Source organism: Lolium perenne, chromosome 3 (genome assembly GCF_019359855.2).
Source record: "Lolium perenne isolate Kyuss_39 chromosome 3, Kyuss_2.0, whole genome shotgun sequence".
Classification (NCBI taxonomy): Eukaryota; Viridiplantae; Streptophyta; class Magnoliopsida; order Poales; family Poaceae; genus Lolium; species Lolium perenne.
Genome location: NC_067246.2, coordinates 90,087,756 through 90,159,844, shown reverse-complemented (window position 1 = coordinate 90,159,844; position 72,089 = coordinate 90,087,756). Strand labels below are relative to the sequence as shown.

The 72,089-nt window shown below is 44.4% G+C and overlaps 1 protein-coding gene across 1 annotated transcript; it reads left to right on the top strand.

The window, feature by feature from the left end:
* Window positions 1-44,749: 44,749 nt before the first annotated feature.
* Window positions 44,750-45,640, top strand: LOC127321508 (E3 ubiquitin-protein ligase ATL41-like). The gene has a single exon (XM_051350533.2). It carries the CDS (start codon window positions 44,858-44,860, stop codon window positions 45,503-45,505), a length of 648 nt encoding a protein of 215 aa, XP_051206493.1. The 5' UTR covers window positions 44,750-44,857; the 3' UTR covers window positions 45,506-45,640.
* Window positions 45,641-72,089: the final 26,449 nt, after the last annotated feature.

Below are 72,089 nucleotides of genomic sequence, written 5' to 3'. Positions count from 1 at the left end.
GGAGGTGCTCATAGGGGTAGGGTGTGCGTGTGTGCGTTCATAGGGGTGAGTGTGTACGCGTATGTATGAGCGTCTTTGATTGTACTGTGTTTCGCAAAAAAAAAAGGAAACACTATTTTCTTTATTATCTTTATATATTATATATTATATATATATATATATATATATACTAGCTGAATACCCGTGCGTTGCAACGGGTTAACATAAAAAATCATATGGACACACAGATGAAAATTCATTTCGGCTCACGGATACGTATGGATTCATTGTGTGAAAATATATTTTAAAATAATAATAAAAATTCGAATAAATTTTGCATGTATATCTGGACATTATATGCGTACACAAGTTACCGGGGAAAGGAATGTTTTTTGACTGTTCCGTCGTCTCACGCTGCAGAGTAGGATCGGATCCATGTCCAATGTTTATTATTGCTGGGTCTTAATTAAGGTAGAGACATGTCACCCACAATGTTTTTTGACTGTTCCGTTTGGATGTCATTCACGTGAAAACCATGGCACAATTTCTCGATTCTCCGATCTTCTCTTGCCATCGATGTGACTAAGGCCGGCCGGTGCGCTGCTTCTTTCTATTCTGGACACCTCCCACCAGATCTCTCTGTCCACGCACGCCTCCTCACGAAAGGGCAGAATCCCAGCTGGGACGCGACGGCCTTCCAGTCTGCCAACCCGCGACTCCGCGAGAACCAGGTGAGGCGAGAAACGTTTCCGCAGATTTCTTTGGGCCTGGCCCGCTTGGCCCGTTCGGTAGCGAGGTGGCTCCACGGTGCGACGCACACGTACGAACAGCCGGATTGAAATTTAATAGTAGAGATTTTACTATATTAAACGCCAATCGGTGGTGGTCGTCCGTGAAAAAACCACGTTGGTTGCTTCGTACGTAAAAAAAAACCCTGGCCCGATCGGAAAAACCGTCTGAGTTAGGATCGTTCCGTAAAGTAAAAAAAAAAACAACCAATCTAGGCGTCCAAAGCGGTTACGGCGGGACGACTCCTCCGGATCGAACAATGGCTCACGTGGAAACCCAGCGGAAGGAATAGACACGGGGCATCCAGGAGGCCAACTTTGCGATGTCCGTACCGGTGGCCGCCATGCTCAGGCGAAGCTATGCCAGCTGCTGCCGTTGAGTTCTTCTCCACCCTACTCTATTCAAATTTGTAGATAACATGCATGAATCTTCGAACAACCATGCCTACAAATCTTCCAGGCAAGAACGTATTGTGCTCGCACTCCCCAAGGGAAGATGCTTGGAGGAGAAGAAGCTTTGCATAACCCGGACCTGAACAACCAATACGCGCGCACGCTATCCGGGCGCTCGATCCAACCTGCCTGAGCTGGCCGTGCAGATCGACAAGGCCATGGCTGTGATGACACTACGTGATCAGGACGAGGGCGACGTCAGATTGCTGGGAGCAGGCCTTCATCGTTTAACTGGGTACAACACGTCGTTTAACCTCGTGCATCAAAAGTCACCACCGCCGGCGAAACCCTCAACCGTGGCACGCCCCACCTCCTACAGCTCGTCGTTTGTTCCGCTTGCGCGCCTGAGATCGCTTGGATCCGAGAGCTCCAGGTTCGGGCACGTGAGGTCCACGAGCGGCAGCAAAAAGGTGTGGCGTTGTTGTCCCTATCATGAAAGATAAAACAAGCCGGCGTGGCCACAAGCAAGAAGGTAGAGTGGCTAGCAGCCCATGCACAAAGAGGGAAATAGGCGGAAGCTGCCGTGGCCGTCCATGGATGCTACTCGCTGCAGTGGACGACTCGCTGGCATGTGGCCGCACAGCACGACGCCTCCAAAATTCGTTGATGCAAGAATGGAGAATATGTGCAAAAAAAGAATGGTACAGACGAGCCGGGCAAAGATTAACCCGTGTGTATCTGAATTTGGATCAGAACAGCTGAACACCGAGCAGGAGAAATGGGTATTGCTGATGCTGTCGTGTGCTGGGAGAGGCATTGTCTTTACTTTATGTCATGTACAGGACAAGCAGAACAAGTGCAGGGTAGCAAATAGAAAATAACAATATTGGCGTATGAAAGTATATTGTCTAAGTTGCTGCATCTAAGTCATTTTGTGTCGTTCATAACAAAAAGTTCATTCTCTGTACACTATGTACACGTGTTAGTAGTTTAATGCCTATACAATAGCAGTGAATGCTAGAGATTATGTTAGGTATGTTATAAATTTCTTCAAAGATTCATGCATGTTATCTACAAATTTGAATAGAGTAGGGTGGAGAAGAAAACCCATTGTTATTTCTTATACTAGCTTAAAGTGGAAAAGAATTGTGTCCCACCAAGAGTTCTTCTTTGTTGATAATATTTTCCCGTAGCAACGCACGGGTATAGTGCTAGTTAGGTATAGATATAGATTACTACAATACTCCAAGGTAGCACTAGTAGCCTTCGGTTGTACTCTGCCAGTCGCGCTGCCTCATTCGACCAGACTTTATTCTTCTTCTCATATATATATACAAAATACTGTCTGCCGAGGTTCGATGACCGCACCGTCGCCCCTCTCCGCGCCGCTGTCTTGGGCCGCGCCACCATTCTCCCCGCCGAGTTCTCCCCCGTCCCCGACGCACCACCGTCAAGCACCACCGGACCGATCTTCGCAGGTATGTACATCTCCAACCTCCGGCGAGTACAGAGGTTCATCGGTCATTGTGTTCGATATAACCTTAATTTGGGGATTGCAATGTGAGTAACTTACTGGGTTTTCTAGGAAATGAAAACGGCGTCGCTCGATGCCTACACTGCGTCGGCGGATACATGGAAAGCGGAGACGGATGCTCTGCATGCATCGGCGGAGACATGTAAAGCGGATGCGGATGCGGAGGCAAAGGCGAAGGCGGTGGCTAGGACGGGCCCGGGCGCTGTGGCGCTGGCAAATGCTCGTATCGAAGCTGCATTTTGTTGGAAAGTCTTGGCGCGTGCTTCGAGAGTTTTGGCGGCGCAGCCGGGAGAACCGTCGGAGGCTTCGAAGCTGGCTGCTTTGAACGCGTCGAGAGCTTGGATGGTGACTTCATCTAAGGCGGCGCTTGTTGCATATGATCGTGACTCGTCAACCCCTTTGTAAGTTCTACCTTCCCCAACTGCAATGAGGTTAGATCTGGTGGATTGGGTTTTTTGCCCAAACCAGACGTGATGATCCATTGAGATGTTTTTGTAATTTTGATGATGCATTCTGCTTCTTTTGTAATTTGGGTGATTCATTATGCTTTTTAGGTAGTAATTTCTCTGATGCACTCACCTCTTCAGGAATTTTTCATGATTTTTTTTTGTTTTTTTTTTCTGTCAACCTAGCTAATGCTCTCTGCTGTTTAGCCAAAAGTTGGATGATGCATTGTACTGTTTACATATATTTTACTCTGATGATGCATTTTGCTCTTTTAGCCTTTTAGGTAATTTTTCTGATTCCTTGAACAGTGTGGGAAATTTCGATGAAGAATTTTGCTGTCAACTTAGATGATGTATTGTGCTGTTTACATTTTATTACCTTATCAAAGCTAACCCCATCTGATGTTACGACAGCGTTTTGGGTCCTGTAGAGGTCTCTTTTTCCTCCAATCGTGTTGACACGTTAGCAATTATTACTGTATATGCGAGATTGCCTTCCGTTGGTGCGTCCTATTTTTGTGGTGTTTTTTTTTTGCAAATTAAGGGCTTCATTGATTATGCAACAGGATTACAATTGCATTGTCCTGTTTACAATATTTTGATTTTGCTGATGCATTGTGATGTTCACATTATTTTGATTTTGTTGATGCATTGTCCTGTTTACATTATTTTGATTTTGCTGATGCATTGTGCTGTTTACACTATTTTGATTTTGCTGATGCACCGTGCAGTTTAGGAAACTTTGATGATGAATTAGATGATGCATTTTGCTGCTTAGTCAAATTAGATGTTGCATTTTGTTTTAAAAAATAGATGATGCAGTGTGCTGTTTACATAATTTTGACGATGCATCGTGCGATTTGCATAATCCTACCAGCTTGATCGAAGGACACCCACAACAATCAACGATCTGCACAGAGATGTAGTCTCTCAGATTCTTGTCAGGCTTCCTCCCCATCCAACCTGCTTACTAGCTGCATCAGGCACCAAGAAAGCATGGAGGCAATGTATGGGAAGCAATTATTTCAGAAAGCTAACTGTGTCACACAACGGAGGAAACCCGTTGCTAGGGTTTTTCACCAACAACTCCGAGGACAATCGATTCATCACAGAGCATGATCTTCACCCGGCCATCTTGAAGATGTTGGCAATCCCGTCTCAAGTGAACGGTCCCAAAATCTATGTCCTGGGATGCCGCGATGGTATGGTACTAATCCATTCTAATGTATCCAGTGGGTATATATCAGTCTGGGATCCAATTAGGCAAGTTCTCACAGCGATACCAGAACCACCATTGTGGCGCAATCACACAATTGAAAGCAGCGGCTCAATTCTCTGTTCGAGAAACAACTCTGAACCGTTTACACATTGTGGCAAGTTCTCGGTTGTTTGGATAACAACTAAACGTTACGATGCACAGGCTCATATCTACTCACCAGATTCAAAAGAATGGGAGTTTCTAGCTCGATCAACTCCAATGCTGTCAGAGATTGACCGTAGACCGGCAACTCTCATTGGGGGTATTTTGTACTGGCCAACGAAGTCTAGATATATCATTGAGCTTGACCATGTAAAGAAGGCTCTGAAATATATTCAGTGCCCTCATGAGACGCATGATATATTCATGCTTAACATTCACATCTTCAAGGGACATAATGGAGATGTTGCCCTTGCTGTTATAAGAGACTTCACCCTACAAACATGGGCCAGTACAAGATCATCAACAGGCGATCACGAGTCATGGACATGTCATATAAATTTTGAATTGGATACTTTTTTTGGCCTTGACACATCATTTCCATACAATTGGAAACATGCAGTAAGGTTACTCTGCGTATTTGAGGACAAAAATGAGCTGGTTGTATGGGCAAAGGAGGGAGTATTCCAATTAGATATGAGCAAGCGCGGTGGAGAAAGTACAATTCTGCTAGACGTTGGTGCACTTTACATCCCTACTCAGTTAGACCGGGTTAGTCATTCATATGTAACCTTTGCATTCATTTACATATGACTTTTGCTGATCAATTTGTTCATTTCCTGATAGTAACCGACCTGATCCAGAGTGCAACATCAAGGACACGAAAAAGAACGCGCTGTCAGGAACCCATCTAATTCAAAGTTCAACATCCATAAGAGAAAAGGAAGTCGCATATGAAGGAGCAAGGCTTGTTTGGGCAAGAAGTGATAGCCCAACTTTTGTTTGGTCTCGATGTCTTTTAGTTTTCGTTACGGTGGAAATGTCATTGCACCATTTGTTTGTACCTGCAGCTCCATAGTGCTAGCTGCTAGTACGTTGGCGCTGTCCTACGTCTGCTGGTTTTGGGGGCATAAATATGCCACGAAACCTTTGTTTTATGTGATCAAACGGTCATCTCTGCATGTATATGTTCGGGTTCTGATGAAACCTTTTTTGTGATCTATACATATATTTGAGTCAGTCTGTGTTTTGTTTTATGATGGGCAGGAGTATTTGTTTTACTACACCATTGTTTATCCGAATTGTATTACTCACTCTATTCAAAAAGTTAGCGGCTCACCTTTTTCCTTCAAGATACGGATGTATCTACACACTAAAAACATATATAGATGAAACCATCTTCAGACAAAGTTTAGTCACTTATGTATGGACGGGGGTAGTATTATTTATGTTGTGCTCCCAAACAAGCAGACATCGGACAGCGCCTGTTTAAAGTTCATATGTGTAATCTTATTCCCTTTGGAAGTTAAGCATTAAACTCTACTAGTACAACCGTGGTGGTCTTGTGATGTAGTACTCTTTTGATGCATTTGTGATGTAGTAGTACAGTACTTTTTTTTGAACTGGTATAGTACTATCTAAGAAGAGTACTCCCTCCGATTCACATTCATTTTACACCAAGAAATATGGATCGGAGCGAGGGAGTAAATTAAACATGGCATCTCGTGCATGAAGCTTGACAGATTGATCAGGTTGGCTAGAATGGCAATACAATGCTCCTCATTAGGCAAATGCATGCCATGTACGATAGTATATATCCAGTAAAGAAGTCTATACTGACATAAAAAAGACTACATTGGGGATGAGAGTCAATTGGGGAATCTACAATACATAAAATCTTGCTCGTAGCTGATTTTGGCTAAGAGGGTTTTACTCGCATTACACGTGCCACTTTCCTTGTCTGCAAAACAAGTTCCAATAAAGGAAGAGGAAAGAAGAGGACATTGTGGGCGAGATTGAACACCTTTTTATGTGTTAAGCTGAGGCCTTGTTTAGCTGAGGATTTCGACTTAGGCCTAACAGCTCAAGACACCCGTGAAATAAATTTCCTTGCGCGCACCAAACAAAGCAAAAATAACAAAATTAGCACGCAAGATTAAGAACGAAGTGAATTTAAGTAACTTGGTTAGCTTTTTAAGCAATATATTCAGAGAAAGAGCACACATGTCCGGCTAGAAATAATCGTAAGAGAAGAACAATAAATCTAAGGCATCCCACTTCATATGCAGAAGGGACGCGACAGCGCATGGATTCATACCTTGAGTCGACTCTGGCTCGTAGAAGGGCGGTCGCGCCTCGAGGATGCCGGCGACGTCTCCACCTCGATCTCACATGTGATCGCTTCTCGGTGGGCGGTGCGCCACGCCATGTAGAAGATCTATCAAAAGAGGAGAGCCCGATGACGCTACCGACGCCTCAACCTTGATAGCACCGGCTTGTTGCTCCGCACCGAGATGCGCCACGTGCAAGATTTAGCGAATGCGCCAATTTTAGAGATATGTCATGATCGTTGTAACAAATTTCAACATGATGATGATTTGATCCTGCACTCGGCCTTGAACATAAGTACTAGTACAGTCTCACAATTTTTTTATCATTATACTTTGCGAGATTTAGCGGATGCGCCAAATTCAGAGATAGATCATGATCATGGTAACACAATTTTCAATGTAATGATGATTTGATGTTGCACTAGACCTTGAACATAAGTACTAGTACGGTCTCACAATTTTGTATCATTATACTTTGCAAGTTTTAGCGGATGCGCCCATTTTCAGAGGATCATGGTAACAAATTTTCAACGTGATGATGATTTGATGTTGCACTCGACCTTGAACGAGAAGTACTACTACATGTCTTACAATTTCTTTATCATTATACTTTGCAAGATTTAGCAGATGCGCCAAATTCAGAGATAGATCATGATCATGGTAACAAATTTTCAACGTGATGATGATTTGATGTTGCACTCGAACTTGAACAGAAGTACTAGTACAGTCTCACAATATTTTTATCATTATACTTTGCGAGATTTAGCGGATGCGCCAAATTCAGAGATAGATCATGATCATGGTAACACACTTTTCAATGTAATGATGATTTGATGTTGCACTCGACCTTGAACATAAGTACTAGTATGGTCTCACAATTTTGTATCATTATACTTTGCAAGTTTTAGCGGATGCGCCCATTTTCGTGAGGTAGATCATGATCATGGTAACAAATTTTCAACGTGATGATGATTTGATGTTGCACTCGAACTTGAACAAGTACTAGTATGGTCTCACAATTTTTATTATCATTATACTTTGAAAGATATAGCGGATGCGCCAATTTCAGAGATAGATCATGATCATGGTAACAAATTTTCAACGTGATGATGATTTGATGTTGCACTCGGCCTAGAATAGAAGTACTAGTACGGTCTCACAATTTTTTTATCATTATACTTTGCAAGATATAGCGGATACGCTAATTTCAGAGATAGATCATGACCATGGTAGTGACCAATATTCAAGGTGACGATGATTTGATTTTGCACTCGGCCTTGAACAGAGGTACTAGTACGGTCTCACAATTTTTTATCATTATACTTGGACCTTAGCGAAATTCAAAATCTCATAGCGGCAAAACTTCCCGCCTACAAAATACAAAAATTTCACACGCTTCCAAATTCCCATTCTACCCCTGTGGAGATGACAGCAAAGTCGGTTGGTGGGGGGTCTGCCCGTCATTTTTTGGATCACCACCTCCCTAGCCCGGAAACCCTCCCAAAAAAAATTCATTTCCCTCAGACCACCCACCGGAACTTCCCAAGTCCCTCTCTCCCACCTCCACGACCACCGCACCGGAACATTCCCGCCGGACTTCCCTGGCCTACCCGAGCCCTCGCGATCCTCGTCATCCGGCTGCCTGCCGGAGCCGCTTCATCGACGCCGTCATCAACCGGATCGGATCATCCCCGCCGAACCTCGAAACCATATGCTCATCTAGCAGTCTACCGCAGTCGCTTTAGCTGCGGTATCGTCCACCCCACCGGAGCCGCTTCGCCGGATCCGTCGTCCACCGCATCGGATCTTGCTCACCGACACCGCTGTGCACGAACCGGATCTGCTTCACCGGCGCCGTGCATGATCTAAACTCTTCTACTGTCGCTTTTCTATTGCTTGCCTGCAAGTTCTTGTTTAATCTTGGGGGAACCTGTTTGTGCTAACGACGCGCCGTTATGTTTTTGCAGATGAGATGAGTAATCATGAAGTGTAATGGCCGTCTCTCCAACCCCAAGTAGCACATGTAGCGTACTTCATCACCGGATCTATCAACCCCAGGAAGATCTGCTGTGACTCCCACAGAGTGCTTCTCCTAATGTAAGTCCCTTGTTCTAGCGCCATGTTTTGGGTTCAGATGCTTGTTTGTCTGAAGCTCTTTTAGTTCATTCCTAGCTATGACCGTAACACGTTGCTATTTTCTACTTCATTGCTAACTTTAAGCGATTGAACATTTTGGTTTGCATTCCCTGCTCTGTAGATGTAGCCATCATAACTTCTATCTTGCTCAGTCGTTGTTACAAAAATTATAGGTATTATAGTAACATCCTGCTATTATTTAGTTCATGGCCAATTTTAAGTAATTGCACATGTTGGTTCGCATTCCCTGCTCTATAGCTTTTGGCATCGTAACTTCTATATTTGGTTTACATTCCCTGCTCTGTAGATCTAGCCATCATAACTTTATCTTGCTCAGTCGTTGTTACAAAAATTATGGCATGCTACTATGTTGTTTGTGCCAATTTTTTACTCCATGAACATGTTGTCTTGCATTCCCTGTACTACAGGTGATGCCATTTTTTGTATCTAGTTCATTGTAAGCTAACAAAGTAAGGACTTAGTTTGGCATGCTATCACTCTGCTATCTAGCCTGTAGTACAAATAAACTTGTCATACTACTAGATAATAATTTTGCGTGCCATCTTGTTCTTCAAAAGCTGCATTATTGACTTGTTTCTCTGACTTGGCATGACGCTCACATATGGAAAGCTGAACATATTGGTTTGCATTCCCTCTTATACAAGTTCACAGGTGATCCCACTATATTCTGTATCTGGTCCGTCCTAAGCTCCATCATTAACTATCCTCTATGTGTTGCTCATTACAAGTTTATATCCCGAAACATCTTGATTTGCATCCCCTTCACTATAAGTTCAGGAGTATTATTTAGTTCACGGCCAAAATGAAGTAATTGCACTTGGCACATGTTGGTTCACATTCCCTCCTCTTTAGCTTTTGCCATCGTAACTTCTATTTTTGGTTTACATTCCCTCGCTGTAGATGTAGCCATCATAACTTCATCTTGCTCGATCGTTGTTACAAAATTTATAGCCTTTGCTACTATGTTGTTCATGCCAATTTTGTACTCCCTGAACATGTTGGTTTGCATGGGACTCGACAGTAGTAAGTCTGCTGTTTCATTCTAACATGCTCTGTTATATTGGCTGTTGGTATGCGGCATGCACTCTTTGTTTGCTTATTGTGCGCATTACAATGATCTTGTTATAACGACGAAATGATGAGTTCCAAATTCTTTGGCAAACAATATTGTAGTGTCTTTGCCTTTCCATTGTTCTTTGTCTTAACTTGTAATGTCTTTGTTTCGGATATAGGTGCTGCATGGATAACTTAAAAGATTGCCGGATCCCTTCATTGTATTGCTAGGTTTAATTACCATTCAATTTCTCTGGGGTCTGTTATATTTTGTCAATGCCTTGCAATGTAATATTTAGTTAGTTTTTATAGTTCTTTCGCGCATTTTTTCTTTGGTGCTTGTGGTAAGTGAGGCTATCAAGCGTAAATCAATGCTGCGTAAATATTCTCGATATCTAAATCACGAATTCCCATCCCTTAAACGGCCCAATTAAGCGAAATCACATATGTGCCAGCCCGCAAAATCCTAAAGCGCCTATTACGCGGCATATAAACGGCAACTAAACGGGCTGGCCCACTTACTTATTGGGCCAGCCCACTTGATTTACTTGTGGACCCCACACTTTTATTGGGCCGGCCCACTTGCTTTAAGGTGGACCCCACCCACCGGGCCGGCCCACTAACTAGTTGGGCCAGCCCAATTGCTTTTGTGGTGGTCCCCACATACTAAACGGGCCGGCCCTTTAAGACGAAAGTGGGACCCACTGTGTTTTTGCCCGGTCCACTAGCGTGTTGGGCCGGCCCACTTGCTATATGGTGGACCCCACATACTAAATGGGCGGCCCTTTAACAGAAAGTGGGACCCACCTGTGTTTTTGGCCCGGCCCACTAGCGTGTTGGGCCGGCCCAGTTGCTTTAATGTGGACCCCACTTTCTAAATTGGCCGGCCCTTTAACAGAAAGTGGGACCCACCGTGTTTTGGCCCGACCCACTATCTTGTTGGGCCGGCCCACTTGCTATATGGTGGACCCCACATACTAAATGGGCCGGCCCTTTAAGCTGGAAAGTGGGACCCACTGTGTTTTTGGCCGGCCCACTATCTTGTTGGGCCGGCCCACTTGCTATATGGTGGACCCCACATACTAAATGGGTGGCCCTTTAACGAGAAAGTGGGACCCACCGATGCTTTTGGCACGGCCCATCGCTTGTTGGGCCGGCCCAGTTGATCAAATATGGACCCCACGGACTAAATGGGCCGGCCCGATAGCAGGAAAGTGGGACCCACATGCTAATTGGGCCGGCCCAATAACTTCTTGGGCCGGCCCAGTTGCTTTAATGTGGACCCCACTTTGTAAATGGGCCGGCCCGATACCAGGAAAGTGGGTCCCACATGTCTTGTGGGCCGGCCCTTTTGCCTGTTGACCGGTCAATCGAGTGCATTCGGCCCGGCCCACATGCTTAGTGGGCCGGCCCATTAAAGTTTTGACCAGTCAACCTTAGAGGTTAGGCCCGGCCCACGTAACTAATGGACCAGCCCAGCTATATAGTTGACCGGTCAAACTAAGTCGGTGGCCCGGACATAAACTTAATGGGCGGCCCGCTTAAGACGTGGCGAGGCCTCGTGTGGGCCTACCATCTACCACGGGGTTTCGGCCGGTTAACGCCGTTGCGCGATTAACGGCGTACGCCACGTGTCGGTTGCATGACGCCAGCAGTCAACGGGCTCCCGGAAACACTTGGGCAACGGTCCGATTTTCCGTGGCGGAAGGGCGCCCAAGCGCGACGGACCGAAAAAATCGTCGTAGGACTTTGCCTGACGCAGTTTCCACAACAGAACCCATATCGTCGGGTTAGGCCCATAGGCGACGAAAAATACCCCTTAGCGGGCGATTTTGAGACGTTGTCTATCAGAACTTTTCTTGTAGTGCCTTCACCTAATAGGTCCGATCTTCGGAGCATCCCGATGGAAGTGCATCATCGACAGCGGGACAACGACTTCTTGTTAGTGGTGTCGCCAATCTACGTGGAGCAACAATTCTTGTTAGTGGTGTCGAGGAGATCGACACATCGCTTGAAGACCCGATAGTTCACCTCTCCCCCCCGTACCTTGAGGTGGGATCTCGGGGCGCGATCCCTTGTTAGTGGTGTCGTTTGTAACGGCCCCGGATAATACCCCTAATAGATTTTGTTTGTTTCTTCTCTTTTGTGGATCATATCATCCACATGATTTTAACAAAATAAAATTATTTTAAATAAAAACTATTTTGTTTTCCCCTCCCATATGATTTTATTAAAACATATCTTATCTTTTATTTTAAATAAAACCTCTCTCCTTCCTGGGCTCTCTCTGTATCCCTGGCTCAGTTTCCTTTCTCTCCCTTCTTCCCCCGGCGGCCCACCTCTCCAGCTTCTCCGGCCCACCTTTCCTTTCTCCTCCATCTGGCCCTTACCGTTTCACTCCAGACGCCGTCTATCCTTCCCGTTTCTTTTCTTCCTCGTTGGACAACGACAGGAGAGGCTGCTTTCCCCCACCTGCTCGCTCACGCCGCGCGCGTGAAGCCTCCCCTCCATCCCTCGCTTTTCATCCTCGACCATGGCATCTCCTCCTGATCCTCCTTATCTCCTCCTCCACGCAACCATCAGCCCCACCTGCTCCCTCCTATCTTCCTCTGCAAGGCAACGAGAAGGAGATGGTTTAGAACCACCGAACGCCACCGCAAGTTCATCGTCTTCGCCCGGACATCTCCGTCACCCCCTCGCTGCGCCACCGCTACCAGTCGATGCGCGTCGTCGTCCTCTACCTCCCTCTGCAAGGAATCGTCCGGGGGCGCCCTAAATCGCCGCCGCCGACCTCGTTCCCCATCAGCACCGGCGGCCAATTTCTCCATCTCCGGCCGCCTCCGTCCTCCCCCGGCCATCCTGAGCACACCTACGTGATGCAGGTGAGCAGGCGCATCTCCCAGACCTCCTTCCGCTCCTCCTACCTCTCTGGAACGTCTCCCCGACGGTGACCCCGTCGTTCTCCAGGTGTCGGCGCCACCTCCACATGGTCTGCCCCGTCGAGGCGAACCCGACACTCTCTCTCTCGCTTCCTGGGGTGCCCTACAGCGCTCGCACGCGCGACGCCCTGCGCGGTCACCGCCTCTACCTTCGACGCGCCCGGCATCCCCTTCCGTCGAACACATCCCGTGCAGACGCAGCAAGGTTTGCCAGCTCAGCGCCACGCTGGCCTCCACGTCGACCTGGGGCCCCATCCGTCATCCTCTCGGGCTAAGCCCATCTTCGGTGAGAAATCGCCCCCAGATCTGGATCTGGTTTCTTTTGCAACCAGCCCCCTGCTTGTTCTGTGATCTAACCCGCAGCCCCTGCCCCCTGAACCTTTTCTGGAAAACCCCCTGCAGGTTACGTCCCAGTCAGCAGCCCAGACAGCTTCGCCCGGACCCACCCGTCAGACCCTGTGGCTAGCCCAGTTCCGGTATAAAACGTTTTTCTCCTTTTCTATGTTTTCTGAAAATTGCAGAAAATGCTTACATCTTGCAAAATTCATATCTCTCAAACCGTAACCCGAAATAAAATGTTTTATATATGAAAATTGATCAGAAAAACACGAGGATCATGAATATGCCATCCATTCATCTATTTGCATCTCGCATCATGTCGTGCCATGATAGTTCGTGTATGTTCACCTAACATATACCCGGAGTATTTCGGACACCGACTAAGGTTTCCCCGCTCCGATTAATTTTGATGTAGCGCACCCCTGCCATGTCTTGCCATGCTAATCAACAGTTAACTTTGTCGGTAGAAAATGCAACTCCAACATAACTTGCTTGTCCGGGGTTCTGACTCCGATTAATTGGATAAGTTGCATCGCATCATAATTGCCATGTCATGCATATCATCTTGATCATGCTGATTCTTCTTCCGTAGTAGTAAGATTTGCATGCGTTGTGTGTTCCAGCATTTGCTTCTTCTCGGATAGGATTACGAAGTGTTGATGTGAGGTACGACGAGTGCTCCGACAAGTTCTTCTGCAGCTTTCACAGGCGAGCCCACCCCTTCACCTATTTTACTTTTACATGCTCTTTTGATCTATTGCTATCCTTATGTTGCGATTCTGTTGTGTCACGTGTAAATCCACCTGTTACCTATATGTCCGAGATACACCTCCTCGCTCTACCTATTGTTTGTTGTTTGCCAGCTTTGCGAGTCGTAGGCGAGTTTAGGGTCTTGTTGATATCTCGAAATGTTCGGGATATCTTGTTGGGAGGTTATCACATGCTATATCATTTGTTGGAGATAATCACACTTTACTTTATTGTTAACAACTAAAACTGTAAGCAGAGGCATCTGTGAGCCCCTTTGCGAAAGCATCGGAACTTTGACTCGCTAATGTCCCCTAGGACCCGAGTTCTTGTTATCTGTTCCGAGATTGAGCGCTCTACCCATGCGTGAGGACGATTATCGGGACCCCCCCTCACCCATTACCTTTTCTCAAGTCAGTTGAAAAGGGGGCCACAACCTTGGTTTTATTTGCCTATGCCATATATGCCATGCTTTACTTACTGTTGCCTTCAGGTGTTTACTTCCTGTTGGCTTCGGGTGTTTATTTCCTGTTGCCTTCGGGTGTTTATATTCTGTACTGTACCCCGCGGGACGTTTAGCGAAGCGTGTGGTTCGCACGCCTAGCCGCCGTCGCAAACCCTGAGTCCGCTTCGGAGTACGGCCGGACTTCGTCACGGGTAGCTTAGTTGGGTGGCCCCCCTAGACTTTCTTGTTGAACTGGGAACGGTCTTGTTGTGAGACATCCACCTGTCGTAAGTGGGTCGAGCATGCGTATGGTTACATTTGGGCAACCCCTGCAGGGTGTACATCTTATCGATAAGCCGTGTCCGCGGTTATGGACGACTTGGAATTGTATAGCTTGATCATAGAACAAATTACACCTTATTTTCCTGGTGCTAATAATTTGCTAATAAAACTTTTTCAAAAAGTGTGTGTGCCTTTGCCAGTACCTCTTTGCGAAGGGGGATCGCATCGGCTGTGTTATGTTTGCAGAGTATAGAACTGTTACCTTGTGTGCTCTCTTATCTTCTCTGAGTAGACGGATGTTGTAGCGTGTCTCTATTGGATAGTAGCTTTGCTGCCGCTAAACTCCACATATAGCCGGGTGAAGTTTATACCGCCCACCAGCGAGCATAGCTGGTCTTGTCTCGCAAGTACGTGCCAATGGTACTTACCGTCGCCTTCCTTTCTTTTTGTCTCCTCCCCCTTTTTGTCGGCAACCGATGGCCCGACTTTGACAGGTACGAGATGACGACGTTAGCAAGGTTACCCTTCCGGCTTGGCCTGGGCAGGGTTATGGACGCCACTGGTTATCTTCAGGACTCTTAGTCCAATTTGTATCTTGTCCGTACTCGGATGTATTCGCTCTTCTGTATGATTTGGATCTTTGTATTGTATATTTGTATCTTGACTCGTTGGAGTCGTTGTTGTAATATATGTATCTTGTGGGCTCTATTGTAATCCTGTTGTAATGTTACTGCTCGTGTTAATTCCTCTGGCATCACGTGTGTGATTCGTCGCGCACGTCGTGTCGGAGGGCGTCTCTGGATCGATATCGTGCGGATTTCGGCGGGATCGCTGGAATCCTCATGGTACCGGTTCCGGGGCGTCACAAGAGACAGGTCGATTTGTGATTTGTGCTCGTTCTTGTATATCGGAAACTCCTTTTTGTCTTAATGAATGAAAACACGCGGCAGCTTGTGCGTGTTCTTGAAAAAAAAATTAAGTTTGCTCTGAGTTCAAGGAAGAGGTTGTAGTGGAGCAAACGGGTCACCCAGAATTACTACAGGCAAGAAGAAAAGCTTCCACATTCGGCAATGGGGCCTAAACTTTTTTTTTGGCATCCATGTTCTCGCATTTGATTGATGGTCAGGCCTTGGCTGAGGTCCATACGCTATCTTGTGGTGCCAAATAATGGCTCAAGAACATGCTTCCCGGTCACAAGGTACAGTTGAATTAGCCTAGCTTTCTGACGACAGGAAGATGCATTTTACCCGTGCATGGCTGGCCGGCCGGGGACCTCGCGCGGTCAATGTCATGCGATGCCACACGGGAGCAAGGGGACGTCGGGCTACACACCTTGTCACCTCCCTTTGTGGCAACAAAAATATCACGTCGTACTAAGAAAGTGAGACAAGTCACCCATCTTTGGATACATATACATAAACACAATCATGGGAAGTAAAAAACGAAGACACATAAAAACGATGCATATGATTTGTGCACAAATTTTGAGGCAATTTGTTCAACCAAAACTATTTTTTACGAATTCGTTCAACCAAAACTTACCCTCAGTATATGCTCCACAAATACTGGCATAGTGGTGAAGACCCTTTTCTAAAAACAATACGGCTGGTGGAAGACTCTTGTTAATCACAATGCCAAGAATTTCTTGTATTCCCTCCGTTCTAGATTAGTTGACATGGTTTTTTTGTTAAAATGAGTGAAGCTACACGCTAAAATGTGTCTAGATGTATGTGCATTTAAGTCAAATTTAGCAAAGACAATATCAGTACATAATTTGTAAGCATCACACGGGCCAGTCATTCTGGTCACTAGGATAGGAAAATATACTACCCGGAATAGGCAGCCCAGGACCTGCCCGTTAAACTAGGAGCTAATTCTTTTGGACTTTAGGTCACAAATTCTGTGGATTTCTCTATTCTCCGCTCGTTGTGGAAAATAAAGACGTTTACATGGGACATTGTGTAGGCTGCAATGGAGATCAGTGGCAGAGCTGGGGGAAAATAGAAGCATGGGTGAACCATAAGCTAAGCAAAATAAAACGAGAACTGAAACAACATATTTAAATATATATAATGAAAATATTTATATTTTAGAGGGAGTTGTTGTGCTTCATGAAACCATCCATGAACTTCATAGGAAAAAAATGGATGGTATCATTTTTAAGATAGATTTTGAGAAGGCTTATGATAAGGTGAATTGGGCATTTTTACAGCAAGCTATGCGTATGAAAGGTTTTCCACCTATGTGGTGTGATTGGGTGGCGAGGTTTGTTCAAGGGGGAAGTGTCGGTATAAGAGTGAATGATGACATAGGTCATTATTTTCAAACTTTGAAAGGTCTCCGACAGGGTGATCCCCTCTCGCCCATGCTTTTTAATATTGTTGCGGACATGTTGGCTATTCTCATTGCAAGGGTGAAAGAGAATGGACAAGTCGGGGGATTGATAGACCACCTTGTAGAAGGTGGGGTATCAATTCTACAATATGCCGATGACACGATTCTTTTTATGGAGCATGATGTAGAGAAAGCCGTTAACATGAAGCTTATTCTATGCTTGTTTGAGCAACTGTCGGGTCTGAAAATCAACTTTCATAAGAGTGAGATATTTTGCTTTGGTAAAGCTAAGGATATACAGCAAGACTATCGACAAATCTTTGGGTGTGAGGTTGGCTCGTTACCATTTAAATATCTGGGAATTCCTATTCACTATAGAAAACTTTTAAACAAAGAATGGAAACCTGTGGAGGATCGGTTTGACAAAAAATTAGGGTGTTGGTTGGGAAAGATACTATCTTATGAAGATCGCCTTGTTTTAATTAATTCCGTTCTGTCAAGTTTACCTATGTTTCTACTATCCTTTTTTCCAATACCCAAAGGGGTACGGAAAAGACTAGATTTATATAGGTCGCATTTCTTTGGCAAAGCGATCAGTTAAAAAAGAAATATAGATTGACAAAATGGAACATTCTATGTAGACCGAAGGATCAAGGGGGCTTAGGGATTGAGGTTTTAGATATTAAAAACAAGTGCTTGTTAAGTAAATGGCTTTTCAAGTTACTTAATGAACAAGGTATGTGGCAGGAGCTATTGCATAACAAATATCTTAGGTCTCATAGCCTGTCCCAAGTTTAAGCTAAACCCACGGATTCACCCTTCTGGAAGGGTATTCTAAGTGTGAAAGATGAGTTCTTTCAACGGGGATCTTTTAGTGTTGGCAATGGACTGACTACGCGGTTTTGGGAGGATTCTTGGCTTGGCAACTCTCCTCTTTCTGTTCAATATCCGGTACTTTTTAACAAGGTGGCTCATAGAAATGTGAGGGTCGCGAATGTTCTTAATCAACCAACGCTAAATATTACTTTCAATAGGATTTTAAGAGGTTCAACATGGGAAGATTGGTTGAGTTTAGTAGAACGTTTGATGGAGGTACAACTTAATGATCAGCCGGATAGCTTTTGCTGGAACTTAACAACTTCTGGGAAGTTTTCAGTTAAATCTCTTTATACTGATTTCATGAGTGGACACACTCGGTTTTTGAAAAAATACCTGTGGAAATTAAAAGTGCCACTGAAAATCAGAATTTTCATGTGGTTTTTGAATCGGAAAGTCTTACTTACTAAAGACAACTTGGCAAAGCGGAAGTGGACTGGCTGTACTAAATGTGTGTTTTGTGATTCTAAGGAATCTATAGAACATCTTTTCATTAGGTGTCCTTTTGCAACCTTATTGTGGAGAGTTATTTATTCCACGTTTAATATTCCTGCTCCAACAAATGTTAAAAACTTGTTTGGGAAGTGGCTGAATGGTATTGACAAAGTTGTTAAAGAGCGGATTCGTATAGGAGTATGCGCTTTACTTTGGGCAATTTGGAATTGTCGAAATGATATTGTTTTTAACGGTGCGAGTTCTTCTCAATTTTTGCAGGCTATTCATCGAACTACTTACTGGATAAATATGTGGTCCCATCTACTCCCCGAGGACCAGCGGGCACATATGGGTTCTGGGTGCACTCGCTTGATGGCAGTCGTTCGGGCTATCTTCAACCAGGGTGGTTGGCGGCATATTAATAGATTACAAGATGCTTAGATCGTCTTTATCCTCTTTTTTAGATGGTTGATTCATGTCGCAACTTTAGCCGATCCATGATCCTATGTTCGTTTTGTATTCACAACTATTTACTTTTTTTTGGATGATGCAATAAAAGGCTGTGTGCATCCTTTGGATGCAGAGGCCGGGGAGTTCCCCCATTTCTAAAAAAAATATAATGAAAATATAATAAGTACTAAATTGAGAACCATGCATTCATAATAGTCTGGAAGCACAAAAACTGAAATTAAATATGATAACTAATTGCTCACTAACAATATGAGTTACAAATAAAATTGTAGATATCCAAATGCTCATCAAGATCTTCCAGTATATGCACAGTAGAAGATTCATGGAGACATTCCCTATTGACTGCACAATGGCACGAAGCTTTTGGGCACTTAGTGATGAAGAAAATCTGGATCGTATGTGCCAAGTGCAGGATGTGGACGCAAGGAATTCACGATGATCAACACCCTTTCTCGTTATCAATTTACTCGGATGAGTGTTACCCCATGGGAAATTTGGCATGCGTGTCGGAAGCAATGCACGAGGATACATTTCAAAGCCCAACGAGTACTCATTCCCCCTCTCCCTCCTCTCCCCTAGACCTCCTCTCCTAGTGCAGACTTCCCCTGTCGTCGCTGTTGGGGCAGTTGCCCGGCAAAACTAGGCAGGAGCGGATGCGGCGGTTGTTCTTATCCTCGGCAGTGTCTAGACCAGACGGGGCGGCACCTGCTAGCACTAGTCCACGGCCAGGCGGTGGTGTCGCGGCGGCCAAGATGGACGGTCTGACGACGGTGGGTGGCGAGACAGTGGGTGGTGGCCGCATCCGATCTAGCTAGGCCTATATGGGCTCAGTCGGAATGCAGTTCACACGCTCTTTCTCCCCTAACGTAGATGGTGATCTTGAGCTTCACCACGTAGTTTGGGGCTGTTGGAGCCTCTGGCCCCATCGTGGCGGTGGTGGCTGCCTCTTCCGCCTAAGAGGGTCGGTTGGTTGATCTCGACAGCGTGTTTGGGAGGTGCGGATGCGAGTAAATACTGATCCCCGACTACGGTCACATCGGTTAATGCCAGCGTTCACGCGCCATCATCTTGTTGAAGGAATCGCCATTGCATTCCGCATCTACTCACTCGTGTTGCTTCGAGGGAAACCCTAGATCTGGGTATCCTGGATCGAACTATGGTGGCGCTTTCAACGTCGTTTTACCTCATGTGGCATCATTTTTGGAGCATCGATTTGATGGTGGAAACTACTGTTAGAGTGGTGTGCATCAAGCGCATCGACGACAGTGAGTCTCAACGGCGTGGCATTGCGGGGACTCAGTGGAGGACGTCATGTGATGGACTAGCGCAGGGATGAGGCGTTGTATGGCGCCATGGAGGTGTCGACGTTAGGCATAGAAAGACCTATGCAGATCTCTGACATGAAGATAAACTAGCAATTGATGGCGGTGACGGATTCTGAAGCGAGTGCATGAGGTATGTGCTCGTTGAGGGTCCGCTAGACCGGATGAATGCTCCTGGATCTGCCATGGGGTGACTTAGTGATGCCCCGGTATTTAGCTCGTGGAACGTTGTTGTTTTTAGAACATAATTGTTGGATTTGTAAGTATTAAGTGAAGACTTCGAGTTTTATAATGTACGCTCTTGGCAAATTATTAGCTGGTGAAGGCTAAAAAAAAGATGTAAGGAAAGATGTTTCTTACCGTGTGCCTTAACCCAGAGGCATTACATGTTTCCTCCGCGTGCTTCTTTGACCAGCCCTCGACGCTTAAAAATATTTTTTCCCTACTTTCATATTCTCTCATTAGCTCTAAGGCATACATAATCCATTGGTTCATTTTCCGATTTTTTTTGCATGCAATTCTAATTTTTTGTCTATGCACATATATATGTTGTTTTGCTTTTATCCATCAAACATACTATAAAATTTGTCTGAATTTTTTCCGAGCCAACATGAACATGTTAGTTAATAAGTACAAATATATAGTCCCTCCGTTATAAACATCTTGTGTCTAGATGTATATGTAATTAGGGTTATGAATGTATCTATAAATAAAATACATATAAATATTGCGACACTTATTTTAGTACGGAAGTACTATTCTCTAACAATCTGACACATATAAATGAAATTATTTTAATGCATATATTTTTTTTCCTATTGAAACGTTCTTCAGAAGTCATGTCGATATTTTATTTACTATATGTGTACATCATATATGATATTCATGCATACTTCTTACATTACAGAAATAAGAGTTTGTTGCCTGCCAAAACCCACCGGCGAGCAGCGACGAGCAACACGAAGAGCAGGGAGGCTCCCAGAACTGCTGGTGGGTCCTGGTCCCTCGGGCGACGGCCCGCAATGCTCCGGCGCGCGTCCTGGCTAAATGCGAGGGCGTGCCACCTGACCTATACCTGGTCAGGAAGGTGATGGATTGCTTCAATTGGTTTCCTGCATGGCAGACACGTAAACATTAAATCCGAGCCTCGATCGGCTCTCAGGTTATCCTGTGAATCAGCTCAAAGAGCCGATACACCCATGTTCGTATTGGATCTACGATAACATGGTGATCCTGCTTGATCAATACCAAGTTAAATCAATCTACGACAGTTTAGAGCTTTCACCGCATAATTGGAACGTCCTACACGTAGTTGAGCCTGGCAGATACGAAAGATAACATAAAACTAGTCCTAGAAGAGGCCTAAAAACCAACATAGAGTCGATTCCCGGAACAACCCCTCTAGGATCGGCAAACCATACCTCACGCACTACTGGATCGTTCAGCCCGTTTGCAAGGCCTGACCATGCGGATATCAAACTAATCCTTGAAGAACAAGGAACAACTATAACAGATCAGATCTACTAAAATAAAGTCCAAGCAAGGTGCTGCCCTTACGCCTAAAATAGGTGCAAAGGCAGCTAGATATTTAGGGGCAGCATAACTAAGCAAACATATCATAAAAGTATCGATGCTAGCCCAAAAACATCTATGATAACAGTATTGCTCGCCATCAACAAGGCTTCAGTACGAGCAACACAAACAACGAATAAACTAATACTGCCTAGATCGCAAGATTCGATCTAGGCAGCATGACGCTTACCCGGAAGAAACCCTCGAAACAAGGGGTGGCGATGCGCCTAGATTGTGTTTGTTGTGAACGTGATCGTCCTCATTTCTCAATAACCCTAGGTACATATTTATAGTCCGTGGACTTTCTATCTTTGGAATAAACCTAACTGTGTACGAACCAACTCTATCTCTTAATTCTAAACTAAAACACGATCTACCATAATGTACAAATATTACGGGCAATCTAGCCCAAATTCTCGCACGAGGACGATTCAGAAACCCTTCATGTGCATATCTTCCAAGCCCATCTCAATCACGGCCCATCTTCTGATTTGGCTAAAATCTGGTGATAACACATGCTCCCTGGTTTTGGCAATAATAATTCCAAAACCACTCTGTTTTCCTTCATCGGGTCACGCGTTGCAGAGCAGAACCGCTACAGTGCCCTTCCATCATGATGCCTTGCCTTCTCAAATTCTCCGTACTGCACGATTTGACAGTTTTGGCACCGCATCCTCGAAACTGCCACAGCATTGAATCATCCTTCACTATATCCCCTTTATTTAACCTCATCCGAGCAGTTCGCCTCTTCATTCTCCCGTTCCGCATTAGCAATCGAAAAAGCCCTCCTCTGCAACCATGGACTCCTCCTCTGCCTCTTCGGGTCTCTCCTTCCAATCCTCCTCCTCCAGCGAGCCGATGCCGGAGTACGACCCAAAAGCGGCGTACGAGGCCCGCGCTCCACTGTGGTGGGACGAGCGGGATTGGGACTTCGCCGTCGAGTCAGAGGATGATGAATCCTTGACCGACGGGGAGGATAACCTCCAGTTCCTCGTTGACGGGGAGTTGGAGGAAGAGAGCGACGAAGACGCCTTCTCCTGGGGCGCGGACCTCTCCTCCGACGAGGAGGATGAAGCGGAGGACGACACCTCCTCCGACGAGTACCCGCCGGCGAAGCGCTTCCGCGCATGGTCGGAGGACGACGACGACGATGAAGAAGAAGCCCCTGCCGACGGCTTCAGCAGCAGCGGCGAAGACGTCGCCGGCAGCAGCGCCGATAGCGGCGAGGACGGCGACAACGAGGGCAGCGACGGCCCCTAGATTAGGGACTACTAGAATAGGGCTAGTAGTAGTAGTGCATTAGGCAGCAGATCCTCCTTTTGCGAGCAATCGGCTCTTATTGTAAAAATCCCCCTTTTAATCAACGAAGAAGGCTTCCATGTTCGATTTTGCCGATTGTCAAAGTAGGTCAACGCACAAAGAGCCGATAGCAACGCATCGGTCTTTTACCAAAAAACGCCAGCAAGGCCAGACTCAGTTATTCATTTAGACCGGTCCAAGCGGTCATTCCCCAAATTCCAAACGGTAACCTGTGACCCTCATCTCAGATCTCCAATTGCCCATCGAACAGATTCAACTCGCGGAGACGCGAATCCCAGATCCCCAACTGCACAGATTCATCTCCGCCGACGAATCAGATGGCGGAATCGTCCAATGCCAACACAACGGCCTCTGGCCTGAAGGTAATCCTTAACTGCCCCTCGCCATCCGAGCATAGTGTTAGAACTAATAGCAAACATCTGAATTAATGCTTTATTCCACCATTAATTTTAGGTATCAGACATTCTGTTGCCGCATCCTTCTCTTCCAAACTCTCTTTGTCTTGGCCCCCGTACTGTCGAGAGTCCTGCCCATCTGATTTCTTGCGAGGCCAATAGGATCCCCTTCGTGAGCCAAAATTTAGATCTAACTTCTTGGGCCGACTGCTTACGAGCCTGGCCTAACCCTCCTGAAGACTGGGTTTCCTGGTATAGTTGAGTATCCAAAACTTACCAATCAACATGGGAAACCACAGGAATAGCCGATGCTCTGTCCTTGTCATTGTCTTCCCTTGAGAAGCATGAAAACCTTCTAAAAACCATTGGCTACTTCTGGTCTGATACTCTGAACTGCTTCATGTTTGGCCACGGTCCCATGACACCAACTCTGCTAGATGTGGTAATGATCACTGGCCTAGACATTACATCTCCCAGCCCCTCTGCTTTTATGTTGCCAAGGGTCCCTTTCAAACTCTCTTCCAAAACAGAGTGCACAAACTGGGGTGCTTATCTTCGACGCCATATGAAAAATAAAGGCCCTGTAACAGAGAAAGAACACACGGACTTCCTAAATTTCTGGTTGGAACACTTCATATTCTGCCGGCCCTTCACTTGCTCCGACCAAGAATTATCTTTCCTTGGCCTATGAACTTGCCAGAGGAACCCAGCTTGGCCTCGGCAAACTGTTCCTTGGAGAGGTCTATCGATATCTCCAACTAATGTCTGTCAAATTATTCTCCTAACAAACAGTCAAAACAGGAGGTCCCTGGTGGTTTATTCAGCTATGGGCTCAGCTGTATTTCCAGAACCATATCCCAAGCTTCCCTCTTTTGGCCACTTGCACCTTTCCAGACGCTAATGGGAAGCAGATCCGATGCACTAGCTACGGCCAAGCCTTGTATAGCCTTCCAGGTAGTAAACTGATCCCCAAGGAAGCATCAAAGTGGTTCAGTATTTTCTTCCAAGGCCTGGACAATCCTCTCTTTTTTCCTTACACGGAAGCTGAAAATTTTGAAAATCCAGTCTCCTTCAGGCTAGACAGCTTTGCCGATGACCCCAGCACCCGGCACTGGTATTCCACCATGATCCGTCCCTGCTTCCTTCCAGTTGGCATGAGCACATCAAACAGAATAATCAAACCTGGTTATGAGTCCTATCAGCCGGTCGTAGCAGCCCGGCAGTTTGGTCTTGGGCAGGTGTCTCCCCATTTCTTCCTTCATCACTTAACAGAGAGCAGAGCTGACTTGCCCGATCTCCTCACCGGTCAGAGGTGTTACTCTTTCTTTGATGCTCTGACCATTCCAGTCCCTAACAACCTCTCTTTCACCTCGTCAACCGATGGTTTTGAGACCTGGTGGTCAATGTGGAAAACTCATGCCTTCAGGAGAGCTCTGGGACCGTTGCTGAAACAACTCGATGCTGAATATGATATCCCTGCAGAACAGGTACTACCACTCGCAAATTTTCTTGAGGTGGCTTACAATGATTTTCTATAACCTTGCTCTGTCTCCTTGTAGCAACAAGACGATCCAGAACCTACACGTGATGACGGCTCCCCTTTTGAATTCTTCCCACCGGCTCCTGTGGTCCTCTTCTGCAAAAGCTCGCCACCCTTGAAAAAGGTCGTGATGCAGAGCCAGCCGATTTCACCAAAATCGGCTTCCAAGAGCAAAGTATCTTCCGGGCCAGCTGCCCCCCGAGCCCCAACTAAGGCAAGAACGACGGTGAGGAAGGTAGCCGCTCGGAAAACTTTGTAGCGCCGGAGCCCTTCTCCAGGTCAAGAGAGCTTGCACGTACGTTGATCCATGCCTTGACTGATTTCATCTATCCTTATGGGCTTCTGCAAACATGCTTGTGCTTACTAACTCTTCTTTTATAGGCCTCCACCGAAGACAACTCCAGCGAGGCAACACGATCCAGTCGAGGGGACTCGAGCTCAGGTAACTCTGGGAAAATCACCACGCAGAGCCAGCCAGATTTGCCACCATCGGCTTCCAGGAAAAGGCCAGTTCCTGAACTTGTTGTCCCCCAAGCTCCAATCAAAGCGGGGCAAGGCGGTCTATGCACAAAGAGCCGATGCACCAAGAGGACTCAAAAGGAACCGCGAGCCCCTTCATCAAACCAAGAGGCTTCAAATGTAATTACCCTCCATACTCTCCCCAACTCATTTTTCATGCTATTCCATTGTTGCTCACATCGGCTAACCACCTCCTTTGCAGACTGATGACACTTCTAGTGGGGGAGTTGAGGAAGTACAGATGCCCTCCGCAAACCTGGATCCAGTAATCCCTCAAGGTGCCGTTGACAAGGTCGCCAATATGGCCAAGCCCCCAGCAGAAACACAAGAGCCGATTATCTCATTATCGGCTGTCCCCCTGGTTTCAGGAGAGGTATACTCCTTTCGTTTGGCTTACCCTTCTCTTTTGCTGCATACTGACGCTGTTTCTGTTTGTCAGGGTTGTGACCTCTCGGGCTTGCTAACGTTCGACCCTGAATCCATCGAACCAGCTCCTTCTACGGCAGGCGATGAACCACGACCCAGCGCTGTCCTATATCAATTTCAGCGTCTCAAAGCCCTGCTTTCCTCTCCGATCGAGACGTTGGTCGAAGACCCCGAGGAAGTGAAGAGTGTTCTTGAAGAAATCCAGCACCACCTCCCGGTAATGTTGCAGGTGAAACTTTGGCCAGTTGTGACTGTACGCCTCTGAGGTCAAGGGTGAAGTTAGCTCGTCAGAGAATCGATCTACGCCACGCCCAACTTCCGTTGAAAGCTGATATTGCAGACAAATGTCAGCGGCTTAATGAGAAAAAGGCAGCCTTAGATGCCAAAACTGACACCTCTGTCAGCACCGCCGAACTTGAGACCTTGCGAAAGGAATTGGAGGACCTTGAAGAGAGGGTCCGGGCAACCAAATAGCTTATTTCTGATAAGGAAGCTCTTATTGCCCGCTCCCAAGAAGAAGCAGAAGGTCTCAAAGCTCAACTGAGAACTGATCTGGCAGAAATACGTGCCCTGAGCAAACAGCTAGTAACAGGTGAGGACGAAGATGACGAGGCCGAGATCGCCGAGGTGGATCGTGTCCGTGCTGACGCCCTCCATGCCTTCGAGGCATTCCTTCAGTAGAGCCTATCCATGTAACCTGATACCTTGTAACAGTTTGTACCTCTAGAGTCGATGGCTGCGCATCGGCTTTTTAGTCTAAAGTCGATGTCTGTGCATCGGTTGTGCTTTGCGTCTTGTTGCTTTGTATTTTTTTTTACTGGTCGATTTCATGCATCGGCCCCCATATTTCACTGCCCGTCATCCCACATACTTGGGAAATATTTCTTGAGATACTGACCATTGACACCCACTGGGAACTTCACACCGCTCAGCTCCTCGAGCATGTATGTATGTGTAGACATCTGAGAAGTAACCCTTCCAAAGTCCTGTAGAACATGTCATCTCCAATAAGGACATACTTCATGGCCTTGTACCTTCTCCGTTTAGGTGCCCCCCGAGCCGAATCTTTCAAGTAATTGAAGATATCGGCTTTCCAGTCATCCAATTCCAGGAACTGTACCTGAACACCGGCTCCACCTGCTACGTCCTTGTAGCCTGACGCTTTCCGTCGCCTGCTAGATCGATGCTGAACACAGGCAAAACGTATGGTAAGGATAATTTGGGCCGATTGCTGGAATCGGCCTCCTTTTCGATTGCATTGCTCAATGAAGGTTTACACCTTATTTGTGCTCTACTACGGGAGGGAGTCTCCCTACCACGACTACGTGACATGCTTGAGGTGAGATCATTGCTTTTTATTTTTTGGGGCCGATCGCAGGGATCGGCCTTGCCACGTACGTCCATTGATTTTGCTCTTGCTACTCTGTCAGGCCGGTGGATAAGACCAGCCTCACCCCGTTTTTTGAAGCTTCGATGCGCTCACAGCCGTCCAAACTGACTCCAGAGATCGGCTCTTGGTCGTCTGCGTCCCAAATATTCGTGCCAGCTATGGAGATCTCGATCGAGTCATCTGCGTGAACGACCTCCACTTCATCTCCATCCCACTGTATTAGGCATTGGTGCATTGTGGATGGGATGCAGCAGTTGGCGTGAATCCAATCCGTCCCTAGCAGGACAGCGTAGGTGCTTTTGCTGTCGACGATGAAGAATGATGTAGGGATGGTTTTTCGGCCCACGGTTAGATCCACGTTCATAACGCCTTGTGTTTCTGATGCTTGGCCGTTGAAATCACTTAGTGTGACGTTGGTTTTGATCAGATCTGCGTTAGAGCGTCCCAAACGCCGTAGCATGGAATATAGCATTATATTGACTGCCGCTCCTGTGTCAACCATCATCTTGCCGACAGGCTGCCCATTGATATAACCTTTTAAGTACAGGGCCTTCAAATATTTGTAGCTCTTCTCTCGTGGCTTTTCAAAGATGACCGGCCGTGGGCCGTAGTCAAACTGCGCTACCGGCACTTCTTCGGTTCTTGGAGCACAAAACTCCGACGGAAGTATGAACACCATATTTGTCCCAGCCGATGCCTTCGCATCGGCTTTTATTTGTTTGGGGTGCCATTCTTTCTTCGGTGGACGATTCTCCACCTCCAAAGTTTGCTGAATTTTCACGGCCAGATCAGGCCGCGCTTTCCTCAACGTGTGCAGGTATTGCGCCTCGGCTTCCTCCAAGCTACATAGCCGCTGAACCCTACGCTTTTGGGAGTGACTGAGTCCATCAGGGCACCACCTTGGCCGGTGGTATCTATCTTCTTCTTCCTCTTCTGACTCCTCGAAATCTTCCACTCGAGATGACTCAGCTTGTCTGTTCTGAGATGGAAGAGGCCCTAGACGCTTGAACACTGAAACCTCACTTGTGCCCTTCTTCTGCTGTCTACATTTTGGGCAGTTGTCGATTGTAGGTAATCGGCTCATTCCTGAATCCCAGCAGTGCTTAAAGAAAGGACAATCCCAGTGTCTGTCCATGTCTTCCTGCTCTCTTGACTTCCCATTAGCGCGGTGCTCATATCCTTCGTCGTCTCTATCATGCCGACGATATTTTCCATTGTCTGCATCAGACCGACGATATCTTTCGTCATCTATGTTGTACCGCCGGCGTCGGTCGTACTAATGCTCATATTTGTTAAGGAGATGCGCGGAGAGTGGTCGTTGATACCGCACGTTTCTCACTTGTTCCTCGGTGATGTACCGTCTGTCATCATATCGGGGCCGGTCGCGTGGGCCGGCCTCCTCCTTTTCCTTGCCACGGGAGGGACCGATTTCTTCTTTATCCCTGCCATGGTGGTATACAGGCCCTGCCATATTCACCTCGAATGAAAAATCCAGCTGACGCCTCGTGGAGTGATTGTGTTCCACCATGTTGACGCCAGGAAACGGTTGCGTGTCCACTTTCATGGCAAACTGACCAAGGATCAAACGGCCTTGTTCTATCGCCGTTTGGATCTGCCGACGCAGTTCTTTGCAGTCATTGGTGATATGGGTGAACGAGTGATGCCACTTGCAGTACGGTCTCCCGTTCATTTCTTGCGCCGTAGGGATTTTATGGCCTTCGGGTAACTTCAGCTGTTTTTCCTTAAGCAATAAATCGAATATCTGCTCAGCTTTGCTTATATCGAAGTCAAACCCTTTTGCAGGCCCTTGTTGTTTCACCCATTTGCAGGACACGGGAGCTGCCCCCCGAGCCCATTCAGCCACGGCTACTTCCTGGTCTTCTGCAAAGTCCTCAACTTCTTCTGTCTCGACCAGGCCTATCGGGCGTTTGAACTTGTCTTGGTACAATTCTGGGTGGCGCTGCTCATACAATGTTCATTTCTGGACCATGTGCGCCAGTGAATTGTATTCCACTTGGAAAGCCAGATCCTTGATCGGCGCTGCGAGGCCCAACGCTGCCAGATCGACTGCTTCTTTCTCAGTTAAATGAGCCGAATAACATCGGTTCTTGACAGTCCTGAAATGCTGAATGTATTCCGACACCGTTTCTCCCCGCTTCTGCCGCACCTGCACCAGATCGACAATGCCAGCCTCGGTAGCTTCTGAGTGATATTGAACATGAAACTGCTCTTCCAGTTGCTTCCATGTCCGGACTGAATCTGGTGGCAACGAGGTGTACCACCCAAAAGCTGGTCCTGTGAGAGATTGCGCAAAAAACCTCACACGCAACGGGTCTGATGTTGAAATCATGCCTAACTGCGCCAAATATCGGCTTACATGCTCAATTGAGCTAGCCCCTTCTGATCCATTGAACTTTGAGAACTCAGGGAGCCGATACTTAGGCGGCAGCGGAATCAAATCATATTCGTTGGGGTACGGCTTGAAATAGACGACTGTTCTCCTCTTTGGCAGGATGCCGAACTGGTCTCTCAAGATTGTACTGATTTATTCCATGGTATGAGCTGCAGGGGCTGAGCTTTCATGACTTGTTCCGGTGGCATATTTAGCTAGCCACGCCTGTTTATCGGCGTCTGCTCCAGACATCCCTCCTGCTGCAATCTGGTTCATGCGCGCCCAATTATTGCAGTCCGGCACGTATGTGCACACGTATCCATGTGGGATTTCTTTAGGCGGCTCATACAGGAATTGGCAATCGCCAGGATCGCCTCCAACCTTGTAGACGATGTATGGCGGTGAACCCTGTGGCTCTGGAGCTGCAAGCGTGAATAGCAGCTGCGGTCTGGTGTGGAACGGTACTTCTCCCTGGTGAGTTCCTAGGGCAGGCCCTGACGGAGAGTACTGATGCTTCATGATTTCCTGAACCATGCGGACCGCAATACGCTCCAAAGTGTTCACCAGGCTCTCAGAATGACGGTGTAGAGAATGAGCCACCATGTAATTAACTTCCCGGCGCAGAGCTCTGGTGCGTTCCTCCGAAGGGAGAGACAGATCTACTTCATCGAGAACGCCGTCGGGTGAGAATCCTTTGAACCTAATGCCATGTTTACGGGTCCTCTCGAAAGAGCCGATGAGATCGGTGATGACCCACAAGTATAGGGGATCGCAACAGTCTTCGAGGGAAGTAAAACCCAATTTATTGATTCGACACAAGGGGAGACAAAGAACACTTGGAAGCCTTAACAACGGAGTTGTCAATTCAGTTGCACCTGGAAACAGACTTGCTCGCAAGAGTTTATCAGTAGTAACAGTTTTATAGCAGTAGCAGTAGTGAAATAACAGCAGCAGAGTAACAGAGACAGCAGTAGTGATTATAGTAAACAGCAGGATTAAAATACTGTAGGCACGGGGACGGATGACGGGCGTTGCATGGATGAGAGAAACTCATGTAACAATCATAGCAGGGCATTTGCAGATAATAATAAAACGGTGTCCAAGTACAAAGCAATCAATAGGCATGTGTTCCATATATAGTCGTGCGTGCTCGCAATGAGAAACTTGCACAACATCTTTTGTCCTACCAGCCGGTGGCAGCCAGGCCTCAAGGGAAACTACTGGATATTAAGGTACTCCTTTTAATAAAGTACCGGAGCAAAGCATTAACACTCCGTGAACACATGTGATCCTCACATCGCTACCATTCCCTCCGGTTGTCCCGATTTCTGTCACTTCGGGGCCATCGGTTCCGGACAGCGACATGTGTATACAACTTATAGATAAGACCATAAACAATGATTATCTTCATGAAACAATAACATGTTCAGATCTGAGATCATGGCACTCGGGCCCTAGTGACAAGCATTAAGCATAACAAGTTGCAACAATATCATCAAAGTACCAATTACGGACACTAGGCACTATGCCCTAACAATCTTATGCTATTACATGACCAATCTCATCCAATCCCTACCATCCCCTTCAGCCTACAGCGGGGGAATTACTCACACATGGACGGGGGAAACATGGCTGGTTGATGTAGAGGCGTTGGCGGTGATGGCGGCGATGATCTCCTCCAATTCCCCGTCCCGGCGGAGTGCCAGAATGGAGACTTCTGGCTCCCGCGATGGAGTTTCGCGATGTGGCGGCGTTCTGGAGGCTTTCTGGCGACTTCGACTTCTCCCGGTGTTTTTAGGTCGAGGCGAATAAGTAGTCCGAAAGAGGGCGTCGGAGGCCGGCCGAGGGGGCCACACCACGGGGCCGCGCGGGCCCCCACAGGCCGCGCCGCCCCATGGTGTGGGGCCCTCGGGCCTCCACTTCAATTGCCCTTACGGCTCCGTTAGTTTCCTGGGAAAATAGGGCCTTCGCATAAATTCCGAGGTTTTTCCCGAAAGTTGGATTTCTGCACAAAAACGAGACACTGAGCAGTTCTGCTGAAAACAGCGTGAGTCCGTGTTAGTTGCATCCAAACGACACAACTTCGAGGCAAACCAATAGCAAACGTGTTCGGGAAAGTAGATACGTTATGGACGTATCAACTCCCCCAAGCTTAGCTTATTGCTTGTCCTCAAGCAATTCGATTAACAAGCGAGCGATAAAAGAACTTTCACGAACACATTTGCTCATATGATGTATATATTCTCATGGTATGGCTAATACTTAAGCAGTTCATAATGAGATACATGCAAATAAGATCATCTAACAGCTATGTCAATCATGGAGAAGCACCAACAATTAATAATAAGCATCATGAATCATGTATATAAGCAGAATTGTAATGTTCATAAGAGAGCATGATAAAGTGGTATCTCGCTTGCCTGTATTTGGTTGGCAAAACATAAATGCCCGGGCACCTCTGGAGCTCATAGAAAGACTAGAAGTAGTGATTGTCAAAAGATAAATGCATCAAAGTTATACCACAATCAATCATATTTTGAGACAAGCATATTATACTAAGAATGACAGTTGTGCTCTCAAGATAGTGCTCAAAGAAATAATGGAGACACAACATAAAAGTAAAAGATTGACCCTTCGCAGAGGGAAGCAGGGATTAACATGCGCTAGAGCTTTTTATTTTTATAAAGACAGGAGTAAAATTATTTTGAGAGGTGTTTGTTGTTGTCAACGAATGGTAATGGGTACACTAACTACCTCGCCAACCGGACTTTCAAGAGCGGCTCCCATGAATTATTGCATATTTATTTGGCACTCCTTCCAACCTTTCTTTCACAAACCATGGCTAACCGAATCCTCGGGTGCCTGCCAACAATCTCATACCATGAAGGAGTGCCTTTTTATTTTATTTTTACTATGATGATGACACTCCCCCCAACCTTTGCTTACACAAGCCATGGCTAACCGAATCCTTCGGGTGCCGTCCAACAATCACAAACCATGGAGGAGTGTCTATTTAAGTTAATTAATTCGGGACTGGGAATCCCATTGCCAGCTCTTTTTGCAAAATTATTGGATAAGCGGATGTGCCACTAGTCCATATGAGAGTCCGTCAAAAGTAAATGACAAGGTTGAAAGTTAAACACCACATACTTCCTCATGAGCTATGAAACATAAACACAAATTGAGAAGCATTTTGAAGATTTTAAAGGTAGCGCATGAGAATTTACTTGGAATGGTTTGAAATGCCATGCATAGGTATTTATGGTGGACACTCTGGAATAACTTGGTTTTCATGTGTTTGGAAGCACGAGCAGCGTTCCCGCTCAGTACAAGTGAAGGCTAGCAAAGACTAGGGAGCGACAAATCAAGAGAGCAGTAACTGTCATAATCATGCTTGCGGCAAAATAAATTAACGGAGGCATAAAAGTGATACAAGAACTCTGAAGCAATATAGATCATCGAGGCTTAATTGACTTTTTGTTCAGTCATATGCATGCGTGAGCATGTGCCAAGTCGATATAAATGAATTATTCAGAGGAGGATACCACAATGCCATACTTACTTATGAATAAAACAATGCAGACAAACATACATGACATGCTACTCATATTAATAAATTGAAGCTAAACATGAGAGATCATGAACTACTAGACTTTCTCAAATAACATATACCTCACATGAACCAACTAAGCATGCTCACATGGATGAGTATATGTACAAAAATGAAAACAAATAGAGTTCATACCAGCCTCTCACCACAATCAGATTGTCGTAGATCGTCATTATTGCCTTTTCACTTGTGCAGCTTGGATAATATGAAATGAAAACCACGCTCCAGCCACCGAAGACCATTGAACTCAAAAAGAACTTTACAAACCAAAGAAGAACAGCAAATATTTTTGGTGTTTTCAATTTGCAAATAAGAACAAGAGGAAACAAACAAACAAAGCAAAATCTTTTTGGGTTTTCTTATAGCAAACTAGCAATAGCAAATAAAGTGAAACAAATGCAAGAAACCAAAGCAAACAAATGGTGAAGAGAAACAACAGAAATATTTTTGGTCTTTTTGTGTTTTGGGAAGGAAACAAAACAAAAACAAGAAATAGCGAACTAAAAGAAACACGTAAAAGCAGGATGACAGAAATCTGCCAAAACCTGACAGCAGTACAGAAATCGATTTTTACAAAAATCTTACGTTGCTCAGATCGAAAAGTGTTCAACTAATGAAAGTTAGATAACAACCTGGGGAACCTACACAAAAATTTGCAGCTCAAAATGACGCTCTGGCTATTTTTGACGATTTTTACAGTAACGTTCCAGAATCTGTTTTCAGGCAGCATTTCCCCAAATATCATCTTCCTCTCATTAGAAAACCACTCAAACGAACAAAGCAAGTATGTGCAAGTATCCAGCAATCATAATATGCAAAGAATGAGTGATGCCGGTATACCTCCCCCCAAGCTTAGGCTTTTGGCCTAAGTGGAGTTCAATCCCATCGATCCCATGAAGTAGTGTCTCCGTAATATGAAGAAGATGGGTCGTATTCCGGGTATGTGCTAGAAGAAGCACCCGGATATGTGACGGTGTGGTCGTAGGAGGTCCCGACGTCCTCGGAGTCATGTTGCTGGTGGAATTCTTGTATCTTCATATGTTCATCCACCTCCTCCTTGGTGCACGACCATGATTGCCTGTCAATACTTAACAAACCAGGTTGGGGAAGAGGGATTTCCTTCTCCTCCCCGTCGTAAAACAACATTCTATACACCATATTATCTAAAGTAGAGTCAGTGGTAACAAAATGATGACTCTTCATAGCAGTAATATCGAGTCTCCTAGGGGCCAATGGCACATCATTAGGATCAAGAGGAAGATTAAGATATGTTAAAACACGCAATGCGATAGTTCCTCCAAAAATAGGCCCCCTGGTAGTCAGGCGGCGAGCAATAAGAGCACCGAGGTGATAGGAGGTTTGACCAGTAAGTGCAATATGCAAGAAAGCAAGATGGTAACTAGAGATATTACTAGTGTTCTCCCTACCAAGAATGCTAGTAGCAATGTAGTATGCGAAATACTTAATGGCGGGAAGTTGGATGTTCCTTATCTTGCCCCGCTGGATGGTGCGACAATCATCCTCGGTGATCCCTCGGTAGAGCTCCAGCAAGTCCCGGGGGTTGTCATCAATCCTACTTGCTGTACCTACAGGGGCAATGTCCAAAGCACAACAAAAATCCTTCAACGGCATAGTCACAGTCTTACCATGGATTCTGAATGCAACCGTTGGCTCATATTGTTTGTTGTCGAACTGGAAACTCTCGACAAAGATCTTGGTGAGCATGTGGTATTGCTCCCTTTCATCGCTCATATAGGTGGTTAACCCTGCCCTGTTGACAAGGGTCAAGAAATCCTCCAGTATCCCTGCATTCCTTAGAAAATCATAACATGGAAAAGTAGAAGCATTAGGGGGACCGTGGTCCTCTTCGGGCGCGAAGCTAGGCGCGAGGATGTCTTCATTGTATGATTGCCTAATCCGGGTGGCGGCCCTAGAAGGCCTCCCGGTGCTGGTTGTCCCCTTCTTGAACAACTCTCCAAAGCTAAACTTCTTCATAGCTTCTCTGAAATTTTCAACAAATGACATAAAAATTTGATTTGGTGACATATAATTGAGGGAAACTACAATAGGAACTTGCTAGAGTACTAATCATGCATCAAAACTAGTTTCTACCACTTAGAACAAGCATGCAAACTCACTAAACATGTTACCTACAGCAGCAAAATATTCAAGATATACTCAACCAAACGAAATTCTACTTGGATGGGTGGAGGAGTCACATACCGAAGAGCAAATGTGCCAAATTTCAGACAGAAATCTGGGCTGAGTAAAGAGATCGAAAAATCTGGAGTTACGGAAAAAACGCGAGTGAGAGGAACTTGGTACGAGTTTTTTCGGGAGAGAGACTGTTCTGGGCGAAAGAGATGACAAAGTGGGGCAGAGGGGGTCCCACACCACATGGTGGCGCGGCCACCTCCTTGGCCGCGCGGCCCTGTGGTGTGGCGCCCTCTGGTGCCCCACAGGTCATCCTCTGGTACTCCCAGGTGCCTCGTCGAAAAATAGGACCAACGGTATAATTTTCGCGAATTTTTGAAAACTTTGAAAAATGCACATTTTCTGGGTATTAAGTTTATTATTACTGGCCAGGAAAAATTTTGAAATCTTCGAATAACTCAAGAACTTTGCAAATTAAAAGTGCTACAGCAACTAGAGCAAGTGGAGGAAGAAAGAGATGTTGTTTACCCTCTCCATGCATATAAAAAGTATCCGTTAACAAGGTTGATCAAGTCTTGTCACCAAATAACTTTTTCATAGCATAAGAAGAAATAAACCTCAAATCAATCATGTTACCTTGAATTGTATTGATATGGATCCAATCACGAGAGTGTGATATTCTTCCTTAGGCTCATATATAGGACAATCAATAGTTCCCACTTTGATAGTTCTCACATTAGAAATAGTATTAACTCCACATGCCTTCTCAATCCTCTTGGGAAAATAAACGGTATGCTCCCTATCATCAACATTGAAAGTAACCTTTCCTTTATTGCAATCAATAACAGCCCCTGCGGTGTTAAGAAAAGGTCTCCCAAGAATAATAGACATATTATCATCTTCAGGCATTTCCAACACAACAAAATCAGTTAATATCAAGCAGTTAGTATTAACTTGAACAGGAACATTCTCACATATACCAACAGGAATAGCAGTAGATTTATCAGCCATTTGCAAAGATATTTCAGTAGGTATCAACTTGTCTAAGTAAAGTCTCTTATAAAGAGAAAAAGGCATAACACTAACACCGGCTCCCAAGTCACATAGAGCAGTTTTAACATAATTATTCTTAATAGAACAAGGAATAGTAGGTATACCTGGGTCACCCAACTTCTTTGGAATTTTGCCATTGAAAGAGTAATTAGCAAGCATAGTGGAAATTTCCTCATTGGGGATTTTCCTTTTGTTAGTAACAATATCTTTCATATACTTTGAATAAGGAGGCAATTTAATGGCATCAGTCAAAGGGATTTGCAAGAATAAAGGTTTCATCCATTCGCAAAATTTATTATAGTGTTCTTCTTCCTTTGATTTTAGTTTCTTAGCAGGAAAAGGCATTTGCTTTTGCACCCAAGGTTCTCTTTCATTACCATGTTTCTCAGCAATAAAGTCTTCTTTAGTATACTTTTTATTTTTAGCATGCTTCTCAGGTTCTTCTTCAGCCTCTTCTTTATCAGGAGTATCATTCTTATCATTATCTTTATCATTATCATGTTCATTACCACTTTCAGTTTCAGCATCAGAAATAGAAATACTATTAGGATCATTAGCAGGTTCAGAGGATTCTACAACATTTTTATGTTTCTTCTTCTTTTTCTTCCTAGAATGAGCACTAGGTTCAATGCGTTGAGAATCTTGTTCAATTCTTTTGGGATGCCCTTCAGGATATAGAGGATCCTGGGTAGAGACACCACCTCTAGTTGTTACTTCATAAGCATGTTTCTCTTTAGAATTATTCCCTAACAAGTCATTTTGCACTTTAGTGAGTTGATCAATTTGAGTTTGAATCATTTGAAAATGTTTAACAAGCATCTTAACATCATTGGAGGTTCTCTCCACAATACCATGCAATTCACTAATAGCTTGAGAATTTTCCATTAAATGATTCTCTACCCTCATATTAAAATTTTCTTGCTTAACAATATAATTATCAAACTCATCTAAGCATTGTGCAGGAGGTTTCGAATATGGAATATCTTCCCTAGTAAAGCGTTGAAGGGAGTTTACCTCAATCATGGACGAAAGGGGAATTATCTCACATATATCTTCTATAGGAGGTAGATTCTTCACATCTTCAGATTTAATACCTTTCTCCTTGAGAGACTTCTTGGCTTCCCTCATATCTTCATCATTCAATTTAATTAAACCCCTCTTCTTCACTATTGGCGTTGGAGTTGGTTCGGGCGTATTCCAATCATCATAATTCCGGCCTATTTTAGCCAATAATTCTTCGGCGTCGTGCGGAGTTCTTTTCTGAAAACACAACCAGCACAACTATCCAGGTATGCCCTAGAATCAATGGTTAGTCCACTATAAAATATATCAAGTAATTCATGCTTTTCTAAATCATGGTCGTGCAAAGCTCTAATAAGAGAGCAAAATCTCGCCCAAGCCTCGGGCAATTTCTCTTCATCTCCACTGATCAAAACTATAAACTCTCTGCAAAGCGACATGTTGAGCACTAGCGAGGAAAATATTTCCGAAAGAAAACGACAAGCAATTCTTTTGGACTTTTAATAGAACTAGGTGGCAAATTATTATACCAAGTTTTAGCGTCATCCTTCAATGAGAAAGGAAATATTTTAGCAACAAAGTAAGTACGCTTCTTAACGTCATCAGAAAACAAGCTACTCAAAGTAGATAACTCAGTCATGTGTTCAACAGCGCGTTCTTTTTCAGTACCACGTAAAGGTGTTTTCTCAACAATAGCTATATGAGATAGATCAAGAGAAAAATCATAATCTTTATCCCTAATGTTTATAGGAGATGTGGCAAATTTAGGATCAGGAGACAGTTTATATCTAACGGTATGTTACGCAAGCAACTTTTTAATTTTTCTTGCATCAGTAGTAGCATTGCATTTTTCAATAAAATCATCATCAAGCTCCACATAATCTTCCTCGGGATCATCACTAAAATAATCAAGTTCGGGTGAACTAACGGGTGTAGTAGCATTAGGAGTTTCAGTATTTTCAATTTGTCTAGACCTAGCAATTGTAGCATCTAGAAAGGATCCCAATGAACCACTATCATCAAGCACAGCGAAACATTATCAATATTATGAGAGTGTTCAGATTCAGCGAGATGTACCCACATGCGAAGCATGTGGCGGTGAAACAAGTTTATCAATCACAGATGGTGAATCACGTGTAGCGGAGGTACTCAGAATTGTACCTTTTCTTGTAGTGGATGGTAATATGGCGATCTTAGTATCGCGAGGTTTACCCATGATGGAGAATTTGCAGCGAACAATATTAATCCAAGTGAACTTCCAAATAAAGCTATGCTCCCCGGCAACGGCGCCTAGAAAATAGTCTTGATGACCCACAAGTATAGGGGATCGCAACTTGATCTTCGAGCGAAGAAAAAACCAATTTATAGATTCGACAAAAGGGGAGACAAAGAACACATGGAAGCCTTAACAACGGAGTTGTCAATTCAGTTGCACCTGGAAACAGACTTGATTGCAAGAGTTTATCGATAATAACAGTTTTATAGCGATAGCGGTAGTGAAATAACAGCAGCAGAGTAACAGAGACAGCAGTAGTGATTATAGTAAATAGCAGGATTAAAATACTGTAGGCACGGGGACGGATGACGGGCGTTGCATGGATGAGAGAAACTCATGTAACAATCATAGCAGGGCATTTGCAGATAATAATAAAACGGTGTCCAAGTACAAAGCAATCAATAGGCATGTGTTCCATATATAGTCGTGCGTGCTCGCAATGAGAAACTTGCACAACATCTTTTGTCCTACCAGCCGGTGGCAGCCGGGCCTCAAGGAAAACTACTGGATATTAAGGTACTCCTTTTAATAAAGTACCGGAGCAAAGCATTAACACTCCGTGAACACATGTGATCCTCACATCGCTACCATTCCCTCCGGTTGTCCCGATTTCTGTCACTTCGGGGCCATCGGTTCCGGACAGCGACATGTGTATACAACTTATAGATAAGACCATAAACAATGATTATCTTCATGAAACAATAACATGTTCAGATCTGAGATCATGGCACTCGGGCCCTAGTGACAAGCATTAAGCATAACAAGTTGCAACAATATCATCAAAGTACCAATTACGGACACTAGGCACTATGCCCTAACAATCTTATGCTATTACATGACCAATCTCATCCAATCCCTACCATCCCCTTCAGCCTACAGCGGGGGAATTACTCACACATGGACGGGGGAAACATGGCTGGTTGATGTAGAGGCGTTGGCGGTGATGGCGGCGATGATCTCCTCCAATTCCCCGTCCCGGCGGAGTGCCAGAATGGAGACTTCTGGCTCCCGCGATGGAGTTTCGCGATGTGGCGGCGTTCTGGAGGCTTTCTGGCGACTTCGACTTCTCCCCTGGTGTTTTTAGGTCGAGGCGAATAAGTAGTCCGAAAGAGGGCGTCGGAGGCCGGCCGAGGGGGCCACACCACAGGGCCGCGCGGGCCCCCCCTGGGCCGCGCCGCCCCATGGTGTGGGGCCCTCGGGCCTCCACTTCAATTGCCCTTCTGGCTCCGTTAGTTTCCTGGGAAAATAGGGCCTTCTGCATAAATTCCGAGGTTTTTCCCGAAAGTTGGATTTCTGCACAAAAACGAGACACCAGAGCAGTTCTGCTGAAAACAGCGTTAGTCCGTGTTAGTTGCATCCAAAATACACAAATTAGAGGCAAAACAATAGCAAAAGTGTTCGGGAAAGTAGATACATTTTGGACGTATCAATCGGCTTCGAAGACAGCTTTAATCTCATCATATTTCTTCTTGTGATCCTCAGGCAGATCTTCGTACTTGATTGGCTCGTCCGACATCTCAGCTACAGATGTTGACGTAGTTGCTGTAGAATGTCCCACCGGGCGTGCCAGAATGTGTTGCCTGCCAAAACCCACCGGTGAGCAGCGACGAGCAACACGAAGAGCCGGGAGGCTCCCAGAACTGCTGGTGGGTCCTGGTCCCTCGGGCGACGGCCCGCAATGCTCCGGCGCGCGTCCTGGCTAAATGCGAGGGCGTGCCACCTGACCTATACCTGGTCAGGAAGGTGATGGATTGCTTCAATTGGTTTCCTGCATGGCAGACACGTAAACATTAAATCCGAGCCTCGATCGGCTCTCAGGTTATCCTGTGAATCAGCTCAAAGAGCCGATACACCCATGGTTCATATTGGATCTACGATAACATGGTGATCCTGCTTGATCAATACCAAGATAAATCAATCTACGACAGTTTAGAGCTTTCACCGCATAATTGGAACGTCCTACACGTAGTTGAGCCTGGCAGATACGAAAGATAACAGAAAACTAGTCCTAGAAGAGGCCTAAAAACCAACATAGAGTCGATTCCTGGAACAACCCCTCTAGGATCGGCAAACCATACCTCACGCACTACTGGATCGTTCAACCCGTTTGCAAGGCCTGACCATGCGGATATCAAACTAATCCTTGAAGAACAAGGAACAACTATAACAGATCAGATCTACTAAAATAAAGTCCAAGCAAGGTGCTGCCCTTACGCCTAAAATAGGTGCAAAGGCAGCTAGATATTTAGGGGCAGCATAACTAAGCAAACATATCATAAAAGTATCGATGCTAGCCCAAAAACATCTATGATAACAGTATTGCTCGCCATCAACAAGGCTTCAGTACGAGCAACACAAACAACGAATAAACTGATACTGCCTAGATCGCAAGATGCGATCTAGGCAGCATGACGCTTACCCGGAAGAAACCCTCGAAACAAGGGGTGGCGATGCGCCTAGATTGTGTTTGTTGTGAACGTGATCATCCTCCTTTCTCAATAACCCTAGGTACATATTTATAGTCCGTGGACTTTCTATCTTTGGAATAAACCTAACTGTGTACGAACCAACTCTATCTCTTAATTCTAAACTAAAACACGATCTACCATAATGTACAAATATTACGGGCAATCTAGCCCAAATTCTCGCACGAGGCCGATTTAGAAACCCTTCATGTGCATATCTTCCAAGTCCATCTCAATCACGGCCCATCTTCTGATTTGGCTAAAATCTTGTGATAACAGAGTTCTACTAATAAAATAAAATAGGAAACAAAGGAAAATGGAACAGAAAAGGAGAAAATAAAAAATAAAAAATAAAGAGTAAATGGGCAAGCCCATGGGGAGGCGACTCTGCGGGTGAGTAGATAGTAGGACTCGCTATAAACGATTTATAACGCATGCCTAATTCATTCAAATGTGGAAACTTCGTATGAATTTAAACGAGACATGCTTTGTTCTTTTTTTCGAAAAGGATCTGGCATTGAAAGAAATAGTGAATAAAGTATCTCAAGAAAAACAAAAATTACAACGAGATCCTTAAGAAACCCTTCATCTTCAACCTCCACATTGTACGTGTTGACGGTGTGACGCCGCTACCGCACCTCCCCAGGCTGGCCTGACATTTTTTGTTATGGACGGGAAGTCATTGAATGGGTCAAGAATACCGCAGTCCCAGATACGAAGAAGAAGGATGAACTACAGACGAAGCTCCTTGACGATCCGAACATCCTCACAACTGGAAGAAGCCATAGAAGACTACACCACTCCCACAAGCTTCTCGACATCGCCGCTGGGATAGGGATGAAGCCGGAGAGACCTTGTGTGAAGAGACGACGCGCGCCACCACCACCTAAGCGCCACCCCACCAAACACGAACCCTAAAATAGGATAAGCAGAACCCTCCCCGCCTCCAAGGCCTGGAGGCCACAGAGGCGAGGCAAAATGGAGGTGGCGTTGACGGGAGGCAACGGACCCTACTCGCATGTGCGTGCGCGTGGGAGGACAGGAGTGGAACGGTTCGGTCCTTCCTAGACGGAAGCCTTCAGACATTCTTTGTTCGACGTAAGACTTTGACGGAGTTTCAGGACCCCCTCCCCCCTTGCGCAACAGCGTCAGAAAATAACTTGATGGATGCAAGTGCACATGTATATTATAGCTAGTTTCAAAAGTAAGAGTACCGAACCACAGATAGGTATTTCTAGAGGTCTTTATTCCTCTTGTTACCCTTTACCAAAGGATGCTTGCAAATTACCTTTGATTTCAAGTAGGAGTATTTATGAGAGAATAGCGTTGTGTGTGAAAGAGTACTAAATAAAAATAACAAGTACAAACAAAGAGACAATGGTATGTAAAATATAATGAAACTTCAAGAAGGTTAAAGCGTTCTTAGAGAGTGTAGGATCCACCACTACCATTGGTACTACTTATGATATAATACGAGTCTATATTTACCTTTCTATGCATGTATGGGAGGAGCTTCATAATAAGATGATCACAGAAATTTGGTATTCCATCTCGCATAACCACTGCAATGATCGTAAGCAAGCCACTGCAATCCCTCACAATTAAGGGGTTTCCCATGAATATTGATACGAGCTTAGTAAATCTCCTCTTATCTCCATTAACCATGTGAATAGCATATCAGCCCGCCATGTCACTGAGCACCGTGCATACTATAGTCTCTCTGTGAACTAGTAACCTAATAAAGAATTGTTGGTTCATCTATTTGTCATTCTGTTCGCAGTTATTTGCTTTTTTTATTGCTAATGCTTCTGATAGCTTGTACTATTATGTTAACCAACACCTCTGTGAACACGGGTTTACGAAAATAAGCAGGTATCCATGCAGTCTTACGAACACATCTTGAATCACCAAACTGTAGTGGAGTGTATATATATCTTACCTTGAAAGTTGATGTCCTCTAACTTGCTATTCTTTCAATCTCACAAGTTTGTACGTCATGTGCATATGCAGGTGTGCTCTCTACAGAGAATGGATTATCATGTTGAGTTTGTGTTGCGGAATGTACTCTACCAAGTAGCTCGATGTTTAATGTAACAGTAAATTCCATCTCATTACACAAGAACATTCTACCTACATTTTGTAAACCTGATGTATTTGGTAATCATGCTGAGAATAGATGAACAATTTGTATGTGCGTGAAGTAGTACAAGATATTATTCTTTATTGGTGGGTTGATGTATTCATTGAAATTTTTGGACGTTATTTATACACATTCTCATAAATTGAATCTAATGTATCTGAAAAAATGTTACTTTGATATTGGCGCAGTAATGGCCATTGTGAAATATCTGTAATTTATATATATGAGAATCTTGGATCTATGTGCTAGTGATGCAATTTGTATTCCATGAGATTGTGGAAAAGGCCCAAAGCAGGCCTAGTGTAAAGTTGGTCGGTGAAACGCACAGCAGGCCCAATAAAAAGTTGGTCGGTAAAGCTTGTACCATCGGACTGTTGGTTGGCAACAAATATCGGTTGGGAAAAAGAATGTCTGACGGGAATAATATGTTGGTCGGAAAAACTTTTCTACCGTTGACACACAGTTGGTCGGTAAAAATATGTTGGCCAGGAAAGACCTTTACCGACCGGACTTACGGTGACCAACAATGTTGGTCGGCAAAACTAATTCCCGACCGAATTTCTGCAGGTGAAAATGGCCTTTCCGACCAACTTGTATATAGGTGTTGTAGTGTTGTGGTGTAGTGACTACCTCATGACTAACGGTAGCTTCATCTATAGTTTCATAGGCAAATATTACATAGTATACTTCACATAATATCTAGAGAGAAAACTAATACATGTTTATAAACTGAAATTATAGATTACTGTATCTTTATTTCATATTATAATATTGCTACGTTTCTTCATCTCTCCAAGAACAAGGTAAAGTACTCACACATGGAGGAAACCAATGACATCCCATTGTAGCCATATGAAAAGTATACGTATGAGGATGAACTCAAGTGCAAATTCACAATGAAGATTGAAATTACAACAAGAAAGGTGTAAGCGAGATGGGAATGGTGATGGTGATGAAGATGGAGCTGTTGAAAATGACGGTGATGATGCCTTGGTCTCCAACTATCCGACATTCAGAGCCACCAAAAATCACAGAAAACTCATGTGTAACACCTTGGTCTCAGAGTCAAAGTTTTCATCTTGTTGCTTCATTTCCTCGAAGCGTCTTTTCTCTTTCCTTCGCCGCTACTTACAAATTCACACGACAGTGATGTGCGTCTACTGAAAGCTCGGGTAACCTTGGAAAAATATACTCGAACCGCTCTGCTCAAATTCAAATCCACATCTCCCGAAGCTGACAAAAGTCCAAGCAGTCCGTATTTTCGCGCCAGGAGGAATGGCCATGTAAATTGCAAGACTTGTCTCACCATATTTTCCAGCCTCATATAAATCCACACTGTTCGTGACACTGACACCACCCGCGTTGACCTAGGCACCGTGTAACCCAAGGTATATGAGGAGATAACTAACGCATGCATTGCAGACTACTAGCTAGCCACTACTATTTTCTCTTCTCCCGCCTTGAGATCCTGATTTGTAGTACAGGACACAAAGCTTGGTTACCGATCGATCCGCGCCATGTCAGGGAACCCGCCGGAGGCGTCTGGCAACGTGGAATATGACGTGCGGCAGCAGCACACCTTCGACTGGAGCTACCTTTTTCCTGCAGGCGGCATCCTTTTCGCGCTCGTCTTCGTCTTCCTCGCCATCCGCATCTTGGTGCGCGCTCTGATGCTCCGGTTTCGCGGAGTCGGCCGCCCCCGGTCTGGCGGCGGGCTTCCAGCCGCCATGCTGCGCTCCCTCAGAAGTATCAGCAGCAGCAGGCGCGGGCTGGATGTGTCCGCACTCTCCGCGCTGCCGGTCACCGCGTACCGGAAGGGCGTTGTCGCCGGTGCCGGCGCCGGGGCAGCTGACTGCGCGGTGTGCCTGTCGGAGCTTGCGGATGGAGACAAGGTGCGGGTGCTGCCCAACTGCGGGCACGCGTTTCACGTGGAGTGCGTCGACGCCTGGCTGCGCACCAGGACGACGTGCCCTCTCTGCCGGGCTGAGGTGGAGCTGCCCCAGGGGATTGGGAACGGGAAGGCGGAGGCGGCAGCTCAGTCGTCGTCCTCGGCCATGGAGCCGCTGCCGCGACCGGCGTTGCTCGGTGCAGGAGGAACCTTGATCGTGACCGTGCAAGGCGTTTCGGATAGCCGGCGAGACGTGCCTGGGTCAACATCGGGGTAGGGTAGCCCAATTGGAACCTTCCTATTCCTTACAAGGACTAGTGGATCACTTGTAACCGCATCAATCTATTTCATCGAATGAGCGTTCCTTGCAGTTCCTAACCCCAATTGTGGTGATTATTTTATATTTTCTCAAGTCGGGCTCAGGCCTTGTCTTTGCACCGATTTTACCTTACCTCAGGGCTCAAACCTTGTATTTGCACTCACAAGCTCTTTAACGATTTTACCTTACCTCAGGCTCGGGCCTTTGTGACAGATGCCTGGAATAGGGAGGGCCATGAGTGCTCATCTCTAATTCGCTTCCATATATCTACTGTAGTGACGTAAGCCTGGTAGGGTGGTAATTAGTTGTGGCCCGTGGGAGATGAGAGTGAGACTAGTAGGCTCATGCATACAGCCACCTTCACTCCACTTCTCCCCCCTATGGAGTCTCCATAAATGAGTGCCTTAGAGCATCTCCATCGGCGTCCCCGATAGCAGTCCCGATAGTAATTTGGGAACCGGGAGCGAAAATGGGCTCGTACCGGCGCGCCCCAAACGGCACCGGCGCTTTTTCGAACCCAATAGAAACGACGGCAACCCCGTGCCAGTTCCTTCGTCAAGGGCGCGAATCGGACGCGCCGGCGCCTCGCGAGGCTGAAAATTTTGGGTGTGGGAGCCACTTGTCAGCCACACGCCGACCAAATATACATCTTCTCCCCCAAAATCCTGTCCCCTCTGCCGCTCATTTCTCCCGCCAGCCGCTCCATCTCCCATCCAGCCTCCAACCCGAAAAACCCTCGCCGCCGCGCCATGGCACCGAAGAGAAAGCCTACGGTGAAGGCAGGGAAGCCGCCGCCGAAGACGCGCATCGTTGCGCCGAAGGAGAAGTCGGCGACCATGTCGTAGGAGGATTGGGAGAAGGAGATGGAACGCCGCTCCCTCATCACGGCCGACCGCAGGAGGCGCCGCATCACCGCCCTCGACGCAAAGAAAGCGGCGGCCTCTGCGGAAGCGTGCCTGATCTTGGGCGACGGCCTCAATTGCATCTCGAGCTCCCCGTCGTTCTGGCCGGGCACAAAAAACCGAAACCGAAGACCGAAGCCGAAATAACCGAGACCGAAACCGAAATACATGCTAAATCGGTCTTCGGTCATCACATCGGTCCTGGCAATCAGGTGACCGAAATATTCTGGTACCGTTCGGTTGTTGAGAGAGAGCGACCGAAACGACCGAAGACCGATAGTTTCAGGCCCAACCAGCCCATCTACACTTTTGCTACCTCCACGCGAGCCCATCTTCTCACTCTCCTTTCCTTCCGCTACTCATTCTCCACTCCTCTCGACCGTAGACAGCAGGACGCCAGGACCTGCGCTAGTGCCGCGCCGCCGCCCCCATCCGCCTCGAACTGCGAGCGCCGTCGCCACCCTCCGGCGGTTCGGCCAACCAGCCAGCAGTCCAGCATCATCTCCTTCCTCGCCCCATCTCCAACCCAGCGACTGGCCGGCACCACGCCACCAGATCTCCGTATTCTATTTCTATGGCTTGGACTCCAACACGTACAGAAAACATTAGATCTTCGTATTGTCATCTATGGCTTATGGCTTGATCTCCGTATGTCAGTATTGCTCACTCTACTAGCTGTTGTTTGAACTAATAACTCGTCTTCTCTGAACAAAACGTATGCATATTCTGTTTCTTTATTAGACTGTTGTAAAATATACTGCTACTGTTAGAAATTTAGACTGATGTACTTAGACTGCTGTAAAATTTAGTGTGAGACTGGTCTGCATCTGGTAGACTACTGCAAAATATAGTTGCAGATTGTTGAAGCATTGGTGTCTGTTTGGACTAATATTTCTATTTAATTCTACTGGTTAGTTATGTATTTTTCTACTGAGATGTAGTTTTCTTGTTTCTGTTTGTAGATGGCATCTGAATTTGAGGATGTGCTGAGCTAGTATGTTCATGAGGATGAGCTGAATGCACGCCAACTTGCCATTGCGAATGCACGTGAACGTGCCCTTGCAGATGCATAAACAGATGAACGTTCCCAGAAATAATCACTATGTTGTGCTTCCATTTCTTATATACATGTGTCTAGCACTTTCTCAATTTGGTCTATATGGTCATGACCGAAGACCGGACCGAAAAGACCGAAGACCGAATACATAAAGACCGGAAAGACTGAATGTATTTTGGGTAGTATTTCTGGATGACCGAAATTTGTGAAGACCGAAGAGACCGGACCGAGCAAACCGAACAAACCGAACGCCCGGGCAGACCCGTCGTCGCCGGGTTACTACGCGGGGTACACCGCAGACGCGCCGTCGATCTCGCAGATGCGGCTGTCGCAGATGGACGGCCCAAACTTCATATTCGTAAACTTATTCGAATTTCTATGCTTGTGTTTGAGTTTTCAAATTCAAATTATCTATCGGGGCCACCGTTTTGGGAGCGCCGGTGTAGGAGCAGCTTCCCCAAATAGAGGATGTTGTGCCGGCATCCCCCAAACGAAGGTGCCGGCGCCCCTGCCGGCGTCTATTTGGGGTTGCCGGTGGAGAAATAAGCAATTGTAGTACTCCAAATGGTTAACAGTAGTTTTACAGACTGTAGCACTGCGCACTTTTGATCGCTGTATCTGCACTTCGATCTGTAGTATTATCCAATTAAATCACATGTGTAGTCTTGCTGCCCTGGGGTTAACGAGGATCGTCTCATGCATGAAGCATGCATGGTTTAGACTTCAGACCAAGATCGATGAGTGCTTCAAGAAAAGTTCTGAACATATTATTGTCTCATGATATATAAGGTACTTCACATGTGTTATCTTATGAAATATGAATGAATCTAGCTTGTATGGCAGTACAGTCATTGCAATGAGAATTACCTTTCAGCCGATCTTTAGCACTTGTGCATATACGATTAAATTGTTCATGCACTTCTATTCATGTCATGAATGTTGTTCGAAAGGGGATAACCCTGGCCTGTGCATCGATGGAAGCTAATATTTCATGGTTTACTAAGATCTCATAGTGTGAGACACTACGGGAGAGCACAGATGTGCCGACGGCCGCCGTGTGTGCCGACGGCCAAATATCGGGGTCGTCGGCACAGAAGCCTCCGGACCGCGGCGACAAGGATGGCCGTCGGCGTTAAAATGGCCATCGGTACAAGCCGGTTGTGCCGACGGCCACCATCGGCACAGGACCAATCTGGCCGTCGGCACAACATTTTTTTTTCTTTTTTTTACTATAGACCTGTGCCGCTTTTTTCTATTTCTGCACGACAGTCTTCAAAATAGCATAACTAAATCATTCTAATTGAGAAAAATAAGTATAATATATCAAATTTTGCAGAAAAACAAGATCTATCATAGAAAAATATAAAAAATGTAATATTTTAAATACCTAAACAAATCTTCTTAGAAATGAGCTATAATGTTCGAGATTTCATGGCTTTCACACACGCAAAAAATGAAAAAAATTGTCGCTCGTGGGTCGGATTAGAAATCCGCGTCCGGGGTCTTGCTTCCCATCCTAGGGTCCACACACGTGCCAAATATGATCTCGTTTCCGCAAACTATGCCATGCCGAGGCCGTTTCCCACCTTATTTCCCCTGAAATCCATAGAACTACGGACGTGACAGCCCTTTTCGTGAAGGGTTTTTCAAAATAATTTCAGTATCCCAGTTTTGACAAATAGAATAATTACTATGACATATAAAATAACGTCACACGGCTCCGTGGGATTTTTGGACTTCGTTCAAATTGCCATCTGGCCAAAACAGGACCCCCGGGACATGCGGTATCGCCGTACCGGGCGTGCGGGTGCACCCATTCACGAACAAACTAAACGGACAAATAATGATGCGTCATAGAACTAAAAACATTTTTTCCAGAATTTCTGGAGCGACGGATAGTTCACCCCTAGTTCAAATCCGGTCAGTTTCCAGCGGATTCGGCGGGACACCGCCGGAGGCCGCTTGATTTCCCAAAAATCTAACGAGTGCACATGTCATGTGATAGGTGGTGCGTAGGTGGTCTACAATCATCGCACGGAGATTTCACGTCATACTAAAATGCGCCACATGTAGCTACTTCAGAAATAAAAACCGTTTGGGCACGCTAAAAAAGAAAATATGGTCGTCCGTGGGTCGGAGTAGAAATCCGCGTCCGGGGTCTTGCTTCCCATCCTAGGGTCCACACACGTGCCAAATATGACCTTCTTTTGGCAAACTATGCCATGCCGAGACCGTTTCCCACCTCATTTCACCTGAAATACATAGAACTCCAGACGTGATAACCCTTTTCATGAAGGGTTTTTAAAATAATTGTTGTATCCCATTTTAACAAACGGAATAGTTACTATGACATATAAAATGATGCCACCCGGCTCCGTGAGATTTTTTGACTTCGTTCAAAAAGTCATCTGGCCAAAATAGGGCCCCGGGGACATGCGGTATCGCCGTACCGGGCGTGCGGGTGCACCCATTTGTGAACAAACTAAATGGACAAAAAATAGCACATATAGTGATGCGTCGTTGAACTAAAAACAATTTTTTCGAAATTTTTGGAGCGACGGATAGTTCACCCGTAGTTCAAATCCGGTCAGTTTCAGCGGATTCAGCGGGACACCGCCGGAAGCCGCATGGGTTCCCAAAAAGCTAACGCGTGCACATGTCATATGATAGGTGGTGCGTAGGTGGTCTACTATCATCGCACGGAGGTTTCACGTCATACTAAAATGCGCCCCATGTAGCTGCTTCACAAATAAAAACCGCTTGGACACGTGCGGTGACCCAGCATACCACTGCATGTTGTAGTATACAAGTCGTTGATATGATCTTTGTGAAGGGACTTCTTCACAAATTGCCATATCCCTCAGAGTGGTACAACAGAAACATTGCAGGTCATAACACTCCATATATTATTACAAACATTGTCTTAACAAGCTGGTATTCTCACAGGTCCTATGAGAACACCCTAAGATACTACTTAAGTACGATTACAACTTATAACCATACATGAAAGAGAGATCAACAACTTATTTAGGTAAGTTCTACGTTGCTCGGCTCGATGATGCTAGGGTTTATCACTACTCCTCCATCTCCGTGTCATCGGGTCCGTAGACTATCCCATAGTCTACTCCTTCCACTCCGCCGGTAAGATCGGGTTCCTCGTAGACCAGCTCGTAACTTCCTTCTGGTGCTACATCGTTGATGGCCTCCACTTCCGGATCACAGTCTAGCAAGGGTGTCGAAAGAAAGTGAGTACAGAGGTACTCAGCAAGTTCTAAAAGAGTAAAAAGGTGTTTGATGCACTAGCTACGACCATTGATCAGGAAATCGCAGGTCAATGCATGTTTTGCAATCATTTCTTCAAAAGGTTGCTTTTATTATGAAAACTATGCCCGTCAGTCTTCACAGGTTGACCAGAACTTCATGGAGTTCCTTTCCTGCCGCGTTCGCAGTTCCCTTCCCGGAACAAGGAGTGACAGCCACAATTTGATACACTCTGCAGAGGTGCGTTACTTTTCCCACAAGAGATCCCACCCTTTTTGCCATCCGCAGGGACTTGCCCCCGTTCACACTTCCTTTGGTGTGAGGCCAGGTATAAAGATCCAAGCCCACACCGCCTTCTCCGCGACTGCAAACCCACCCTTTTGTCCACCCGTACACCCCCAGTAGACTTCCCCCGATAATACGGCTTTACTCACGGTGTACTTTGGACAATCCATCATAGACCGTAGAGCTATCATCACTAATGGATGGGGATTTAAAAGGCTATCCCAACCTACGGAAGTGCCTCCAACACCCCGCAGCTCTACCAGTCCGTTGGCGTGCAGAAGGGAAAAGATACAGCTGGCTTCACTAGAGCCATTATAGATCTCATGATTAACGCGATTTGTACGGCGCTAGAATCACTGGACGGCATTGGTGGTTAATCCTAGGTTAATATAACCCATGCAATGGAACCTCCACCATATCAACACATACCATGGTTCCATTGCCAGCCACATAGTCATATTCATAGTTGGAAAGTAAAATTTTATTTGCGATGCAGGAATGATAAGTATATAGCTTTGCATTAAAGTAATAGAAAATACTCAAGTTGGTATGAGCAAGGGTGAACTTGCCTGTGGACTGCGAGATAGTGCAGTTCAATGCAGTTGATGGAACCTGGACCTCGGGTTCTGTAAGAAGCATCATTGTCCGGTAAGGACAATGTTATGAAATCCAAATAATGCAATCATGGATGTATTATTTTATGTTGAATCCCTTTACCCCGCTGAGTTATAGCAATTTAGGGTTGAGTTTAAGATTTATGCCTTTGGCAGTAACTTGCAATTGCTTTAACGTGTAAACTACTTTAATTCTCATAAAGTAAAATAATTCAAAGTAAAAGTACTTTACTTGGTGATTCATTATTCATTCCAAAAATGAGTTGAAATAATAGAGTTGCCTCTATATTTTTGGAATAAATAGGGAATAGAGTATTTTTCTTTGAAAAATACCTTTCTCAATAGAAATGACTTGGAATAATAGAATTTCATTTTGAAATGTTTGAAAATAAGTATTTGAACTTATTTGATATTTTTCCTTGATTTTTAAATACAAGGAAATAATAGTTTGGAATTCCAAGTTATTATTTTAAATTCATCAAATTCATAAATTTGAATTTGTTTCTCAAATTCTATTTCATATTTTATTCTGGTTAAGAATAATTTTTCATTCACTAATCCAATTTTTAATGGATTTTTAGAGTTGTATTTTATTTACTAAAAATTGGTGAAATTCTAGCCTTTTTCTTAGTTGTGAAAAGTCCAAAATACCCCCTGGCCCCTATTGGGCCAGCCCACTAACTAAGGCCCATGGGACAGCCCACTAAGGCGTTCCCCATAGTGGCTCGGTGGCGCCGAAGCGGCCCACCTTGCTCACTTACTCGTCTCTCTCTCTCGCTCGCCCTAACCCTAACCTCTCGCGACGCCCGTGGCGATGGCGTCGCCGCCATGGCCGCCGCCGTGCTCCGGCCATCTCCGTGCTCCCCTGCCTTAGCCACCTACCAGATCTGGACCGCCGCGAGACGATCTATCGATCTGTCCGCGTGGTTTCTCCGATTTCCTCCTCTCCTGGCGAATCGCCTCCTCTCTGGATCCACTGGAGAATCACCTCGGCGATTTGGTGGTCGCCGGCGAACTCTCGTCCTCGCCGTCGATGTGTGCACCCCTTGAGATCGACCTGGTGCGGTGCTGCTTGCAGTACCAGTGCCGTCGTCTCCGTGCCGTGCTGCTGTGGTGGTGTTCGTGCTCGTCGGCATAACGTCGGCGTCTACCCTGGGTCTTGCAGCTGCTATGGCCGCGCGAGCACTGCCTCGCCATGCCATAGCCTCTGCCACCAGGCGCGTGTAAGTTTCTTCATCTGCTCCTACTCTTCTCCATGCCTGTGCGCCTCTCCAAGCTACTGTGCTTCTTCTTCCTCATGTTCTGTTGCTTTCTGGTGATCCTGTGATCACACAGAGCTCTGCAATGGTTGCTTAATATTCCTATGCTTCCATTTGCTGCAAGCTCATGGCCAAATCACCAATTTCTGGTACTGGCCAGTGTTGCCTTGCTTGCTGTACATGCTCTGTTTGTTTATCTGTTGCTCCTAGCATGCTCTAATCTTGCTATGCTCTGTTATGCTTGATTATGAGCTTACTATGCCATGCTGTTCATGCTTATGAGCTTGCTATGCTTACTGGCAATCTATATTTGTGTGTTTAGGTGTACTGCTGTGCATCAGTGACACTTGTGAGTGCCAGTGGTGCTTGTGAGGTGCTTTTGTACTTCCTGTGTAAGCTAATGATCCATTGAATCATCCATTGCTTGTTGGCTAGCTTATCTGTGTGGCTTGACTTGATGCAATTGATCCATTTGATCAATTAAATGTCAGTGATTGCTTACTGATTAATTCTGTGGCTAAGTGATTCATTTTTCCTTGTTGATGCTGATGCTCAAGCATCACTAGGCTTACTGTATACATGTGTTGTTGCTTATCCTAGCTTACTGGACTTGATCCAATAGCTATGATGCAGTGACTTGTGCTGTGTTGCCTCACAATGTGCTACTGTCAATAAATAGCATGGATTTGTTTTATATTCATGCTTGAATAATTAATTCATGATGAACTGCTTATGCAGTGATGATTTAAATGACTTGCTTGTTTAAGAATTTGCTGTTCATGATTATTCAACAAGCAAATGAATCTAAATCCAACTCTGGATGATGATGTTCTATATCTGGCTTTACTTTAACTGGTGCTAATTGTGATGTGACCTCAGTAGCCTTGCTACTGATTGGTTGCTCACCTATTTGGTTGGATCTTGTGGCTACTCAACTTTGCTTGCATGTTTGGGGATCATACTAGATATGAATGCCAATATGCTTGCCTGATGAAATCTAGGGTTTTACTGATGGTTATGTGCCTAGGATTTTTCTGTGTAGTCTATACTAGCTGCTAATTATTATAACACATCTACTGGTGCTATCTGTGCATCAGATCTTGCTTCTATGCACAAGATCTGTATCTGGATGGTTTCTATTTTGGTGGCTTTTTAGACTAGCAGTGATCCTTGGTGAAAACCAAGTGATGATTCACCCTGTTGAGCATCTGCTCAACCCCATGACTGTTTTATGCATGATTTATGGAATATATCCATTGGATCTTTTCCAGGAACTTGGTATACCTTGTTCCAGCTCCTAGAATGAAATGTTTTGTTGTTGCAGTCTTGTGGTTTGTGCACAGCCCTTCACCTCCAGTCCTGGTTGATCTTCTAGGTCACCATGATTTCTGGTGGCTGAGTGTTTGTGTGTTGGTTCTGTTCTTGAGCAAGAACAGTGAAGAACACTTGATGTTGTTCTTGGATATGGCTTGCTGTGTGTTGCTCTGGTTGACAGGGCATGGTTTCTAGGGTTTCTGCATATTTATTACTGCTGTGGTTCTCCTCTGGCTTGGACACCTTACCCTGGCATATCTAATGACTCATCTATGGTGTTGTGCTGTTGGTGCATAACTTGAGCCCCTGAGGTGCTCAGGTTTGGTCTGCTGGTGCTCTTATCTTGATACTGTCCAAACCTTTGGACAGACACAAGTGTCAATGACACTTGGTTAACTGACCAAACTGCACATTGCTAGTTTCTTAACTGTCCAAACTGTACATTGCAATTTCTAATCCCCTGGCTAGTGTCTTTGCTTTGTTTTGCAGGTTTTTGAAGGTGAATATGACCAGAAGATATTCTTCAAGCATTTAGTCTAGGTTTTAGTTTAGGACAATATTGTAATTTTCCTTTTTCATTTCTGTTTATAATTCATCAATTCTTTTATCAAGAATTTTGTAAAGACAATGTATTCTGTGTTGATGATCAATAAAGGTCAAGTTTTTGTTTATGAGCTTTTGAACTATGTAATGCTTTAAATATTCAATTTAATATTCAGTTTGAAATTCAAAGTCATTTGAATTCATAAGTTGTGTTTGAATTGTGAATTCCATATTTATATTGTGTAATGCTTATTGTTCAATGTATTAATACTTGTCAAATGAAATCATTTCCCAAATCAACAAGATACAAAAGAGATCATGTCAAAATTTCCCTAACTCACATTTCCTAACCCTAATTGCAAAGTGAGAGAGAACCTCGATCCCTCTTAGGTTTAGTTGCAATAAGGCGCGAAAATTTCCCCCGTTTTGCAATGAAATGCACATCCCATTTCTAAATCTACCCTTCGTTGTTCCTATGTTCTGGGTTATTACAGCCTCTCCCCCTTAATAGAAACTTCGTCCCGAAGTTAAGATTGGTACCTGAACATCTCGGGGTAGGACTTCCTGAGTTCTTCTTCTGTCTCCCAAGTTGCTTCTCGCTCAGGATGATGTTGCCATTGAACCTTGCAGTATTTGATTGCTCTATTTCTTAACTTCTTCCATTGTACTTCTAAGATCTTTTCAGGTCTTTCCACATAAGTTAGATCAGATTGCAATTCTATTTCTTCATATGTGACAGGATCATCCGGTGCCTTCAAACACTTTCTGAGTTGGGATACATGAAATACATTGTGTATTTGACTTAGTTGCGCTGGTAATTCCAATTCAAAAGCTGTTCCTCGATTCTGACTGAGTATCTTAAATGGTCCTATATATCGAGGACTTAACTTTCCTTTCACTCCGAACCTCTTAAGTCCTTTCATTGGGCTAACCTTTAAATAAACCATGTCTCCCACTTTCGGTTCCCGAGCTCTTCTTCTTTGGTCGGCATAACTCTTTTGACGACTCTGCGCTATTTTGAGTCTATCCCGGATCACCTCGATACCTCCTTGTCTCTCCTTGATGTAGTCCGGTGTAAACTCCTTGTTCTCTCCGATTTCAAACCAACAAATTGGTGATCTACATTTCCTTCCGTACAATGCTTCGTACGGTGCCATCTGGATGCTACTCTGATAACTATTGTTATATGAGAATTCCGCTAAAGGTAAATGGTCCTCCCACGAGCCTCCAAAGTTCAGAGCACAAGCTCTAAGCATGTCCTCAAGTATCTGATTGGTTCTTTCGGTTTGTCCTCCGGTTTGTGGATGATAAGCTGTACTGAAATCCAACTTGGATCCCAAAGCTTCTTGGAGTTGTTTCCAAAATGCTGATGTGAAAATTGAACCTCTATCTGAGACTATTTTCTTGGGTACTCCATGCTTGCTAACAATCTCCTTCACATATATATCCACAAGCTTCTCCGCAGTATCCTTTGTATTTACTGCTATGAAATGAGCACTCTTGGTAAGTCTATCCACTATTACCCATATCATATCCTTCCTCTTACTAGTCATTGGTAGACCAGTAACAAAATCCATTCCGATTTCATCCCATTTCCACTCCGGTATCTCTAGTGGTTTGAGTAATCCAGCATGACTTTGATGTTCTGCCTTTACTCGCTGACATGTAGAGACATATTGTGCTATCTCTCTTTTCATGTTGTTCCACCAGAACATCTCCTTCAAATCCATATACATCTTAGTACTTCCCGGATGTATTGAATAAGGGGTTTCATGTGCTTCTTTTAATATGATTGACTTCACTTCTGGATCATCCGGTACACATATTCTTTTCTGGAAGTATAGTGAATCAAACTCCCCTAGATTGAATTCTGACGGTCTTCCCTCTCCAATCCTTTTGATTTCTTCTTGGATGAACAAGTCATCTGCTTGTTTCCGGATAATCTCATACTTCAAGTCTGAATACATCTCATCTATAATCCTCATGGTTGCTACACTTCCCTTAACATCACCTTGAATAAACAAAATCTGAGCATCCTCTAGCTCTTTCCGGAGTTCTTTTGGAATCTCCCATTCCGTAGGTTGATTCTCCGTACTCTTCCTGCTTAAGGCATCTGCCACTACATTAGCCTTGCCTGGTGTATAGTTGATCGTAAGGTCATAATCCTTAATCAACTCTAACCATCTCTTATGTCTCATGTTCAAATCCTTCTGAGTGAAGAAATATTTCAAACTTTTATGATCGGTGTATAAATCACACTTGGATCCGTATAAAAATTGTCTCCAACTCTTCAAAGCATACACAACTGCCGCTAATTCTAGATCATGTACTGGGTAGTTGTGTTCATGTGGTTTCAACTGTCTTAATCCATAAGCTATTACCTTCCGATCTTGCATAAGAACACATCCAAGTCCATTCTTGGAAGCATCACAATACACCGTGTAATCCTTTCCAGGTTCCGGAACTGCTAACACCGGTGTTGTGGTTAACTTATCTTTGAGTGTTTGGAAGCTAGCTTCACACTCATCAGTCCACACAAATGGAGTATTTTTCTTGAGTAACTTGGTCATTGGTCCTGCAATCTTCGAAAATCCTTCTATGAATCTCCGATAATAGCCCGCCATACCAAGGAATCCTCGTATCTCCTTAGCATTTTTGGGTGATTTCCATTCCAATACTGACTGAACCTTGCTTGGATTCACCGCTATGCCTTCTTTGGTTATGACATGTCCAAGAAACTCAACACTATCTAACCAAAATTTGCACTTGCTGAACTTCGCATATAGCTGATGTTCTCTCAAAGTCTGCAGAACAATCTTCAAATGCTTGGCATGTTCTTCTTTATCTTTGGAATAGATTAGAATATCATCTATGAACACTATCACAAACTTGTCCAAGTACTTCATGAATATCTTGTTCATCAAATTCATGAAAATTGCGGGTGCATTTGTTAGTCCAAATGGTACAACCAAGTATTCATGGCGTCCATACCTTGATACGAACGCTGTTTTTGGGACATCCTCCTTCTTGATCTTGATTTGATGGTATCCTGACCTTAAATCTATCTTCGAGAAGACTCCAGCTCCTTGAACTTGATCAAAAAGATCTTGTATTCTAGGTAAAGGATACTTATTCTTGATAGTTACATTGTTAAGATTCCTGTAATCTCCACACATTCTCTTTCCACCATCTCTTTTGTCCACAAAAATGACTGGTGTACCCCATGGTGACACACTTTCTTGAATGAATCCCTTCTGTTCTAACTCATCTATCTGGGCTTTCAGTTCCACTAACTCTTTTGGTCCCATCTTATATGGTGGTTGAGCTATTGGTGCTATGCCTGGAATCAGGTCGATTGTGAATTCTATCTCTCTATCGGGTGGCATGCCCGGTAGTTCCTTAGGGAATACATCTGAAAACTCCTTTACTACAGGGATATCTTCAATCCTCACCTCCTTCAGACTATTGAGTTCCAATCCTATCTCCAACTCACTGTATTTGTCTCCTTGGAAAACTATTCGGCCTCCAATGGAGTTGCGAAGTGATACTGTTTTGTCTCCACAGTTGATCACCGCTCCATTCTCCGTCAACCAGTCCATCCCTAGGATGACGGATATGTCCTTCATAGGAATGATGAATAGGTCCGCGAAATACACACAGTCACATATGGTTATGACATGTGCTTCTTTCACGTGGGTTACTAAAATTGTCCCCCCCGAGGATAGAACAGTTATAGGGTTTTCTAACTTAGAACATCTAAGCCCGAATTTTTCCACAAACTCCAATGCAAGAAATGATGTGGTTGCTCCAGTATCAAATAAGACTTTGCCAGGATGAGTAAGAATGCTTAGCGTACCTAAGACTGTTTGATCCGACTCTTCCGCTTGCTCCAAAGATGTGCAATTCAGCTTTCCATAAGGCTTTCCCCTCTTGTTGTTGTTGTTGTTGAAGTTGCGGTTGTTGTTGTTGTTGTTGTTGTTGCGGTTGTTGTTGCTGTTGTTGTTTCCACCTCGTCCTCCTGAGCTCTGTCCGCTCCAAGACGCCTTGTTTGGACATTCCGGTTTGATGTGTCCATCCTTCCCACAACCATAACAGATGATTCTGGGTTTTTGACAATCTTTCTGCAAATGACCCCTCAGGCCACAATTGTTGCAGAGGATCTGGTTGATTGGGTTCTGACTCTGACCTCCCCGGTTGTATTGACTACCAGTAGTAGGTCGAAATCGGGGTTTGAAACTCCGATCAGGTGTTGGTTTACTAATTGGATACTTCCTTGGCTCGATACGAGCCCTCTTCCTCCTATCCTCCTGGACTTGCCTGTAATCATCCTCGAAAGTGATTGCCGATTCAATCAGTTCCTGGAATTCAGCAGTCCGTGCCAACCTCAGTTGCATCTTCATGTATGGATTCATGCCTTTCATGAACCGCTTCTTTCTCTTTTCTTCCGTATCAACATCCTCAGGTGCATACCTGGATAACCTGTTGAAATCCCGAACATACTGCATAATGGGTGCAGTGTTTTGACGTAGTTCGTCAAACCCCCTCTTCTTCAACTCCATCACACTCTCCGGAACATGAGCATCCCGGAACTTCTTCTTGAACTCCTCCCAGGTGAACACCTTATCTGGAGGGTGTACTGCTACAAGATTCTCCCACCATGACGCTGCTGATCCCGATAACAGATAAGTAGTATATCGAATCTTCTCCTCATCGTTGCAACCAACGGTCTTCAATTTCCGTTCCGTATCCATGAGCCAGTCTTCAGCGTCCATTGGTTCTGGAGCTGATGTAAAAGGTAGTGGTCTTGCATTTTGGAAGTCTGATAGGGTTACTCCCTTGCCTTCATTACCCTTATCGTTGATGACTTGGGTAAAGAAGTCTTGCATGTTCTTGCTTTGACTTTCCTGGTATCGCCTCCTGTCTTCTTCCATGGCTCTCATGTACTATTGGAAATCTGGATGTAGCATTGGATGTGGTGGTGGTGGTGGTGCATTCTATGCTCTAGCTGCTGCATCTGCCTCCTCTTTTTCTCTCGCCTCCCGCTCTCTTCGAGCCTCTTCAGTTTCAACTAACGCCATGTCCCCCTAGTCCTGTAACAAAGAGCGATTACTCATAATTACACCATGCGAATGTTTTCTGAGCTCAACTCATTGCCCAGAACTAGTCACACAATGAAATCAAGAAGCAAATACAAATCAAACATTTATTATGCATATACTTTGTATATTACATAACACACACACACTTATATTACATGTGGTATTTATAAACCACTTATTTGGCTTAAAGCCCAAGCCAACGAAATTTAAAAATACGTTCTATTACAATACCACATAGATTACTTTATTCTTCCTTGGAGCTCTACTCCTCGTCATCATAACTCGCCTCCGCGTACATCCCTGTGGTCCATCCGGTACAACGATTCGTCTTCCGAACATCGTCCGGAATGAAGGTCCTTCCAGTAGGTATGTAATCTGAATCGGACGAAGTGCCGAGACAGAGATCTGTCATGCCAAAGTAGCTGGATAATGACTCATATGTATCCCCAGTAGGATACAGCTCACCTTCTTCTGCCATCCATGGAGGATTCCTACTCACTTGACCTCTCATCTTCTTCTTCTTCTTCTTCTTTTTCTTGGTTCCAGAATTCTCACCTACGACGTACTGGGATGTTTTGGGTAATCCCATCTCCAGATCTAAAGAAATGGAGTTGGTGTCTTTCTCTTCCTGCCCAAAGCTTTGGTTAACATCTTGGTTAACCGCGCCTCCTTCATCTTCTGTATCACAAGTGATGGGTTCTCCTTCATTCCCATATGGTTCCCCGAAACGCCAACCAGTCGAATTCTCGATTGGTGACTCCGAGCAGTTTAGGTTTCTGGAATCATCTCCCCCATATCCAGACTCATAGGATGCTGACACATGCGGATAGTGTGGGACAAAGTTGGGTGTGAGTGGATCTTTATGGGACAACTGGTCACTCAAATCTACATAGCTGTCTATGCTAAAGAAAGGTGTAGTGTGTTGTGGTTGTGCCCTCAGATCACGCATCCGAGTTTGGACTTTATCAGGGTCCGTGAACTCAGCTAGCATGTGGTTAATCTCACCCCTCATCTTCATGTGTAAAAGGTACATCGTGGTCAATAGAGACTTACAGCTATCCATGTGCTGTGTTGCAGCTTCAGGGCTTTTGTGTGCTAACACCAGATGATTCAGAGTGGGATCCTCATCTTCCTCGGCATGAGGTATATGAGAAAACTCTGAACATAGCAGCTCTACTGACTTGTGCTGCCTTATCTCAAGGATTGCCTTGAATAGGGCCATGTGATAGGCTGTGGTAATGGTTTTGGCTTCTCCGTATGGCATTATACGACTCATCAGCAGTTTTGTCGGTAGTTGGACCGATACTGTGCACTTGGCTAGGATTTCCCCCTCATAATAGGTATACTTGATAACAGGTATCCGTGGGTCACAATGGAGTTCCTTCAGCATCCCACACAGGAGAGTTGTGATTGGTCCATCATAATCACCGAGCCATCCCTCAACCTTCCTCAAAGTCCTCTTAGGAAAAGTGTTCGCCATTATGGTTGTATACAAAAGCAGAATATTAGTAGTGATATTGCATCATAATAGCTATAATAAAGAATTATCGCACTAAAATATATGGTTTTGCTATTTTCATGTGAATAATCACCATATCTCTAGAGAATCCTTTACTATTTCTACTTGACTCCTACAGGTTTCTTCCCTATACTAGGTTTTTCCAACCTAAGGTCGCAACATTTGCTCTGATACCAGCTGCGGTGACCCAGCATACCACTGCATGTTGTAGTATACAAGTCGTTGATATGATCTTTGTGAAGGGACTTCTTCACAAATTGCCATATCCCTCAGAGTGGTACAGCAGAAACATTGCAGGTCATAGCACTCCATATATTATTACAAACATTGTCTTAACAAGCTGGTATTCTCACCGGTCCTATGAGAACACCCTAAGATACTACTTAAGTATGATTACAACTTATAACCATACATGAAAGAGAGCTTGATAACCCACAAGTATAGGGGATCGCAGCAGTCTTCGAGGGAAGTAAAACCCAAATTTATTGATTCGACACAAGGGGAGGTAAAGAATACTTATAAGCCTTAACAACTGAGTTGTCAATTCAGCTGCACTTGGAAAAGCACTAGTAACAGGGGTGATGTGAAAGTAGCAGTGATATGATAGCAATAGTAACAGTAACACAGCATCAGTAATAGTAACACAGTGGCAATGGCACCAGAGAATAGTTGATACTACTTCCAATGACATGTAGAACGAGTATATGATGATGAGAGATGGACCGGGGTTCCCAGCGATCTACACTAGTGGTAACTCTCCAATAACAAGTGACAAGTGTTGGGTGAACAAATTACAGTTGGGCAATTGATAGGATTGATAAAGCATTAAGAAAGAACATCAATTCATTAATCATGTAGGCATGTTTTCCATATATAGTCGTACGTGCTCGCAATGAGAAACTTGCACAACATCTATTGTCCTACCAGCCGGTGGCAGCCGGGCCTCAAGGGAATCTCGATATTAAGGTACTCCTTTTAATAGAGCACCGGAGCAAAGCATTAACACTCCGTGAAAACATGTGATCCTCACATCACCGCCATCCCCTCCGGTTGTCCCGATTTCTGTCACTTCGGGGCCTTTGGTTCCGGACAGTGACATGTGCATACAACTTGTAGATACAATCTAAGCAATAAGTATAGAGCTCAAATCTAAGATCATGCCACTCGGGCCCTAGTGACAAGCATTAAGCATAACAAGATTGCAGCAACAATAACTTCACAAACTTTATAGATAGACTAATCATAATGTATCATCCATCGGATCCCAACAAACACAACACCGATTACATCAGATGGATCTCAATCATGTAAGGCAGCTCATGAGATCATTGAATTGAAGTACATGGGATAGAGAGTACCAACTAGCTACTGCTAGAACCCGTAGTCCATGGGGGAACTACTCACGGAGCATGATGGAGGCGGTGACGTCAATGGAGATGGCTTCCGGGGGCACTTCCCCGTCCCGGCAGGGTGCCGGAACAGAGACTTCTGTCCCCCGAATTGGAGTTTCACGATGGCGGCGGCGCCCCTGGAGTCTTTCTGGAGTTTCGTCAATTGGTACTGCGTTTTTAGGTCGAAAGGGCTTAAATAGGCGAAGAGGCGGCGCAGGAGGGCTGACAGGGTGGCCCCACACTAGGCCGGCGCGGCCAGGCCTGGGGCCGCGCCGCCCACATGTGTGGTGGCCCCCTGGCTCTCCTCCGACTCTACTTCGGTGTTCTGGAACCTTCCGGGAAAAATAAGATCTTTGGCGTTGATTTCGTCCAATTCCGAGAATATTGCCCGAACAGCCTTTCTGGAACCAAAAACAGCAGAAAACAGGAACTAGCACTGTGGCATCTTGTTAATAGGTTAGTTCCGGAAAACGCATAAAAACATTATAAAGTGCAAGCAAAACATGTAAGTATTGTCATAAAACAAGCATGGAACATCAGAAATTATGGATACGTTGGAGACGTATCAGCATCCCCAAGCTTAGTTCCTACTCGTCCTCGAGTAGGTAAACGATAAAAAGAATAATTTATGTAGTGACATGCTACTTACATAACCTTGATCATACTATTACAAAGCATATGAAATGAATGAAGTGACTCAAGGTAATGATCTATAGTTGCTAACAAATAGATAACATATAGCAAAACTTTTCATGAAGAGTACTTTCAAGACAAGCATCAAAAGTCTTGCGCAAGAGTTAACTCATAAAGCAATAGATTCGAAGTAAAAGCATTGAAGCAACACAAAGGAAGATTTAAGTTTCAGCGGTTGCTTTCAACTTTCAACATGCATATCTCATGGATAATTGTCAACATAAAGTAATATGATGAATGCAAATAAGCAAGTATGTAAGAATCAATGCACAGTTGACACAAGTGTTTGCTTCTAAGATGGAAGGAAGTAGGTAAACTGACTCAACATAAAGTAAAAGAAAGGCCCTTCGCAGAGGGAAGCAGGGATTAAATCATGTGCTAGAGCTTTTTAAGTTTTTGAAATCATATAGAGAGCATAAAAGTAAAGTTTTGAGAGGTGTTTGTTGTTGTCAACGAATGGTAGTGGGCAATCTAACCCCCTTGCTAAACAGACTTTCAAAGAGCGACTCCCATGAAGGACGTTATCTCTACCAGCAAGGTTGATCATCCCTCTTCTCTTTTGTTTACACATGTACTTTAGTTTTATTTATGGTTGACACTCCTCCCAACCTTTGCTTACACAAGCCATGGCTAACCGAATCCTCGAGTGCCTTCCAACAATCTCATACCATGGAGGAGTGTCTATTTGCAAAATTAAGTTGCTTACTGATGAATCAGAGCAAAACATGTGAAGAGAATTATTAATGAAGTTAATTAATTGGGGGTTGGGAACCCCGCGTCAGCTCTTTTTGCAAAATTATTGGATAAGCGGATGAAGCCACTAGTCCATTGGTGAAAGCTGCCCAACAAGATTGAAAGATAAAACACCACATACTTCCTCATGAGCTATAAAACATTGACACAAATAAGAGATAGTAAATTTTGAATTGTTTAAAGGTAGCACATGAATTATTTACTTGGAATGGCAGGAAATACCACATAGTAGGTAGGTATGGTGGACACACATGGCATAGGTTTTGGCTCAAGGTTTTGGATGCACGAGAAGTATTCTCTCTCAATACAAGGCTTTGGCTAGCAAGGTTGTTTGAAGCAAACACAAGTATGAACCAGTACAGCAAAACTTACATAAGAACATATTGCAAGCATTATAATACTCTACACTGTCTTCCTTGTTGCTCAAACACTTTTACCAAAAAATATCTAGACCTTAAGAGAGACCAATCATGCAAACCAATTTTAACAAGCTCTACAGTAGTTCTCCACTAATAGGTTTAAACTACATGATGCAAGAGATTAATCATGATCTACTTGAGAGCTCAAAACAATTGCCAAGTGTCAAATTATCCAAGACATTATGAGGCATTTTCTTTTTCCAACCAAATAACCATAAGTGCAATAGCTTCCAACTTTTATCATGAACATTAAAAGAGAAGAACACAAGTGTTCAAATGAAAAAGCGGAGCGTGTCTCTCTCCCAAACAAGAATTGCTAGGTGATGACCCACAAGTATAGGGGATCGCAACAGTCTTCGAGGGAAGTAAAACCCAATTTATTGATTCGACACAAGGGGAGACAAAGAACACTTGGAAGCCTTAACAACGGAGTTGTCAATTCAGTTACACCTGGAAACAGACTTGCTCGCAAGGGTTTATCAGTAGTAACAGGTTTATAGCAGTAGCAGTAGTGAAATAACAGCAGCAGGGTAACAGAGACAGCAGTAGTGATTTTAGTAAACAGCAGGATTAAAATACTGTAGGCACGGGGACGGATGACGGGCGTTGCATGGATGAGAGAAACTCATGTAACAATCATAGCAGGGCATTTGCAGATAATAATAAAACGGTGTCCAAGTACAAAGCAATCAATAGGCATGTGTTCCATATATAGTCGTGCGTGCTCGCAATGAGAAACTTGCACAACATCTTTTGTCCTACCAGCCGGTGGCAGCCGGGCCTCAAGGGAAACTACTGGATATTAAGGTACTCCTTTTAATAGAGTACCGGAGCAAAGCATTAACACTCCGTGAACACATGTGATCCTCACATCGCTACCATTCCCTCCGGTTGTCCCGATTTCTGTCACTTCGGGGCCATCGGTTCCGGACAGCGACATGTGTATACAACTTATAGGTAAGACCATAAACAATGATTATCTTGATGAAACAATAACATGTTCAAATCTGAGATCATGGCACTCGGGCCCTAGTGACAAGCATTAAGCATAACAAGTTGCAACAATATCATCAAAGTACCAACTACGGACACTAGGCACTATGCCCTAACAATCTTATGCTATTACATGACCAATCTCATCCAATCCCTACCATCCCCTTCGGCCTACAGCGGGGGAATTACTCACACATGGATGGGGGAAACATGGCTGGTTGATGTAGAGGCGTTGGCGGTGATGGCGGCGATGATCTCCTCCAATTCCCCGTCCCGGCGGAGTGCCAGAACGGAGACTTCTGGCTCCCGCGACGGAGTTTCGCGATGTGGCGGCGTTCTGGAGGGTTTCTGGCGACTTCGACTTCTCCTCTGGCGTTTTTAGGTCGAGGCCGATAAATAGTCCGAAGGAGGGCGTCGGAGGCCGGCCGAGGGGGCCACACCACAGGGCCGCGCGGGCCCCCCCTGGGCCGCGCCGCCCTATGGTGTGGGGCCCTCGGGCCTCCACTTCAATTGTCCTTCTGGCTCCGTCATTATTCTGGGAAAATAGGGCCTTCTGCATAAATTCCGAGGATTTTCCCGAAAGTTGGATTTCTGCACAAAAACGAGACACCAGAGCAGTTCTGCTGAAAACAGCGTTAGTCCGTGTTAGTTCTATCCAAAATACACAAATTAGAGGCAAAACAATAGCAAAAGTGTTCGGGAAAGTAGATACGTTTTGGACGTATCAACTCCCCCCAAGCTTAGCTTATTGCTTGTCCTCAAGCAATTCAGTTAACAACTGAGCGATAAAAGAACTTTCACGAACACATTTGCTCATATGATGTATATATTCTCACGCTATGGCTAATACTCGAGCAGTTCATAATGAGATATATGCAAATAAGATCATCTAACAGCTATGTCAATCATGGAGAGGTACCAACAATTAATAAGAAGCATCATGAATCATGTATATAAGCAGAATTGTAATGTTCATAAGAGAGCATGATAAAGTGGTATCTCGCTTGCCTGTATTTGGTTGGCAAAACATAAATGCCCGGGCACCTTTGGAGTTCATAGAAAGACTAGAAGTAGTGATTGTCAAAAGATAAATGCATCAAAGTTATACCACAATCAATCATATTTTGAGACAAGCATATTATACTAAGAATGACAGTTGTGCTCTCAAGATAGTGCTCAAAGAAATAATGGAGACACAACATAAAAGTAAAAGATTGACCCTTCGCAGAGGGAAGCAGGGATTAACATGCGCTAGAGCTTTTCATTTTTATAAAGACAGGAGTAAAATTATTTTGAGAGGTGTTTGTTGTTGTCAACGAATGGTAATGGGTACACTAACTACCTCGCCAACCGGACTTTCAAGAGCGGCTCCCATGAATTATTGCATATTTATTTGGCACTCCTTCAAACCTTTCTTTCACAAACCATGGCTAACCGAATCCTCGGGTGCCTGCCAACAATCTCATACCATGAAGGAGTGCCTTTTTAAGTTAATTAATTCGGGACTGGGAATCCCATTGCCAGCTCTTTTTGCAAAATTATTGGATAAGCGGATGTGCCACTAGTCCATATGAGAGTCCGTCAAAAGTAAATGACAAGGTTGAAAGCTAAACACCACATACTTCCTCATGAGCTATGAAACATAAACACAAATTGAGAAGCATTTTGAAGGTTTTAAAGGTAGCGCATGACAATTTACTTGGAATGGTTTGAAATGCCATGCATAGGTATTTATGGTGGACACTTTTGGAACAACTTGGTTTTCAGGTGTTTGGAAGCACGAGCAGCGTTCCCGCTCAGTACAAGTGAAGGCTAGCAATAGACTAGGGAGCGACAAATCAAGAGAGCAAGAATCGTCATAATCATGCTTGCGGCAAAATAAATTAACGGAGGCATAAAAGTGATACAAGAACTCTGAAGCAATATAGATCATCGAGGCTTAATTGACCTTTTTGTTCAGTCATATGCATGCGTGAGCATGTGCCAAGTCGATATAAATGAATTATTCAGAGGAGGATACCACAATGCCATACTTACTTATGAATAAAACAATGCAAACAAACATACATGACATGCTACTCATATTAATAAATTGGAGCTAAACATGAGAGATCATGAACTACTAGACTTTCTCAAATAACATATACCTCACACGAACCAACTAAGCATGCTCACATGGATGAGTATATGTGCAAAAATGAAAGCAAATAGAGTTCATACCAGCCTCTCACCACAATCAGATTGTCGTAGATCGTCATTATTGCCTTTTCACTTGTGTAGCTTGGATAATATGAAATGAAAACCACGCTCCAGCCACCGAAGACCATTGAACTCATAAAGAACTTTACAAACCAGAGAAGAACAGCAAATATTTTTGGTGTTTTCAAATTGCAAATAAGAACAAGAGGAAACAAACAAACAAAGCAAAATCTTTTTGGGTTTTCTTATAGCAAACTAGCAATAGCAAATAAAGTGAAACAAATGCAAGAAACTAAAGCAAACAAATGGTGAAGAGAAATAACAGAAATATTTTTGGTCTTTTTGTGTTTTGGGAAGGAAACAAAGCGAAATCAAGAAATAGCAAACTAAAAGAAACACAGAAAAGCGAAATGGCAGAAATCTGCCAAAACCTGACAGCAGTACAGAAATCGATTTTAACAAAAATCTTACGTTGCTCAGATCGAAAAGTGTTCAACTAATGAAAGTTAGATAACAACCTGGGGAACCTACACAAAAATGTGCAGCTCAAAATGACGCTCTGGCTATTTTTGATGATTTTTACAGTAACGTTCCAGAATCTGTTTTCAGGCAGCATTTCCCCAAATATCATCTTCCTCTCATTAGAAAACCACTCAAACGAACAAAACAAGTATGTGCGAGTATCCAGCAACCATAATATGCAAAGAATGAGTGATGCTGGTATACCTCCCCCCAAGCTTAGGCTTTTGGCCTAAGTGGAGTTCAATCCCATCGATCCCATGAAGTAGTGTCTCCGTAATATGAAGATGGGTCGTATTCTGGGTATGTGCTAGAAGAAGCACCCGGATATGTGACGGTGTGGTCGTAGGAGGTCCCGACGTCCTCGGAGTCATGTTGCTGGTGGAAGTCTTGTATCTTCATATGTTCATCCACCTCCTCCTTAGTGCACGACCATGACTGCCTGTCAATACTAAGCAAACCAGGTTGGGGAAGAGGGATTTCCTTCTCCTCCCCGTCAGAAAACAACATTCTATACACCAAATTATCTAAAGTAGAGTCAGTGGTAACAAAATGATGACTCTTCATAGCAGTAATATCGAGTCTCCTAGGGGCCAATGGCACATCATTAGGATCAATAGGGAGATTAAGAAAAGTTAAAACACGCAGCGCAATAATTCCTCCAAAAATAGGCCCCCTGGTAGTCAGGCGGCGAGCAATAAGAGCACCAAGGTGATAGGAGGTTTGACCAGTAAGTGCAATATTCAGGAAAGCAAGATGGTAGCTAGAGATATTACTAGTGTTCTCCCTACCAAGAATGCTAGTAGCAATGTAGTATGCAAAATATTTAATGGCGGGGAGTTGAATGTTCCTTATCTTGCCCCGCTGAATGGTGCGACAATCATCGTCGGTGATCCCGCGGTAGAGCTCCAGCAAGTCCCGGGGGTTGTCATCAATCCTACTTGCTGTACCTACAGGGGCAATATCCAAGGCACAACAAAAATCCTTCAATGGCATAGTCACAGTATTACCATAGATCCTGAATGCAACCGTTGGCTCATAGTGTTTGTTATTGAACTGGAAACTCTCGACGAAGATTTTGGTGAGCAAGTAGTATTGCTCCCTTTCATCGCCCATATAAGTGGTTAACCCTGCCCTGTTGACAAGGGTTAAGAAATCCTCCAGTACCCCTGCATTCCTTAGAAAATCATAACATGGAAAAGTAGAAGCATTAGGAGGACCGTTGTCCTCTTCAGGCGCGAAGCTAGGCGCGAGAATGTCTTCATTGTATGATTGCCTAATCCGGGTGGCGGCCCTAGAAGGCCTCCCGGTGCTAGTTGTCCCCTTCTTGAACAACTCCCCAAAGCTAAACTTCTTCATAGCTTCTCTGAAATTTTCAACAAATGACATAAAAATTTGGTTTGGTGACATATAATTGAGGGAAACTACCATAGGAACTTGCTAGAGTACTAATCATGCATCAAAACTAGTTTCTACCACTTAGAACAAGCATGCAAGCTCACTAAACATGTTACCTACAGCAGCAAAATATTCAAGATATACTCAACCAAACGAAATTCTACTTGGATGGGTGGAGGAGTCACATACCGAAGAGCAAATGTGCCAAATTTCAGACAGAAATCTGGGCTGAGCAAAGAGATCGAAAAATCCGGAGCTCTGGAGCAAAAACGCGAGTGAGAGGAACTTGGTACGAGTTTTTTCGGGAGAGAGACTGTTCTGGGCGAAAGAGATGACAAAGTGGGGCAGAGGGGGACCCACACCACATGGTGGCGCGGCCACCTCCTTGGCCGCGCCGGCCTGTGGTCTGGCCCCCTCTGGTGCCCCACAGGTCATCCTCTGGTGCTCCCAGGTGCCTCGTCGAAAAATACGACCAACGGTATAATTTTTGTGAATTTTTGAAAACTTTGAAAAACGCACATTTCTGGGTATTTAGTTTATTATTACTGGCCAGGAAAAATTTTGAAATCTTCAAATAACTAAAGAACTTTGCAAATTAAAAGTGCTACAGCAACTAGAGCAAGTGGAGGAAGAAAGAGATGTTGTTTACCCTCTCTATGCATACAAAAAGTATTTGTTAACAAGGTTGATCAAGTCTTGCCACCAAATAAATTTTACATAGCATAAGAAGAAATAAACCTCAAATCAATCATGTTACCTTGAATTGTATTGATATGGATCCAATCATGAGAGTTTGATATTCTTCCTTAGGCTCATATATAGGACAATCAATAGTTCCCACTTTGATAGTTCTCACATTAGAAATAGTATTGACTCCACATACTTTATCAATCTTCTTGGGGAAATAAACGGTATGCTCCCTATCATCAACATTGAAAGTAACCTTTCCTTTATTGCAATCAATAACAGCCCCTGCGGTGTTAAGAAAAGGTCTCCCAAGAATAATAGACATATTATCATCTTCAGGCATTTCCAACACAACAAAATCAGTTAATATCAAGCAGTTAGTAGTAACTTGAACAGGAACATTCTCACATATACCAACAGGAATAGCAGTAGATTTATCAGCCATTTGCAAAGATATATCAGTAGGTATCAGCTTATCTAAGTAAAGTCTCTTATAAAGAGAAAAAGGCATAACACTAACACCAGCTCCCAAATCACATAGAGCAGTTTTAACATAATTATTCTTAATAGAACAAGGAATAGTAGGTATACAGGTCGCCCAACTTCTTCGGAACTTTGCCATTGAAAGAGGAATTAGCAAGCATAGTGGAAATTTCCTCATTGGGGATTTTCCTTGTTTTATTCACAATATCTTTCTTATACTTTTAATCAGGTGTCAATTTTCTAGCATCTTTCAAAGGGATTTGCAAGAATAAAGGTTTCATCCAATCGCAAAATTTATTATAGTGTTCTTCTTCCTTTGATTTTAGTTTCTTAGCAGGAAAAGGCATTTGATTTTGCACCCAAGGTTCTCTTTCATTACCATGTTTCTCAGCAATAAAATCTTCTTTAGTGTACTTTTTATTTTTAGCATGCTTTTCAGGTTCTTCTTCAACCTCTTCTTTATCAGGAGTATCATTCTTATCATTATCATTATCATTATCATGTTCATTACCACTTTCGGTTTCAGCATCGAAATAGAAATACTATTAGGATCATTAACAGGTTCAGAGGATTCTACAACATTTTTATGTTTCTTCTTCTTTTTCTTCCTAGAATGAGCACTAGGTTCAATGCGTTGAGAATCTTGTTCAACTCTTTTGGGATGCCCTTCAGGATATAGAGGATCCTGGTAGAGACACCACCTCTAGTTGTTACTTCATAAGCATGTTTCTCTTTAGAATTATTCCCTAACAAGTCATTTTGCACTTTAGTGAGTTGATCAATTTGAGTTTGAATCATTTGAAAATGTTTAACAAGCATCTTAACATCATTGGAGGTTCTCTCCACAATATCATGCAATTCACTAATAGCTTGAGAATTTTCCATTAAATGATTCTCTACTCTCATATTAAAATTTTCTTGCTTAACAATATAATTATCAAACTCATCTAAGCATTGTGCAGGAGGTTTCGAATACGGAATATCTTCCCTAGTAAAGCGTTGAAGGGAGTTTACCTCAATCATGGATGAAGGGGGAATTATCTCACATATATCTTCAATAGGAGGTAGATTCTTCACATCTTCAGATTTAATACCTTTCTCCTTGAGAGACTTCTTGGCTTCCCTCATATCTTCATCATTCAATTTAATTAAAC

What these genes read in the sequence shown, in the direction of transcription:
- LOC127321508 (XM_051350533.2), top strand. Translation starts at nt 44,858, where the DNA reads ATGTCAGGGAACCCGCCGGAGGCGTCTGGCAACGTGGAATATGACGTG.